Genomic DNA, 72089 nt, shown 5'->3' with positions numbered 1-72089 from the left:
TGACTCACTGATTACGCAAATCACAATGTGTGACGCCTGCTTGTTTCTTTGCTGTTCTAAAACGCTTTACTACTCACACTAACGCGATTCTTTTCCCATCATCAAGCTTGCCTAAGGCAAGTTTGCGACGGGCTTTCAAGCACAGGAGTGGCTATGCGATAGAATACTGGGCTGGCAGGCAGGAGACCTGGTTTCGAGTCCCACTGTGTTCGTGGTAATTTCATTTGCTAACTGAAAGAAGGTGTTTTATGCCAGGCTCCACCACGGCTACGGTGACGTACTATAATCTATCTTGTGGAGGTGCTGACACCCCTAAGAAGTTGTTTGCGTCTCGTGACGTACGTGTCTAGCGCAAAAGCCGCACTCAGGGGTCGCAACTATCGCGCGGTAGGTGGCATTGTGTTCGCGAGCGTAGATCGCCACTATCACCATCATGGTTGTTGGAGAGGTAACGCCGGTGGTGATCCCTGACGGCAGGCAAGCCTTGGTGGCGGCAGCCACAGAGGAGCGAGTCTTTCTCTGGCGGCGTTTGGTGCGAACGGTTGTCCTTTGCGGGGAGGCCCGGTGCACGGCACCCCGCGCCGTCTGCCGGGGGCCCTTGTGGTGAGTCAAGCGCTGGCGACGCAACCTTGGGTGTGTTATTGTGTTTGTCATGTTTTGGAGTGTATCGTCATATTGTGTAAGGGTGTCTTAGCGTGTTGATCACGATTGATGTTATAATGATTTGGCGGACGATAACGGCGTTCTAAATGTGTGCGTTTAATAAATGTGTGTTTGATTTGGTTCGGACCAACCACATCTGCTGTGTCCGTTCTCTTACGTTAAATGGCGCCCACCTAGGAGCTCTTAAAGCATCGGCCGACAGTTTTTGCGGTTCGCTACAATTTTTTGTTAGAGCCGGGGTAGAGTAGGTCTAGGGGGACTTCTTTGCTAGCGCAGGCGACGTGCTTTGTTGAAAGCGAGGAGATCGGTTTTTATGACGTGTTTGAACTTTTCGGCACTTTGAGTTGTCCTTTTTTCTGTTCTTCAGTTGTTAGGAGAGCCATGCAGTCTGCACCCTGGGGTGAGCAAGCAATAGAGCACGTGTTTTGTAGGCCGGGCCTGAAACCAGTGAGTACGGAAGCCTCGGGGGTGGTCTGATTTTCTGTAAAGAGGTTCTTCTATCTCTTTGGGCTCAGGGAGCTGGACGTCGTTGCTGTCTAGTATTGCGGCTCGACGCCGGGTCGTCATGACGACGTCCGGGATGATGGACGCCAATCGCTCGATAAGCTGCTGTGTGCGGTGTGCGATACAGCCACCTTACACAGCGGATGTCTCCCTGCGGCTGCCTCTTCTGCGCCTAGGCTGGGTGCCGGTTGTTGTCAAGCGACTCATTAGGCCTAAGCTTCTGCGCAGCCACCTGTCGCACGTGGCACAATTTGGTGGATCGGGGCGTCGAGGTGTTACACTTTGCTTCCCTCACTTTTTTTTATCTTGTGGTGCAAGATTAGGAAGTGATTTTTGTTTTATTTGGATGGGTGTCTCGGCCGCCGCTGATGTATTAGCTAGCAGTACTGCCGATCGTACCATGTAGGTAAGCAGCTCGAAGCTACCTTCCCTTTGCCCTACTGCATTGTTCTGTCAAGTGTTTTGAATGTACGCAGTGGTAGTGATGTAGCAGCGGCTGGCGGCCTTCTTCACATCGTCAGCGCCGCTGGCCAGGAGTGCGGTTGAGACTTCGTGCGATGGAGATGCTTGGGACCTGCGCAACTGCCTGCAGTCCGGCGCCCTCGTGAGCGCTGGTCACCACCGGAAGACGTGTTGGCGCGAGTGACGGTTAATCGTGCCGACGGCAACGTTGCTGTTGCAGGACCGGTACTGAGGTGAAGTCCTCGAGCCGGACAGTGCAGCACATTCGAACGGCGGTGGTCTCGTCGTGTACGGACATAATGCAGGGACATGTGTTCTCATGTTTTGTTAGATCTTCTGTAGCGGATTTCTTCTCTTCTCGGAATATGGGTTGAATTAAGGTTGGGGGGATGTGGGGTGCTGACATCTTCTGTAAAGTTGTTCGCGCCTCGTGACGCACCTGTCTCGCGCAGAAGCTCCACTTAGGGGTCACAACGATCGCGCGGTAGGTGGCGCTCTTTTCGTGAGCGTAGATCACCGCTATCATCATCATGATTGTTAGAGCGGTAGCACCGGCGGTGACCTTTCGCGGCAGGCGAGCCTTGGTGGCGGCAGAGACACAAGGCGAGTCTCTTTCTCTGGAGGAGTTAGGCGCGAACGGCTGTTTCTCGCGGGGAGGCCCCGGTGCACGGCACCGCTGGCCGTCTGCCGGGGGCCCTTGTGGTGAGTCAAGCGTTGGCGACGCGGCCTTGGGTGTGTTATTGTGTTTGTCATGTTTTGGAGTGTATGGTGATATTTTGTAAGCATGTCTTAGCGTGCTGATCACGATTGGTGTTATTATAATTCGGTGGACGATTCCGTCGTTCTAAATTAGTTAAATAAATTTGTGTTTGGTTTCGTTTGGATGAACTGCGTCTGCTGTGTCCGTTCTCTCAAAGAGCCTGGTGCTCTCGCCACAACGAAAACCCACAATCTCGCTATCCGTTGGTCCCTGCTTCTGTTCGTCCTTCCGTGCGTCCGTCCAGCTGTTCGTTCTTGCTTCTGTCCATCAGTCCGTCCATCCGTCTGTCCGTCTGTGCGTCCGTGCCTCTGTCTATCCGTCCATCCAGACGCACGAACGGATGGACACACGGATAGGGGCACATACGCACACACGGACGGAATGATGGACGCATGGATGAATGTATCGACGGAAGCAAGAACGAATGGACGGCCGGAAGCACGGACGGACTGGTGGATGGATGGACAGTAGCACGGGTGCATGTCGGGCGGATGGACGGTTCGTCCCACTCATCATCATTCACTCTATGTATATGGTGCGGTTTTTTGCATAGCATGAGAAATGCAGTACGGTAATGCAAGTGGAGAAACAGTGTACTACTAGCATTTTCTATCTCTCGTCAATATGTTTTGTTTTACTTACCTGTCTTTGTATATATTACACTTTATCAATGTTCATATGAATTGTTATCTCCCCCTGTGTAATGCCCGCTTTCGATCCTTAGGGTAAGTAAATGAAGATGAAAAAAATTGATGGTTGAATGCAAGTCATGCTGAGACCTCATGTCTTGATTTTTATATTACAACTTGTGATTTATTTCAATCATACAGACACATCACACAACGCCAGGTTTAGTGTATATTGTGCCGACGAACTGGCCACCGGCGCACCACAAGCATGGTATGCAAGCGATGCTTACAGGGCATATCATCATTTCCACATCAGCCAGTTGTCATTTTTGTCATACAGGTATGTCAGGTAATAAGAAATTTAGCGATATTGAGCTGACTACAAGCACACCATGAGCATAGCATATAAATCATGCTGATCATGACACGGTGTCGTGATTTTGGTTTTATCATGTCATTTATGGTCGTCATACTGCCACGTCATGGAATAGTAACTTTGGTGTATATCGAGCTAGCCAACTGGCCGCAAGCACCATGAGTGAGACATGCAAGTCATGTTTTACATGACATTATTCTCATGATTTGCATATCACAGTTATATATTTCAATTCGCCACAGAAGCACGTCACGCATTACCAAATTTCGTACATGTCAACCGAGTGGAACAGCCTCTTATGCAACATGAGCGTGTTATGTATCACACACTTTACATGTAATTAAAGTCATGATTTTTGTATAACCACATGATCTATATGTTGCTCATGCAGACACGTCTTATCATGCTTTTTTCCATAGATATCAAATTGACGCGACGTCCGCTAGAGCACCCTGACCATGGTATGCGAACTATGCGGTTCATGACAAGTAATGATTTTCATGATGTGACCAGTCAATAATGTTCATCATACAGTGATGGTATGTCATACCAATCTTGGTATAAATCCTTTCTCTCTACAGCATTAACTCTTCGTTCAGAAGAAATCATAGGCGGCTAGATAAATAGATAAATACGCCCAAAGCCGCGGAAGTTCGCTAAGAAAATGCTTCAAATTGAATGATGGAAAACACGCGAAGAAAGAGAGAGAAGCTATCAAGCGTAGTAAAAAAGAAAATTTGTCGTGAGGGATTGTAGCACGTGTTTGAAATTCTATTGCACCTGGTAATGGCTATGTCTTCTGGTGTGTCTGATTTGTGGGCTGACTGAAACCAAGCGGCTTTATAAAAAATTTAGACAACCACTATGCTGACACTGCACTGTATAGCCTTTGAAAGCTATTTTGAATATTATTTCACTAAACTATGAACTAATACTGCTTTATAGGCACATTTATTTTAAATGCGCAAATAAAACATATGACCAGTGGCGATAGCATACGTTTCAATTTATCGCGCTGACACTCCTCTCGGCCGTTATATGGTATTACGTATAACGCCTTTATAGAAGGGTTTTTGTGTTAATATTTCTTTTGTGTTAAGTTGTAAGAAGTGAAATATAAATATTCTCATTCTTTCTCCCTGTACATATGTTTATGCATCAGCAGCGTCTGGAACTTGCCTGAATATGTTTTTCTTTTTAGCAGTTTTTCATTGATACGTTGCTCCTTCTGTTGCTTCTGTGGCGGCCGCTTGTGTTCACGGAAGTAGAAAAAAAGTACTCGGTCTGACTGTCATAACAAACTAATGACACCCTGAATAACTTCCTCATGTCAAAACAGAGGTCTGGAAGCTGTAATCACTCGATTACGCGGTCGTATTCCTCTATTAAATTTTTATCTGTTAGGAGGAGGCTTGACTCCCTTTCCGCTTTCTTCTTTTTATGGAGAAGAGAAAACTGTGGGACACTTTTTGATCCCTTGTCGAAAGTTTTCAACATTAAAAACTGTATCGCTAGGAATGCCGTTAAGAATGCTTGAATTAGCTTTGAACGTCAAATTTACTATCTTAAGGGGCACATACCCTTGGGCACAGCAATGGGAAAGCGTGTGAGGCCCTGCATGAGAACATTAAATAGTCGAAAAGACTTACTCAATAACCTCAGTACCGAAAGGTTCTCAGTTAACCAATGTAGGCTACAGGACAATACTTTTTAATTTCAATCATTCATTGCTACTTCAGTAGAAAGAAATTCATCGAAATAATTTCTCAAGAATAATTTACGAAAAAAATCAATACTTGAGTTTTCATTCTTTTAGCTAGTAATGAAATATATATCGTCCTTTTTTTGTTAAGCTACGCCAATCTTTACCACAAGGTGGGAGTGAGCCAAAAATTTAGAATCTACATCTAAATAACAGACTATACACTATTGCACTGGCTATATTGCAGGCATAATTCTCAGTATCTCTTACTCAGCCACTGGAGAAGCTTAGCAGCAGTACACGTCAGTAAAAGAAACGTAAACTTGACTACCATAGCGTGTACTGCATTTCTCCCCAGAAGATTTTCATTTTTATACCATTCATGCCTATTTTGCTTTTTTCCTGTCTGGTTATCACGTTGCAGCAGCCCAAGTCCCTTACAAATCGCCGGCCGATCGTCTTTCTGTTGTACAGCACATGTTCCTAGCGATGTACGTGAGCGGTCCTACGGTAAGTGCAATAAAGCAAATGCTCCGCGTGTGTCGGTTGCTTTTGCAGCTGTTTGGTTTTGCGTGAGTGCCGTCGAAGTGTTCCTTCAGCATGTGGAGCAAATGTATGGAGGGCTTAGCGTTCTACGCCGAATGTGGAGCACATTACGTAAACCCCATGCGTTTCTCTCTCTCTCTCTTATATACTCTAGAGTTGAGAAATACTTGAAGTCACGTTTTGACTTGAGTAACTGAGGTCATCACTATGCCTAGTGTGGGCGTGTCCCGAGAAAAGGAGGAGGCATAACTTTTATTGTGAGAATCCAGCAGCCTAGCTCGTGTGGAACCCACAGAAGTACCTCCTTGGGTGTGATCATGTCAGCGTGTACTTGAGCTAGATTTGAAAATAAACAATCTTCTTGCAGGTAGTATGCATTGGTACGTAAGCAGGTATACGTAAGCATTAAGAGGAAATAACAGAAAACTATCATGTACGGATGATCAAGCTGAATTGTTTCCGTAAAAGAATGTGTTGTGAGAAAAAGAAAAAACGAAATTGATAAACTCTTAACCAGTAAAGTTGGCACGTTAGATCATTGAAAATGTAGTTAGCTCTAAGTTTATGAGAGGAATACTTAGTGCTGCGTTTAAAACGCAGGAAATGATTTAAATATTCCGCAGAAATGACATTCATTGGTGAGAACATGGGAAATGTGGGTGAATGGAAACTCTGATTTCTTTTTTTCTAAAGTAAGCAATAAACAATTCCATATTGTGGGTGATATTACGTGCTAAAACTACGATATGATCATGAGAGACCTTTTAGTAGACGGCTCAGAAAATGTTTACCATCTGGTGTACTATATCATGCATTGACATCGCACAGTCCACGGGTTTCTACAATTTCGCTTCCATAGAAATGCAACCTCTGTGACCGGTATCGAACTCGTGACCTTCGAGTCACCAGCCGAACACCCCTAGCCACTGATCTAAGGAGGCGGATAGGGGACATGAACTTTAGAAGCTGTTCAGTTACAACGTGAATGATTTACCACATGCAGTTTACAAGAAAAAGCCAAAATCTGCTCTTATGCATGGAACATAATCCTCTAACGACATCTTTTCCTAAATTGCGAGGGAAGCTCTACAGTCGTAAGTTGAAGAGTGGAGAGGATATGGGAGAGAATAAAGTAAAAATGAATAAAAAGCGTTGAACATCAGCCTTTAACAAATGGTACTGTTGGGTAATTTTTTTTTCAGAACAAAAGTTAGTGGAAGGGCATTTTTGTTTAAGATAATGTGTAAAAGGTAACAGTGGTACACTTACAAGTCCCTCTAACACAAAAGTAACTAGTTACAGTTACAAGTTACTGAATAAAGTGACTCGTTTCGAGTGTTACGGGGGTTTATTGAGGTACACAGCGACTGGGAAGATAACAGCAGCAGCAGGCAAAGCGTAGCCAGGGAGCAAACAGCCGAGCGAGCCAGGCGATGGCAATGCGCTTCCGCATGTGTCCATCTTCTTCTTCACAATAACCGCTGGTATCGACAGTTAGACATTCTGGCGACCTAGAGAGAGGTCAGAGGGTCATAATAGGGTTTGAGACGGTTAACGTGGACTGTTTCTCACCCCCGACGACGAAGGTCGGAAGATAGCGTAACGGGTTCAACCACAAAATTAACAGGAGAGGTCTTCGCAACCACGCGGTAGGGTCCGTGATACTTCAGAAGAAGCTTAGACGAAAGGCCAGGAGCAGCAACTGGCTGGACCCAAAGCTACACGAGAGAGTCGACGGTGAAAGGGTCAGGAGGGATGTCGTAGTCGTGACGCTGTTTTTGGCGACACTGTTGGTCGTAGGTGAAAGAACGGGCCAGTTCTTGGCATTTCTCGGCGTGGTGAGCCGCCGCAGACACAAGCTGGTTGGTAGTCGTCAACGTCTGAATGATATGGTAGAATCGTATCAATGGTGCTAATGGGTTCATGGCCGTATAGCAAGAAGAATGGTGAGAATCCGGTGGTGGCTTGGGAGGTGGTGTTGTAGGCGAATGTGACAAACGGAAGAACAAGATCCCCATTGCAGTGGTCTGACGCAACGTACATCGACAACATGTTGCCCAGAGTTCTGTTAAATAGTTCCGTTAATCCGTTTATCTCTGGGTGATATGCGGTAGTTGTGCGGTGAATAATTATGCATTCGGATAGGAGTGATTGCAACACGTCTGAGAGAAATACATGGCCCCAATCACTGAGCAGTTGCCGATGGCGCCATGGCAGAGAACAGAGCGGCGTAGAATAAATGAGGAAACGTCTTTGGCTGTTGCGGCAGGTAATGCATTGGTTTCGGCCTATCTTGTCAAGTGATCCACAGCGATGACAATCCAGTGGTTGCCAGCGCCAGTACATGGGAGAGGCCCGTACAAGTCAATGCGGACGCAATTAAATGGGTTGGGCTGGGCAAGGAAGCGGCTGGAGAGGTGCTGTGGAGAGGTGTGGGACTGGTTTGCGTCGTTGGCAGGCGAGGCTAAGCCTGCCAACAAGCAGGCTAGGCGAGAAGAGGTATTTGCAGGCGAAGCTGTACATTCCACGCCAATAATAGTGTAAGCGAAGGCACGTGTACGTCTTGAACACGCCACCGTGGCCACTCTGAGGGTCATTGTGTAAAGTGGCGCACAGATCGCAGCGAAGATGGCGGGGCACGACCAACTACCATGTGCAGCCATCGTTGTGGTAGTTACGGCGGTATAAAAGACCATCGCGGATAGCGTATAGCTGCACCTGGCGGCGTAGCACTCGAGGAGCCGGAGTGGAAAGAGGGCGTGACAAAAAGTTTAGAGTTGTGGCGATCCATGGGTCATTTCGTTGCTCCGATGCCATGTCCAAGATGCCAAGTGGCGAAATATCATCATTGTAACTAGATGCGCTGGCGTCTGAAATGAGTGGAAAGCGTGACAGGGCGTCAGCATCAGAGTTTTGTTGGCCAGAACAATATACGACATGGATTTCGTTATCCTGGAGGTGGAGGGCCCACCAAGTCAGGCGACCTGACAAGTTTTTGAGGTTTGACAGCCAAAACAAAGAGTTGTGATCTGTTACGACGTCAAAAGGACGACCATAAAGATTGGGGCGAAACTTCTTTAGAGTCCATATGACGGCCAGGCACTCTTTTTCAGTTACGGTATAATTGGTCTCAGGTTTTGTGAGTGGACGACTGGCATATGCAACCACGAATTCGGCGTTGGCATCGTCACGTTGTGCGAGCACAGCACCAAGGCCGACACCACTAGCATCAGTGTGAACTTCTGTGTGTGCGCTCGGAGCGAAGTGAAGCAAAATTGGTGGAGATGAAAGCAGGCGTCGAAGTGTCGTAAACACATCGTCAGTAGCTTCTGACCAGGTAGATAGTTCGTTGTGGCCTTGGAGGTGTGCATTGCGAGGTGCGATGACAGTAGCAAAATTTTGAACGAAGCGCCGAAAATAAGAGCATAGGCCAATGAAGGTGTGCAGCGCTTTCAGGTTAGTAGGCTTCGAGAACTCGGATACGGTGCGAAGTTGAGCAGGATTGGGAAAAATGCCTTCTTTGGAGACGACTTGGCCTAGTATAGTTAGTTTTCTGGTGGCGAATAGGCACTTTCTCAAGTTAAGCTGGAGACCGGCATTTCGGCCACAGGTCAAAACTTTATGCAACCGTTGAAGATGGGCAGGGAAATCTGGCGCAAGGACGACAATATTATCTAAATAGCAGAGGCAAGGGTGCCACTTCAAGCCGCGTAAGATGCCATCTATCATGCGTTCAAAGGTGGCGGGCACGTTTGAGAGACCGAATGGCACTACAGTGAATTCGTACAATACATCTGGCGTTACAAACGCGGTTTTCGAGTGGTCAGTCTCAGCGATGGGCACTTGCCAGTAGCCAGAGCGGAGATCTAAGGAAGAAAAGAACTCCACTCCTTGCAAGCAGTCGAGTGCGTCTTCAATTTGTGGCAACGGGCACACATCCTTTCGAGTAATCTTGTTAAGCCGGTGGTAATCGACGCAAAATCGTATTGTGCCATCTTTCTTCCGAACAAGGACGACAAGTGATGCCCAAGGACTGTTGGAAGGTTGAATGACACCGCGTTTAAGCATGTAACTCACCTGGTCATCGATAAGGTGCCTTTCACTCGCCGATACTCGGTATGGACGCTGTCGAATGAGCGCATGGCTTCCGATGTCGATAGTATATGCGAAACAGTAGTTGTGCGGACGAGTGACCTTGCTTGGCAGTCAAAAAAGGAAAAGAAATCGTCGAGCAAGTGAAGAAGTTGGTCTCGTTGTGTGGTCTTAAGGTCGCTGGTTATAGCTGGTGTGAAAGATCGCGGTAGTAGCTGAGGAGTTGATGTCTCGAGGGTGGCCATATCACTGGGGTCGTCTATGATGTCGAATAACGAAGATGATGACAGCGGCTCGGCATTGCCGAGGGTTTCCCAGCAGCGCAAAGTGATTGGCTCGGGTGATGCATTGGTGATGTACATCACAGAGGCGCCTGAATGGAACTCGAGAACGGCAAATGGCAATGGCAGTGATCGGCGGCGAACTATATATAGAAGTACAGACGGTGCGAAAAGCACTGAGCCACCGTCTTCAGAGCCACAAGAGATGGATACAAGAACAGTAGACTTGGCAGGCACAATGATGTCGTCACAAACTGTGATTTTGCGACGTGTCCTTGTCATTGATGGCGATTGTCGAAAATGGGAACAACTCGAGTTCAGTGCGGGTGCTATTGATGATCGCAGGATGTGTAGAGAAGAAATCCCACGCTAATATGACGTCGTGAGAACAAGACGGCAGCCCAATGAATTCGATCACATATAGATCATCCTGGATGACGACACGGGCTGTGCAGGCACCGGATGGCTCGACGAGCTGCGCGTTGGCTGTACGAAGGGATAGTCCAGAAACAGGCGTCGTGACTTTTCCGATATGACGGCAAATGCGGGCATCAATTGCAGAAAGGGCAGCACCTGTGTCGGCAAGGGCTAGCGTTCATGTTCCTTCTATAGCGACTTCCATAACGTTTCGGGGAGAAATTTGAGGCCTTATGCATTTCGCCGGAACCGCAGTTCTCGCCTCCTGAACTGCGCTACTTAGTTTTCTTGGCGCACAGAGCTCCGCCGTCGGTGCATGGGGGAAAGGGAGCGGCGGCGAGAAGGCGAGAGGAGTGTGGGGTCCGGAAGGTAGGATCAGATTCGTAGTCGTCTGAATACCTGCGGCGGGGTTTACGTGGCGCATACGTGACCCATGGTGGACGCACACTGTTGGAGATAGGTGGTGCACGAAAGCGACAGTAATGGGCCACATGTCCAACAAGGCCACAATGAAAACAAATAGGACGGTTGTTTTCCTTGCTCCAAGGGTCGTCGGCTCGCGCGTACTGTACGACTTGGCGGGCGGGCGGCGATACTGGCGGGTGAATAGGCGAACTACGTGGGCTGTAACCTTGCATCACAGGCCTGGAAGCGACTGCGGCGTACGTCAGGGGAGTAGCAGTCGGAGCTTGATTGAGTGAAGGCGAGACTTCTTCGGCGACCTGGTCCCTGATGATGTTTTGGAGAAAGTGCGCCAACGGGAAATTCGACTGATCGTGAACAATCGGCATCAGTGAAAGCTGGCGAGTGACCTCTTCACGCACAAAATCCTTAATCTGTAGCAGCAGACAGGAGCCATCAGTAGCAACAGCCAATCATGACATTGAAGTCGCCTGTGGATGAGATTGGCGCGTGGCTGTGCGTTGTTTGCGCAGCTAATCAAGATTTTGGCAAAGACTGACAAGTTCAGACACTGTGGACGGGTTCTTCGCCAGCAGCATCTGAAAGGTGTCGTCTTCAATCCCTTTTAAGATATGCCTGATCTTATCCGCATCGGCCATTGCGACATCAACGTGGTTACACAGGTCGACAATGTAGCTGTCGACCTGTGTAGCTGTCGACCTGTGTAACGACAATGTAGCTGGTGAATGTTTCACCATTCTGCTGCGCGCGGCCACACAACCGTTGCTCGGTTTGAAGCTTGCGAACAGCGAGGCGCCCGAATACTTCTGTCACGTGCGTTTTGAAAGCAGCTCACGCCGGGAAGTCATGTTGGTGGTTTAGATGCTACACGCTGGTGACGCCGCTCAAATAAAATGACACGTAGTTGAGCTTCGCGGCGTCATCCTAGCAGTTGATCACGCTTACTCGTTCGTATTCGGCGAGCCAGTATTCAACATCCTTCTCTTCTGTACCGCTCAAGATTGGTGGGTCGCGTTGATGCGTTGGGCCAGGGCAGACCAATGTGGGCACCAGGACAGCAGGTTGTTGCTGCGGTTGATTTGGTACTTCATCCAGCATTGCAGAGGCTGGCTTCAGTTTACGGCTGCGAAGTTCCAGGTTGTCACTACCCAGCAGCTGCACCACTTGTTAAGGGTGTTTATTGAGGTACACAGCGACCGGGAAAATAGTACCAGCAGCAGGCGAAACGTAGCCAGGGAGTGAAGAGCCGAACGAGCCAGGTGATGGCGTGTGGACACGGGAGCAGTGCTCACAACAGCATGTCTAACAACCTTGTCTTCGCTATGCAGGCTTTGTTCACGATCATCCTCGGATGGTCGTCCTGCTTATCAAGCATTCCTGCGCATTTCCAAACGTTTCTACCAGTCACAAGCACATCTGCGCCGCTCGACTGCGCACCACCTATTGTGTTGGCACTTTCGCTGGATGCTCCCATCAGCCCCCCCCCCCCCCGCCTCAGCGACGCAGCCATTACCAGGAAACGAAGATTTAAGCAACATGCCAAGTGACCTGAACATCAGTGGACACGGGAGCAGTGCTCACAACAACATGCCTAAACACCTTGTCTTCGCTATGCAGGCTTTGTTCACGATCATCATCGGATGGCCGTCCTGCTTATCAAGCATTCCTGCGCCTTTCCAAACGTTTCTACCAGCCACAAGCACATCTGCGCCGCTAGACTGCGCACCACCTTTCATGTTGGCACTTTCGCTGGATGTTCCCATACGCCCCCCCTCCCCAGCCTCATCGACGCAGCCATCACCAGGAAACGAAGATTTAAGCAACATGCCAAGTTACCTGAACGTCAGTGGACACAGGAGCACTGCTCACAACAGCATGCCTAACCACCTTGTCTTCGCTATGCAGGTGTGTACAGCCGCCTTTCTTCAGGCTAAAAAGACTGATGATCGGTGTTTGCTACTGTTCCCGTGTCCACGGGTGTTATTGGGTGCCATATGCGATTGCTTTTCTGTTGCCCTTCTGTTGTTACAATCGGGTGTTGTCGAGACTAACCCTGGACTTAACACAAGCTCTGAATCGACGCTGAATATAGATTCACTCCCCGCAGACCCTTCAGAACAAATGAATGTATTATTCAAGCTGCTGAAGGATCTGCACACTCAATCCCTTGAAGGTTACAAGGCGCAATCTGAGCTGGCTTCTGATGTCAAAGCTATCAAAAATGGCCAGAAGGTCATCGAGACAAAAATTAATGGTCTTCCACAACGCTTCGACTTGCTCGAAGAAAAATCATGCAAAGTCGATGAATTAACTAAAGATATGGCATCCGCGCTGGCTCAGGTTGAAGAAACCGCTAGTTGTCTAGGTACGTTCGATTCACGTCTCGCTGAACTTGAAGATCGATCACGCCGTGATAACCTTATATTCCGGGGTATCCCTCACACAAACGAATCGTGGCGATAAACCGATTGATTGATTGATTGATTGATTGATTGATATGTGTGGTTTAACGTCCCAAAACCACCATAGGATTATGAGAGACGCCTTAGTGGAGGGCTCCGGAAATTTCGACCACCTGGGGTTCTTTAACGTGCACCCAAATCTGAGCACACGGGCCTACAACATTCCCGCTTCCATCGGAAATGCAGCCGCCGCAGCCGGGATACGAACACGCGACCTGCGGATCAGCAGCCGAGTACCTTAGCCGCTAGACCAACGCGGCGGGGTTGGCGAGAAACCGTATCCAAGCTAATCACAGCAATAAGATCAGTTTCCGATTCATTTCACTATGGTGCAATAGAACGCACACATCATCTCGGTTCCTTCATTCCTAATAAGTGCCGCCCCATCATCACAAAATTTTCGCGCTTCAAAACAAGGGAAAGCGTAATTGCTCTGCGAAAGCAATTTAAACAACAAAATCTCTCAGTTGGCGAAGACTTTTCATTACCTACCCGCACCGCCCGCAAAAGACTCTTTAAATTCGGTACCGCCCAGCTTGGCTCTTCCAACTTCAAGCTTCGTTACAATAAATTATTTTTTCTCAATAAATGCTACGTATACGACGTTACTAATGATTCTGTCCATGAACTTATTCAGTATGCAACAGGTGCTGGACTAAAACGTGCGCATGCACTGTTTCCGGCACAATAGCAAAACGACGAGGGAAGTAGCCGGTCATCTCATGCAGACACATTTTTCATGCCCATTCTTTTCACAAATGCAAGAAGTGTTGTAAACAAATACTTTTCGTTGTCATCAGCAATCGACACGTGCAGCGCTAAAATTGTCGCCCTTACCGAATCCTGGCTTCCTGCACACGTGCTTGATTGGGATATATTTCATGGCGCTTCTAATTTCACTGTCACCGGTTTGACCGCACTGAGTGCCGAGGAGGGGTGTTGTTCTCGCCTTTTCTAAAGATATTCCGTCGTTTCATATAGACATTAAAACCGAGCTTGAAAGCTCAGAGGCTTGCCTAACACTCAGTCATACAAAGATAATCATTGGTGTATGCTATCACTCGCCTTCATCATCTGCCACCTTCATCGACAATTTACATGATGCTATTAACCTCGTTTCATCTCGGTTTTCCTCATCACCCTTGTTTTTACTCGGTGACTTTAATTTTCTCAATCTGTTATGGAACACACAACCACCTGGTATAACACCCTTTTCAACTCAGGCGACAAAATTTTGCGAACTTTGTTCTGTGTTTTCCCTGTCCCAACTCGTTACCCAGCCGACCAGACTCACTTCCACCACTGCGAGCACGCTTGACTTAGTCTTAACTAATCGTCCAGGTCTAGCTTCCCATATAACTTTTCTGCCTAGTATTAGCGATCATTCTTTAATAAGTTTTGCTATTAACGGTAGCGCTCCTGAAACAACTAAGGTTAAGAAGATTATTCGTGATTATAAGAAAGCTAATTTTGAGGCAATTAACAATGCATTGGGCTCATTTCTGGACAGTTATTTGATTAACTTTGATACGCGTTTTGTCGAGAATAACTGGTGTATTTTTGCAGATCAGGTACGTGTGTTGACAGAAAAACACATTCCTAATTGTACCATCACTTCCAACACACATGCCCCTTGGTATAACTCATACATCAGCGCCTATCTAACAAAAAGAAACGGCTCTATCGTTCAGCTAAATCATCTTCTAACCAAGCACGTTGGGAATCTTATGAAAATGGTAATCGTACATATATATCTGCCCTAAAGGAGGCTAAAAATTATTACTTAACCCACACTCTACCAGACATGATCAAAACAGACATTCGCAAGTTCTGGCGCGTCATTCACCCCCCTTGCAATAGCACTATAATTCTAAAAGACACAGAAGTAAACATAATCCCAAGTAACGCTTGCGCGATCACTCTTAATGACGCATTTTGCAATAATTTCTTGGTTCCAAGCAACATTCACCTACCGGACACTAGCGCATGCAACTATGTTATCATAGATCCTATAACAGTACATTCATCTGGCATTGCTAAACGTATTGATAAATTACCCTTTAACTCAGCTCCAGGCTTTGGCGGCATCAACAGCAAATTTTTAAAAAGCATTAGCGTCTCCAGCTCCATCATATTGACCAAATTCTTTCAACAATCCTTACACTCATCTACTCTTCCTTCGCAATGAAAAATAGGGAAGGTGGTTCCTCTGCACAAGTCCGGCAGCAAAAACTGACCGTTGAATTACCGCCCATTCTCACTGACCAGCACCTGTTGCAAACTTCTTGAACATGTAATTTTCACCAACCTGGTTAACTTCCTCAACTCCAACTCATTTTTCACCACAGCTCAACACGGTTTCCGCAAAAACTTACTCATGCGAAACACAACTAATATCTTTAGTATTGTATTTATTTATTATAAACTGTATTTTAGATCGCGCCTCATCTGCTGACTGTGTGTTTTTAGATTTTAGTAAAGCATTTGACAAAGTTTCTCATCAACTACTTCTTTTCAAACTAAGTATTTTGAACCTCGATAATAACATACTGAAATGGATTGAATATTTTCTTTGTAACCACCATCAGTTTGTTACTGCTGATAATCATGACTCACCTGTAACTGAAGTTCGTTCCGGCGTGCCTCAAGGATCAGTACTAGGACCACTTCTATTTCCAATCTATATTAACGACTTGCCATCTACCTTGACATCTCATGTTCATTTATTTGCTGACGATTGCGTAATTTACCGTGAAATAATCAGTACTGACGATTCTAATGCTCTTCAATCAGATCTAAACCTTATGAGTGATTGGTGTAATACCTGGCGAATGCATCTAAATATTAACAAATGTAAAATTTTACGTGTTCATAGAAACTCTACTACCCTTCCATTCTACCATATGAATAAAATCCCCTTAGACCCTATGAATTCATATAAGTACTTAAGCGTTCATACAACTTCAAACCTAACCTGGTCTCTTCATATTGAATACAAAGCCAGTAGAGCTAACAGCACGCTTGGCTACTTACGTCACAAATTTTTTAACGCCCCGTCATCTTTGAAATTACTACTTTATCAGTCTTTAGTGCGTCCGTAACTAGAGTACGCCGCAGCAGTGTGGGACCTACACAACGAAAACCTCATCTTCTCTATAGAACTCCTTAAAAAAATTCTGTTCGTTTCATTTTTTCCAATTATAACCGCCCTTCCAGCAAATCTTATATGAAAGCTAACCAACGTCTTCCATTACTAGCATCACGGTGAAAAAGAGCTCGCTTAACTCTGTTTCATAAGATATACCATCACCCATCTCTTCATAATAACTTCATTTCACAGCCACATTACTTATCGCACCGTGTAGACCAACGCTTTAAAGTCGGAATTCAAGCAGAAAACACCAACACCTTTAATCATTCGTTTTTCCTTAGAACATCTCGACAATGACATAGTGATTCCCAATGACATAGTCACCATCATTAATAATAAACTTTTTCGAAAGGCTAGAGCTAACTTTCTTTAACTTGGAATTCATGGCACCTTATTATTGTTGTAAATTTGTATAAACAGGAATAACGTCATGTCACTTTGTTTGTTTTCAATGTTTTTGCAAAGCATTTCCTTGCTACATTGTATGTACCGATATTTCTAGTCGTTTCTTTTATTGCACTGTTGTATTACGTTCTTGCTCTGTTATTTACTACCCAAATTTGTATAATTTTCCGTTCACCGCTCTCCTCTGTAATGCCCTCGGGACTTCAGGGTACAATAAATAAATAAATAAATAAATAATTGTGCTTGTTGTTGTTGTTGTTGTTTTCCTCCAAATGGCTCGTACCCAAAGGTGGCCGATTATAAGGTGAATTTGCCCGATACTTTCATCATTGCTTCATTCCTAATAAACTTTTGTTATTTATTTATCGTTTGAAGTGCAAGATGCAAATTTGCAAAAAAAGAAAGAAATGAAAAATAGTGAGACCATAATTTAGCAAGAAAATGGTTTAGTCACAGTGATGTATTCCTGAACGGCGATTAAAACTTCCCTAAGGCTGAAACACAGTGAAGAGGCTCTAAACGAAAAAAGATCAGGTTGTGATAATTGCAAGCTCAGTTTTTGAAGAGGTGGTGCTAGTATGCTTCGCCCGAATAAATTTAAACGGTGACAATGTAATAAAAAATGACTGATCGTTTCCTCTTGATTACAGTGAAAGCACGTAGGGGAATTCAATAAATCTGATCTATGTAAGTAAAAATTGAGGGAGGTAACGCGGGAAGGAAATTTTGTGATGACAACTTTCATCATCCTTGAATTAGACAGTTCACTGCGCCAGGGAAATAACAAGTGGTTGTACTTCAGAGAAGCCGTCAGTGCAGGGTCTGATAAAGTTTGCCTGATTTTGAGTGTGCGAAATAGCGCCACTGTAATTTGTACTGTAGGTGGAAAAATAGGAATTATGGCTGTCGGAAGCGATGCCTTCGCAAGAGAGTCGGCTATTTCGTTTAATAACACACCTTTGTGCCCTGGTGCCCGCTTCCGCACTTGTCTATGTTCTTCCTCAGTAACGTATTATTAGTAACTAGGTACTGCTCGAGACCTACCAATATAAAGTGCGTAGAGAATGGGTCATTGAATGCTGTCAACCGAATACAAAGGTCTCAGATACAATTATTCATTGTCATCAACCACCCTGCCTTGCCCGCTTTTGTCTTTTTTGCTGACTTTTTCAGAAGGTGACTTAATCTAAAAAGGCGTACGGTGCTGGTATCAGAAAATAGTGCGGCTAAGTGGATCTTTTTTCGTAGGTAATCAGAAGTGCTTCTTCATTTACTGCCAGCCTAGCACGGTAAAATCACCGTGTGCTTTTCAGAAAGTTTCGCTCCACTGTGGTATTTCTTCAGGGCGAACATACATGCGAGCGAAATTAGGTGAAAGTTCTTGGATTTTCCATACGAAGAAAAAGCCGATTGACTCTAGATGCCTTGTTCAACAGGTTTACACGTGTTGTTAGGTCTTGTTCGTTCAAAGTCGTGGGCGACGAAACAAAAGCGAACTCTATGCGGAAATTCGTTGGCGAAGGCACCGATCACAATTAAAAACTTTTTAATTAAATCGAGGATGTTGACCTCTGCCACGAAGAAAGTTGTTGAGGTCAAGTTGAAAAAAAAAACTTTAAGCATCTCACACACGCCACTGAAATATGTTGGAAAGAAAGAGAAACAACTAACACAACCGTTCCTAATATATTTGAGTGCCAGGATTTTGTTTGTTTGTCTGTTTGATTTAGAAGTTTTTTCGTCCGTACGCTTCGACTCTTTAGGATATATTGTACGTTGCATACTCTGTTTCTGTGCGAAGAACGTTGCCCCTATAGGTCGGCGAACTCAGTCATGAGTCAACTTATTGGGACTGAAACTCTGGTTGAGCCATGAGCCTGACTCGGAGTGAATCCGAAAGAGTAATATTCTGGTGATTGTGAGTCCATGTGAGCCCTATCGAAGAAAAATTTCGTGTGATTTCGAGTGAGTTTCAATCAAGAAAATTTTTGTTAGTCTGAGTGCGAGTGAGTCGAACCGCAAGGTAAATTTGTTAAGGCCTCGTGACTTTCTTTTTTCTTTTTTTTTTGGCTGACCTATGGTAAGATCTAATCGCCTTCAAATATACTATCATCGTTACCTAGGTTCACGTTTATACTCACGTCTGGTCAGACTAGTTCCAAAGCAGTGTCTTTGATACATTGTTTCTAAATTTATTGATGAAAGGCGCGAATTAAGTACTGGAAGACCTTGACCCCACCCATTTGCCAACATTTTTAAGAAAGTTCTTGGTATATATACATATATCCTTTGTTGTGATCTTTTTTTTCAATGACTTTAGGTGTTTAGAAGCACCCATATAACTTGTATTCAATGTCACTATGTCAAAAGGCACCAAGAAGAGCACCATTTACGTGAAAAAATTGGTGTTATAGAGCATTGACATCATGGTTGAAAAACATATTTCTAGGCTAACGGACTCATGAGTCCACTCACTTTGACTCAGACTGTGATCTAGCCTTGTGTCCGAGTCGGAGGCACTTCGGGTGAGCAATGTCTCGATGAGCTTTACTCCGAATGAGTCCGGTTGAAGAAAGTGTGAATCCGAGTGAGTCGTAAGCGCAAGTTATATTTATGGGTGAGTCTGGGTGATCTGAACAAGTCCGCTGAGCAAATAGGTACGTTTATACGCTTAGAGTTTGGTATAGAGTCCGGCTGAGAAGGGTTGGTTTCTGGTACTGCTTTCATAAATGTTTGCGCGATATGTGAATGACATGGTAATCTTATTCTTGTCAAGATTGCACTTCGTTTATGCTAAAAAAGTGGAAATATACGCGAAAATGTAAAACAACGATTTACACAGTCTAAGCGAACACCATTATGAGTTGGTGCAAAAATAGCTGATCGTTTGACATTTGCTAGCTCGAAAACAGTGCAACGAACTTCATGCGTCCGAGTAAACAAACAATACGGTCAATGGTAATTTGTACAGAAAGCTCTGTTTCGCGCATCAAAAGTTGCTTTGAAAATAGTCTCCACAAGCGAAATCTTAGCAACTACTGAAATGCTTTCGCTTTATTTCTTTGAGAGTACATGTGTGCGCTTCGGAGAAGATTTCGACAAGAGTCTACATTCACACTCCTTTGAATACACACTTTTTACTTCTTGAAGCTTGGTTAGCATTCACAGATATAGCAGTGTGATGTAGCAGTGGCGAAAGGTACACTAAACTTAATCAGAAACAAACAAAGTCCTAAATCAGGAAAAAAAACAATGACGGAGTCATGGCACCATTATGCAAACACGAACACCGACGCTACAGTACGCGAGTTTGTATTTGTCTGGAATTTCGTAACTCTGTCAACGTGCTTTTCAGCGATTTGTATGCGTCATCAGTGCATCCGAAAGGCTTGGCAGAAAAATAAATTACGAACGCCCGTAAGCGTTCACTAAGGCATGCTAAAACTTCCATTACCATACTGAAAGAGCTTTTATGAGTTTGTTCTGTTGCTTGAAATACAAGAATGTTTGTGTTAACGTTGTTAACGCTATGAAGCAATACTTTGGCATGTGACCTGAATAAGTTTTGGTAAGTGTCTGTGAACTGACACTGGTAGTGCGCGCATCACCAGAGACAGTGGTTGCGTAAACTGTTAGTCATCAGTAATCACCGATTAGTTTATTTATTTGTCTAGTCTGAAGACTCGACTTGTATTAGAAAGCACCCGTATTACAATAATGAGAATAAATCAGGAAAGCTGTACACCACTATACAGGAAAATTAAGCATTGCAATTCAACACACCGAAGTCTTGGTGTTTGCAAAAGGTACTGCAAAAGTCAGTGCCAATTTAGTGGTACAGCTGCGAAAATATCCTCTATCACTGGTGATGAGAATATACGGATGAGGGGTTAAGAACAAAACACTGCTCGAAGAAGTAGAAATATAGCTAATCAACGTGGACGATTGTACCAGCTGGTGCTTGTCCTTGTATTTTTCTCACCCGTGTTTTCTACAACGTAGTATACTTAGATATATTGCTGGATGGACGATCTAATGTAGGCCGGCAATGTCGGACCCCAACAGAGTATTCACGTTATTTTTCATTTTCGCATGGACGCCCTTACTACATCATTACTATGTGACGTCAGGCTACAGTGTCAATTATGGTGGCTTCACGCACCAGTATTATTAGTCGTAATGACTTCAGACACCAAAATATTCAAAATGGCTGCCTGTGCACCCGCGATGGAACTAAAAATAAAGTGGCCAAGAAATTATCCTCAAGTCTTGCAGGAGCACGTCATGAGAAGCTCGTTTCTTGTCGTAGTGTCAGAGTACAGCATGTATCAGAACGAGCTCATCCGTGTGTTGTAAGTAGCCGCCTCTAGTTTATGACTTGCTCAATAGATGCCGTTGTGTATATATGTTCTTGGAACTATTATAACTAGACTAGATGGTGCTAGCGGTTTTCACAGCACATACGCGGAGGCAATAGTGATGAGTGGGGCAAAGCGTCCGTCCGGCCATCCAACCGTCGGTCCAACCGTCGGTGCGTCTGTCCGTTCACCCGTCCGGCCAACCGTTCGTTCTTCCGTCCATCCATCATTTTGTGCTTCCATCCATCCATCCACGCGTCACTGCCTCTATCGTCCGTGCGTCCAGACGCACGAATAGATGGACACATAGGCACAGAAGTGGACGGACGCATTGAAGCACGGGCAGAATCACAAACGCACGCATGGACAGACGGACGCTTCGCTCCACTCATTAGCATTCACTCCGTGTGCTGTGATTCGTAAACATTCTGTACTTTTTGGTAGTAGTATAGTCGCTCCTAAATGTTCCAAACGATTACTGGAGGCAACGAAAGTTGAGTCCCAGCTGGGAAATCTAAAGTACAGGCTTACGAGGCAGGCTACTGAGGCATGCAACGAATGGAGCACCATACTGTTCCACATTCACCGAAAATAGCATTCTCAATGAATGTATAAGACAAATCCACAAATTACTGCTCCCGTGTTTAGAAAAAGTGGTTAGTGATTTAGAGTACTTGGTACTCTACTATGGGAGAGCATGAAGCCGTCCCTAGGTAATTCCTATAGGTATCACGAAATAATCAAATGTGATCCTTAACCGTAGATCACCCTATCTGTCCAGTATAGTATTGTCTTTGGAGCAATACAGCAGGCTTCTTTGAAGACAAATGCCTCTCTTGTAGTTCTACTTAATACCCTCCCCCGCCCCATAACGCAGCGAGCGGCTGTTAATGATATTCCGCCGGGAACGTAAAGACACTCATTTGGCGAATGTAGCAATTAGCGCTCACCGCTGAAAATGAACGTGGTGGCATGCGAGACAAGCCAGCTCTTTGCTATACACACACTACCACGCGAGTGTTTTCGTCAACGGGTAATGGGCCAAGAGAGAGGAAAAGGGGGGCAGTTGAGTACACGCTCGTCTTCTAAATGGATTCGCCGGCTAATATTGTTTTCTTTCTCTTTTGCCTATTAGACTACCTCTGCGCAAGCACCCTGTTGAGAATATAGAGAAGCATTCCACCAAAGCAGACGCAACCAAATAGGCCTTTTAAGTTGGCTATATCGTTCAGTGGGATTAGTACAGCATATACGGAGTTCAGAAAGAAGCACATCAGTTCAAAACATATTGACTCGCAAAAGCGAAATTGTGGTTCAAATGGTTCTCAGTTTTCTTTTTTTAATGCCCTGTTCGAACATTGCACTTGTTTCCATCTCTGAATGCGCCTCAATGCATTCTGAATTCCTATTAGCTTCTAACTGGAAGGTTCACGCTCGTAGTACGAGCCCCTAAATAAACCTAACTTCCTGTATTGCAAAGCGCTCCCTGCAATGTCACATACATTTTAATTTCAAGGGCAAAATGTTCATTATTATTAGTGCTGTAAAGCCTAAGTCTGGCCTTCATCAGGATCAGAGGATTCCTGATGAAGGCCAGATTCTGGCTGAAACAAGTGAAGTTCGCTGGATGAGCCGAATATCTGTTACGCGCCCTCTGTCTGTCTGTCTGTTTGTCTGTCTCTGTGCGTGCGTGCGTGCGTGCGTGCGTGTGTGTGTGTGTGTGTGTGTGTGTGTGTGTGTGTGTGTGTGTGTGTGTGTGTGTGTGTGTGTGTGTGTGTGTGTAGAACACAATTGATAAAAGTACCAATATCTTACTAAACGAAGTTAATGAAAACTATGGCACAGTGTATGAACAGTCGCGTGCATATAAAACACAGTGGTGATCAGGATAAAGTTTGCTCCCACGCGCACCTTGCAACGTAGTGTACCAGTTCTGTTCAACCTCCGGAATGGTCACTGCCGCATAAACGAGGCGAGACAAGCGTAGACTACGTTCGATGCGAACGAACGGCAAGAATCCTCCTTTTTTATTTTGCTTATTCACGCATGCGCTCTTCCATTCCCCTTGCCTTCTTCTTCTTCTAGCCTTTGGCAATTTTTAATAGCTTCCGGCCTGCATGAAGTTTTGTTGTCCTCACTGGACACAACCTTCAAGTTGATAGATTTGCTGCACAGGTCCTAAAATGAGGTTTCTGTTGGTTTTCAGAAGGCAGGGACATATCTTCCCGTCGACTACCGAATGAACTTCCATGACTTTGGCCAGGTTCCAAAGTTAACTATGAGTGCGTGAACCAAGCAATACGGTCTCCTCGGTTCACTCTTGTTTCTTGGTTACTTGCGTAAGCTTGCTCTCTCAATTCCTTCAGATATTCATTGTTCCATCTTTTCCACCAATCTTTCATGACGTTTTGCTGCTTTGTCTAGATTTCTTCAATGTTTACTTCGTGTTGATCTTCGTCATTGCCTGGAAATTTGTCTTTTCCACCTATTATGCCAGCCGCCACAATAGGTAGCGGCTCATCCGATTCGCTGAATTTTTAAGTTACCGGCCTGTTGTTAAGCACCACTTCAACTTCAGCGGTTATTGTCTCCATTTCTTCCTTGGTTAGCAGTCGCTTTCCGATGACTCTCCTCATTGATAATTTCATGCATCGTAATATCTTTTCATAGATGCCTCCCCGCTATGGCGCTTGTTCGGCGATAAACATCCACTTTATTTTATTTCTTTGGTTAACTCATCTAGAGACTTATTGTAACTCCTTCAGCATACAATTGATTTCTCTGTTGGCTTTCTTGAATGTCCTTGTGTGGTCACTTTATATTGTGCGACATAAGCCTCTTCTCGCTGTAAATCTTCTGAAACGTGATAGACGTGCTTGTGGATAATGTTCGTGCATCTGCCCTTGTAGATACTGGAGCCGCCGTATCCGTCATGGACGCAAAGCTTAGCCGATTACTGCGCAAAGTGACCACGCCACTTTCCAGGCTCTCTCTCCGTACAGCCTGCGCCCAAAGCACTCACCCTACAGCGATGTGTACAGCCCGCCTCATGATTCAGGACGTGATGTATGCCGTCGAATTCATCATAATTCCTTAATGCTCTCACGACGTCATCCTAGGATGGGATTTTCTCTCCCGCCACGACGCCGTCATTCATTGCGCACCAGCAGAAATAGAGCTGACACCATTCTCTTCTTTGACGCCGGCCGACAGTCCATCTGCTGCAAGCAAGTTACTCGTCAGGGACGACACGCAAGTGCCTGCAAACTCGTCCGCGGCGGTGTCGGTCTACTGTGCAAGTCTTTCCGACACTGCTGCACTCCTCTCACCATCTCATCTTGTTTTCACCAGAAAAGGTTTGCTGGTTCTTGTCGCGACCGTGCAAGTAACTCGCGGCAGCACCACTATTTTTGTTCTGAACTCATCTCCGTACAGTGTTACGTTGGTGCGAGGGGAATGTCTCGGCAGCGTGGAATCCATCGAAGACGATCAAGTCATGGATCAACCTGATGACACGCACTGCCGAAGCTCCAATACGCTTAGTGCTATTTCTACATCTGTTTCATCATCCGCTGATGTATTCGGTTCTTCCATTGCCGACAACCTTACGCCGGTCCAGCGCTCCCAGCTTCTGGCCCTGTTGGAAGAATTCCGCTCTTCTTTCGATGTCGCTCAACCTTCTCTCGGCCGCACATCCACTGTTACGCACCGCATTGACACAGGCGCACAACCACCACTACGGCAACGTCCATATCGCGTATCTCCCACAGAACGCCGTGTAATCAACGAGCAAGTGGACGACATGCTACGCCGCGATGTTATTCGACCCTCTAACAGCCCCTGGGCGTTTCCTGTCGTTCTCGTCACGAAGAAGGACGGTTCTGTGCGGTTCTGTGTGGACTACCGACGTCTCAACAAGATCACTCGTAAGGACGTGTACCCACTACCGCGTGTTCATGACGCGATTGACAGCCTGCAAGGAGCCGAATTCTTTTCATCTTTAGATTTGCGCTCAGGGTAATGGCAAGTACCTATGGCTGAGGACGCTCGACCGAATACCGCTTTCGTCACTCCCGACGGCTTGTACGAATTCAACGTCATGCCGTTTGGGCTGTGCAATGCGCCCGCCACCTTTGAGCGCATGATGGATACCGTTCTGCGTGACCTGAAATGGCACACGTGCCTGTGCTACCTCGATGACGTCGTCGTTTTCGCTCCGGACTTTTCTACGCACCTTCAACGCCTGCGGCATGTTTTAACGCGTCTGAGTGACGCCAGTCTGCAACTGAACCTAAAGAAGTGCCGATTTGCAGCTTGGCAGTTGACAATACTCGGCTACGTCGTGTCCAAGGACGGAATTCTTCCCGATCCAGCCAAGCTTCGGGCCGTGACCGAGTTTCCCAAGCCGACATCCATCAAGGAACTGCGCAGTTTCATAGGACTGTGTTCCTACTTTCGGCGCTTCATCCGAAACTTCGCGTCTATCGTATCGCCACTGACAAAGCTCCTCGGTAGTAACGGGCCTCTTTATTCGTGGTCACCACAGTGTGACGATGCATTCACAACGCTCCGTCGTTTGTTGACGTCGCCTCCCATACTCCGCCACTACGACCCTACTGCCCCTACAGAGGTACACACGGATGCCAGTGGTGTCGGTCTCGGCGCTGTCCTTGCGCAGCGCAAACCAGGGTTCCCGGAATATGTCGTGGCGTATGCAAGCCGTACGCTTACAAAAGCCGAGACTAATTACACCGTCACTGAGAAAGAATGTCTGGCAATCGTCTGGGCCCTTACAAAGTTCCGACCTTATTTATATGGTCGCCCATTTGATGTAGTCACCCACCATCACGCACTATGCTGGTTGTCATCATTGAAAGATCCCTCAGGCCGTCTCGCCCGGTGGGCACTTCGCCTGCAAGACTACGACATCCGCGTGCTGTACCGCAACGAAAGGCAACTTGCTGATGCCGACGCCCTGTCGCGCTCTCCCTTGCCTGACGACATTGCCCACGACTCAGCGTCTAACCTTGCCGTTTCTTCCATTAGCATTCATGCCGTTGCTACTGAACAGCGCAAGGATCAATGGATTGCCTCACTGATAGACTTGCTGACTGATCCATCCACTCCATCCACTCGCGCGTTGCGTCGTCAAGCCCACCATTTCGCCGTTCGCGACGACCTTCTCCACCGACGCAATCACAACGGTGACGGCCGCCAGTGGCTACTAGTCATACCCCGCAGTCTGCGCTCTGACATATGCGAATTTTTTCATACTGATCCGCAATGTGCGCACTCCGGGGTATCGAAGACTTACCAGCGCATTCGCCAACGGTACTTTTGGCGCGGCATGTACCGCTATGTGCAGAAATTTGTTCGCTCCTGCATAGAATGTCAGCGCCGCAAAACTTCAACGCACCTGTCGCCGGTAGGTCTGCAACCTCTACCTTGCCCTGCCAGGCCGTTTTTGCGCGTTGGCATCGATTTGTATGGGCCACTTCTACTAACGTCGGCTGGTAACCGCTGGGCCATTGTCGCTGTGGACCACCTCACGCGATACGCCGAAACTGCCGCTTTCCCCGCGGCTACAGCGAGTGATGTGGCATCCTTCCTGCTCCAACGATTCATGCTGCGACACGGTCCACCTCAGGAACTGCTCAGTGATCGAGGCCGCGTCTTCCTGTCTGAAGTCGTCGAAGCCATTCTCAAAGAGTGCAACGTTGTTCACCGTAAAACTGCTGCTTACCACCCGCAGACGAATGGCCTCACTGAACGCTTCAACCGTACGCTCGGCGACATGCTCTCCAAGTACGTCGCCGCCGATCACACAAATTGGGATTCCATTCTACCCTTCGTCACCTACGCATATAACACCGCCCCTCAGAGCACTACTGGCTTTTCACCTTTCTTTTTATTATATGGAAGGCACCCGTCGCACACCATCGACACTATACTTCCGTACAAGCCAGACCCGTCAGAGTGGGCGCCTATTTCTGCTACAGCCAAGCTTGCTGAAGAGTGTCGAGAGCTTGCAAGGACCTTTACAGCGCATGATCAAGAGCGGAAAAAAGGCATTCGCGCTGACACTAGCACTACTGCGCCCACGTTCCTCCCTGGAGCGCTCGTCTGGCTCTCAATCCCCACCACTTCAAGTGGCCTATCTTCAAAACTATTGCCCAAATACGAAGGCCCCTACCGTGTCATCGAACGCACTTCCCCTGTAAATTACTTGATCGAACCCATCGAACCATCTTCGGACATGCGCCGTCGAGGGCGCGACATTGTCAACGTGGAGCGCCTCAAAGCCTACCACGACCCGCTCATAGTAACCAGCTGTTAGGTCGCCAGGCGGCTCCCTCTTCGTACCCGGGGAAGTTGTGGTGAAGCCTTCGAACAGTGGGTCGTCCTCTCCAGCGCCTTCTAGTGGGTTGCCCTTTTTTAGCAAAAAGAAGAGCAGCTCGTGCAGAGAGCCGGTACCCGCATTGACTGTCGCTGTCAAGCATCGTCGACAAGTGTCCGCCAATAAACGTCTCAACAATATATATATATATGGTCCAATAGATCCTCCGTGAGCGGTCACAACGTGGTTCATTTCGACGTTTCGGCCTTGAGTCTGGCCTTCATCAGGATGAAGGCCAGACTCTAGGCCGAAACGTCGAAATAAACCACGTTGTGACCGCTCACGGAGGATCTACTGGACTATATGCAACGCTACGGCCACTCAACCAACATGCCTGCCTATATATATATATATATATATATATATATATATATATATATATATATATATATATATATATATATATATTAGTAGAGATTTTTTTGTTGTGTTTGCATTTTTTATTTTGTTCACTATTTTTGCTGCTTCTATAGCTTGTACATACGCCTGTATATTTGCTGCTCTTAGCTTGTATATAATTATAGGATGTCCTCCTGACAGTCTTGTACTTTGCAATCTCCTGATTTTGTAGGTATTTGTAACCCGTTTCCTGTATATGCAATATTAATAAATACACTTGAATTTGAAAAACAATATATTTCATGGCTTCTTGTTTTGCTATCCCTGTCTGGTTGTGCAAGCGAGATATAATATAAAAAACAAGAAGATCAACAGAGCAACAAGACGTACTAGATGTAAAAATTTGGAGAACATTTCCGTCATTTTTTTCTCAATTTTCTCAGAGGTTAGGCCACTTGATCTGAATGCTTCCATTCAATAAGCTTTTTGAAAAGCCCGTGTGCAGAGCATAGTAAGTATACAAAAAGCGGGTACGTGAGAACTATTGGGAAAAGAAAATTATAAGAGGGGCAGTGTCACGTTATGCGATGATGCACAACACATCATCCAGCCATGCCGCTGCCAAAAACTGCGCGACACGTTCCACAATCGAACCCGCGACCTGCTGCGTAACGCTGTGGTCACTGAACCATCGCGGCGAGCACTGACGGGATGGAATATGATTACATGCCCCACAAAAAGAGAATAAGAACGAAAAATGAAAATAGTGCGACTGGTATGTCTGCACACGCTGATGTGTCAGTAACTGAATGGGACTGAGGAATGTGACCGAGAGGTTGGGATGCTTTCTCTGTGCGAGCATTACCGGACAAGCGCTTGTCCCTGTCTATCTGCCCGCGTCTAAGTAGTGCACTCTCATTTCAAAACAGTCATGTATCCCTAACTCGCCCAATCAACCACATTGACAAATCACGTACGTGTTGCACTGTCTTTATATATTTGTGAATATATTCAGTGAACATGTGAATGCGAGTGCATAAATTAGCTGCCATGAAGCCTCTGTCCCTCCACGTTGCGAAAAGCAAAACTTGACTGAAGCCCGATGATATTAATATGGCCTTTGCGTTTTACTTATACATGTGACGTAAAGCCTTGTATAAAGGGCAGCTTACCACGTATTTTTGTGTTTAAAAGTCTTTTTAAAAAATGTGACTTGATATCAGAGCTTTTTAATGTTGTGGTGACAGTGCTGAGACCATAGACTCACACAACTAACAAAATGTACTAAATAAAATGTACTAAATATACTCCCACTTCAAAGTCCAACAAAGAGTGTTTAATAAAGCGTAGTGATGCAACATATCCCAAAGACCTCCAAAACAGAGAAATGTGTTGGGCTGACGAAGGGAACGCCAGCTGCTTTGTTGTTTCTTCAATGTGCGGGAAGAGGAGCTGGTTTAAGTTCATTTACCTAATTATATATTTTATGACATAAGGGGCGCCATATCTATATTCAAAAAGGAATTCTTTTTGGAAGAGTTGGTGCTTACATGGCTTAGGTACGCTTTACTGTGGCGCAAACTACATTCCGTGTAAAATGGAAGAAAAGAAAAGCAATTGAAGCGACTGTTTTACCTAGCATCAGGGATATTGCCTGGCATGAGTTCGTTATTGAGTACCGACGGGGGTAGCTCAACGTGAGTACACTGATATCCCACCTACATATAAAGTACAGTGCTGTCCAGAACCCACAATTCCTCTCCTGATCACTTAATTTCGCGCCCGGCACATTATGATGTAGGGTACTGAGAAAGAGAAAAAAAACATATTCGCATAACACGCTCATGAGGCCTATGTGAAGGACTTTCAACCAGTGAAACAATACATTACACACTTCATCAGCAGTCTCCGCCAACGCGTAATGTACTTTGTGCCTTCGTTCGTCTTTGCGAAGCTGCGCTTTCGGGTGATTAAGACTGCGCACTAATGACTGCAAATGAGTGGTATGGTTAGGCTATACTGTAAATTACGATGGGTCTCGATGAGATATAACATCTGCTCTCCATACTAAAGGCAATGAAGCCACCGCCTCTGAAAAACAGCATTTGATGTGAATTATTAAAGACGACAGTCTTTCTTGGGAACCTTCGGTGAAAAAAATTTTGTCTGTCTGTACATTTGTCGGTTTGTCCGCCCTTACTGATACCTCAAACGGCATCCAACAGCCACCCCATCCGCAGCACCCACCAATATTGCTCAAGTTCCAGCGTTCACACGTGTGCGATTGTCAATTAAAAAGCAAGTATTACGCATATCTCGAGTCTAACGTGCCTCGATGCCCTCGTTCGCCTCCGCTACACGCTCGAGGCACTAACGCAGCACCTCTAGAATAACATTCACCAATTTTCTTGAGCAGAACATCAAATAAACGTTTTGTTGACTCTCTCCAGACTCAAGACTATCGTCTTTCGACGACTGCAGTGTAACATGCAGATTAGGGACCAATTTATTCATTTGTTTCCTATACTTCCACGTTTCTCGTTCGCTTACATTGCCATCGCAACAATACAAACGCCGTCAATATAAATACAATGGTCATGACAATACTTTGGTGAAGCAATCGTTGATATATTTTTCACCACGTAGATTCAAAAGGAACAAAGCGCAACCTACGCACATTTTTTTTTATTTTGCTAGAGAAATGACACGCTCGATCTTCTTTTTATGCTTTTATGCAAGCTACATGGTATGTTAGCTCACGAAACATTTTGTAAGTTCTGCATCTACTAGAGAAGCTTTTGGAATTGCCTGTCTGTATGGTTCCGAGATAGCAGCAGAAAACACCGTATCGAGGGAGAAAGCGCACCGCCACATTGGTCAAGCAATTGTGGCGCTCGAATGCAGAACGAAAAGTTCAAGGCATCTAATTGCGGCTACCGTGGATGCATTTTCGGATGGTGGAAAAAATGTTTGATACCTTTGTACTTGAATTTAAAGGCATGTTAAAGGCCCGCAAACAGCCTCTTAAATTAAAAAAAAACATCACGCCATCTTCCACTGAAAGGAACCATCTGTCAATGCGAAGCAGCGGGAAGATGGTGAACAGCAACCACAGAATCTTGGATACGTCGCCTTAAGCAGGTGCATCAACAACCACAACCTTCACCTCAACGGTTAGTGCCGACAATGTACACCTGCTTAAAGAAAAATAGGCAGCTAGGAAGTTGTATCACCCCTACGAAGAATGACGAATGTGACAAAGAGGCCCTTTTTTTTCTTTAAACTCAGAGTAATTTTCAGGGCTTTTAAGAAACCAAGGTGCGTGATTGACATTTACAGAGCCTTATACTATAATGTCTCTCGTGATAATGTTATGGGTGTAAGATTTTAAATAGCAATGCTTTTTATTAGCGGATGAAAGTGATGGAGCGCGCATCGCTTCGAAGGTTAATACGTTATACGTGACGAAATGGAAAGTTCTGTGTTCGCAATTGCATCTCGGTTCAGACTGACATACCACGCCTACCCATTCAAGTACATTCGCGGTAGCGAAGCGCGTTTCGTTTGCGCGCGTGTACAGTAGTGGGACAGCTATTACAGCAGCGAAATAGCGCGTATATGCAATTCGTGGAACAATTTTTCATGGAGCATGGGTTTCGTGCAATTGTCTTCTGCCGGTGCGTGACAGTCTATAGACGTATTGATTGATATGTGGGGCTTAACGTGCAAAAACCACAATATGATTATGAGAGATGCCGTAGTGCGGATATCCGGAAATTTCAATCACCTGGGGTTCTCTAACGAGCACCAAAATTTGAGCACACGGGCCTACCACATTTCCGCCTCCTTAGAAAATGCAGCCGCCGCAGCCGGGATTCGAACCCGTGACCAGCTGGTCAGCAGCCGACTACCTTAGCTACTAAACCACCGTGGCGGGGCAGTCTATAGACGTAGACAGTCGTTAGGTGACCGCTGGTATTTCCGCTGCTCCCAACTTTGTCATGCTGCCATATTTTCTCGTCACCATTGTTGTAGCTGCGTATTCCTGATGTGACAGCGACAAAGAAAGACAAAGTAAAAAGGACAATAAGTAGGTATATGGCAGTGGGTTTCCGGCACTGCCCTGTGTTAAGGGAAACAAATTATTTTCTCAATCTGCAAGTGCGGGTCTCTGCGCTGCACATTTGCACCACTAATGGCGGCACCTGACTTGCTCCAGGCAGGGCCTGAACCTGCGACCACATGACGGTCACCGTCTGAGTATATGCCGGGGGCAAACTGTCTTTTCTTCCACATTACGTTCTTCACACCAGAATCAGAATTACTAAAATGCACTTTAAACGGTACAACTAGCTTCCTCTTTAACTCTCATGGCAAGATAATCTCCTGTTTTTTTAAGGTTGTGTAAATATATGCCACTCATCTCTCAACCAACATTAACTCTGCCAACAGAAAACTGCTGACGAATAACTGCCCCCCTCACCCGAGAAGCACTACTACTTACGTGAGTGTGCGAGTGAGTAAATAAATAGTAATAAGAAACCATGCAAATAATAATCACCAGAGGACTGAGCTTCTCAACAACGTTACTCGAGGGGGAAGTTTTGAAAGGAGCTTACGCTAAATTAAGAAGAGCCTTCCTGCGCCTTTCATCAAAATTGTATTAACCCTGCGGCGCGTGCTGCATAGATCTGCTGCTTAATCACATTCATAGCTTATATGCCTTACTAAATATTTGTCACTGAGGGGACTGAGGCTGGTTAGTTTATAAAAGGTTGTTAGTTAGTTGGTTAGTTAGTTTCGCTGCCCAAACTAAGGAAATATAATCAGCAAGGGAGATGTTTTAACCTTAAAATTTCGACAGCAACCACTGTACACTGTAAACAGAAATAAGCCGAAATGGGAGTAAATGACCTTGTCCTCTAGCGCACACCCAGATGGGAGTTTTAAAAAACCCGTCTCTGGGAGTAAAAAATTTACTCCCCATCAGAAGGGGGTTTTCGCATGGTGTCAGGGGGGTTTTTATTTACATCCATAGGGGAACTTTTTCAGGTCAGTATGGGAGTAAATTTTTTGCATCGACCGAGAAAAAAAATTACGTCAGCAGCCGTACCATGCGCAAGCGTAACTTTAATTACATTACATTTAATACGCACAACAATGATTACAGTACACAAACATTATCACAACGTTCACGTAATATCACAACACTCGCACTCACCACAGCTTGCCACACGCAGTACACACCTAACATATAGTCACCGAGTATATATAGGCACCACATTCTGACCTCCTGTAGCCCAGGTGAAAGCCTTTTTTTCTAATAATTAAGCAATAAATACGCAGGGCGTAAGTATGAACTTGCGGTGGTCTGATGTAAGCACTTCAACACACATGCCTTTTATCCTAATCCTGCCTAATATTTAATATTTTTTTACTATAACGAAAAAGTTTTATCAGTTGACGCTCTGTCGTACAGGCTGAATTCGCATCAGCAGTGCTGTTTGTGGACCCGTAAAATGCACTGAATCATACACAAAGTGCGCGCGGCCTTGAATGAACACAATTAACGAGGCACAATCAGCAGCTCCAGCGATGAACCGAGGTAGACCGCCGCTACCGCGTTCGACGACTAGGCCTCACTCACGAGTACGGCACGGTGATTCGATGAATGACAGCTGGCGATCACAAAATGCTTGCTGATGTGCAGTTTACGTCTCGTTTTTCCCATGCACAGAAATGGGTGTCCGCTATCCACGCAGTTTAAGCTACGGAGCGATAGACTTAAACGAATGAGACGGTTCGCAGTCGCTGTTCCCGTTGCTCGCATGCATTGCATGTATAGCTCGCAGAGCTCGCCACGGCGGCCGGTGCGCAGTGCGAGCTCGATACGATGCCGCCTTGATACCGGCGCCATAGCGAGGCCTTCCTACCGCTTAGATGTTGCAGCCGGTGAAATACCGGTGACACTCCGAGAAGCCACTATCGGATGAGACGGGGCGAGCGCGTCGCCGGCGCAACTCTCAGACCTGTTGCCGGCCAGCCTGCCGTAGTCGAGCGAAGCCTACTTCGAACCGCTTCGAAGTTTTACGGTGCAATCGCTGACGATCGTACTCCGCCTCGTTCGGCGCTCGCCTTGTAGTTAGTCATTGACAGCTGCGGTCGCAAGGCGCAGAAGACTGTTATACATCCCAGCAGCCTTCATGTTTTGTGAAACACATTCTTTGCATCGCCGGTGGTCGGTTCTAGCTCGTAGCGCTTGCCGCGGTGGCCAGCGCACCGTGCGAGTTCGATACGATGCCGGCTTGATACCGACGGCATAGCGAGGCCTTCTTACCACTTAGATGTTACAGCCGGTGAAATACCGGTGACACTCCGAGAAGCCACTATTGGCAGAGACGGGGCGAGCGCATCGCCGGCGCAACTCTCAGACCGGTTGCCGGCCAGCCTGCCGTAGTCGAGCGAAGCCTACTTCAGACCACTTCGAAGTTTCTGATGGTGAAACTCCAGGAGCAGCCGCTGACGATCGTAACAGCTTACTTTTGCTACCATTAATTTATTCTTCGAAGTTTTTTGTTACTCGGCCCTTTGAAGCGTGGCATTCAGGACGTTTCGTTGAGGAATCGGACCGATGTGCAGTGTGGTTTAAGGTGCGAAATATTTTGAAATGTTCCCAGTAAATACCAGCCGGTCGTTGCTATTCTTCGCTGCACTTATAATTTCGTTGCCTGTTGACAGATGCTTACACGGTTAGCCACACAAATCACATGTGTTTCACACCGACGTGCAAACATATGCCCGTACAGACACATACACACACACACACACACACGCACGCGCACACACACACACACACAGACACACATACACACACACACACACGTCACGCCCAAACAGGGTTTTTAAAGCTCCTATAGGGAGTTTGTAACCACGTGACCTGAAACTCCCTGGGGAGTTTAACAAGGTCATGTCGTTCATAAACTCTGTGATTAAGCAGGGGGCGTTTTACGATGACATGTGCCGAGTTCACTCCCTACCAGGGAGTAAATAATTGGGGCAGGGGAGTTTTGTGGGCTCATGTGCTGGAGAAACTCCCATCTCGGCTAACTTTCGTTTACAGTGTACAGAAGAACAGGAAGATTTAGGGACGTAGCCGCGGCACCTAGAGCGATTGCACACAACTAAGTTAGCGTCATATAGACATCTGAGCGGCCGCCGCGCCCTCGTTTTGAGTGTGCAGCGAATTCCGAATAATTTCTGTGAACGGTAAACGCGCAAAAGCAGGGACTCTGCACATCAAACACATTCTTCATGAATTGCACGATATACAAAGAAAGCAGACGTGCCCTTACTATACACGCGAACACGCTCTAGGCCTATCGCCAGTCTCTCAAAAAAGAAGAGAAAAAAAAACTAATACAACGCTTTGCCTGCACCTAATCTGCTCTGAGTGATATCGTTGTAAACTATATGAATAGGAACGAACTGACTCATGAGAAGTGACGCGCAAAATCCTGAAAGTAGTGTCGGGCAGCGTATGCGAAAATAACGCGTTTCAGTTGAGCTTTTGCGCTAATTTAATTTGGCGCCGCTGTAGCCACTATACTGTATGAGAATATCAATATTTTTTTAATGCTGTCGACGTTCCGGCTTCATCAGTTAAATTACGGCACTGCCAATAAAGTTTGCCGAGGAGAAAGCAGCCCTACTCGTTGGGAAATTCAACGGCCTCCGTTTGATAGTCACGCGAGAGCAGTAAACTAGTTAAGCTTTGGCTTGCTCGTCGAGAGAGGCCCAACCTTAATTTACATAACCAGACTTAATTCCGTAATGGTAACGTATAGCACGGATCGTGTTGCGCTGAAGCGCGCCAGTGTTGTAATCTTTCTCGGGCACGAAACAAAAGAACTTGCTATAATGAGTCGCACATTTATGTATTGTTGCGGCGTGACTGCTCTCTTAGCGATGAGCGTTCTTTTTTTGTTTCTTTGTCTTGTTTTCTCTAAAGCGAAAGCATTGAATGGCTATGTTCGCGGGTCGTGCGTAGTCCAACATATTTTGGGTAGCCCGAAAAAAATAAAGCCAAGGCACAAGCTGTGTGCGTAATTCACCTCTGTTTTATTGTGGTCTCTTGACTAAAATATAAAAATGCAAGTGAACACCAGGTCAATCCACACGCCTGCCATCTTTTGATGTGGTACTGAACATTAAGCTGATGTACTAACCTTTACTGCAAGCGTTCTGCTGATTCGCTTTTGAAGTTTGTTAAGGATAACGATGCACCAGGTCATAGTTGCTTGCAAGGAAGAGCAAGGTAGTATGCCACGACCGAACGAGCTTCAACATAGCTCCAACTATTCGCTGATAATGGGAACCGTTGTTGGTAGAAAGCGGCTGCAAATAAAGGTGTGGCAGTGTCGTTACTAGAGGAATAACTAGGGTGCCTGACGCGATGGTTGCGTTGGAATGCAGAATTGCGGAGTGATTTCCACTGCGTTCATCAACCTCCAATGGACGCAGCCGCAGTGCATATAATACAAGGGCGACTCAGATGAGCGACGACCAAGTAGAATAAATACCTGGTAAACAATGTCATTGGTAGCGCGTGTGATGCATGCAAGAGACCACATTTGTTCGAGGAGGACTTAACTAAATGTCCAAGTGAAGTCTGACCTAAAGGCCACCAAAAAGTTTCACTGCACAGCATAACGTGCGTCGTAAAGTTCTACCCCAGACAAACAGAAGCAACTATTCCCGTCAAGTGAAACCTGAACAGCGGCAAGCTTTCGCGATTGCATAGTACGCACCGACCGCTTATCACCACTGACAGGCTCGCGCATCCTGTTCGGCCACTCAGCGCATATATGCGAGCCTGTTCATGGCGGTGAGTGGATGGCGCGCACTATACCATCGAGAAGGCTTGCCGCTGTTCGGGTTTCATTGGAGGCTGATAGTACAAGTAGGCTTCTTTGACCTGCATATTCCTGCGATAGCAATTATATGGACACTCTCGGCTGGGTTTTGTCACCGGCGTGGGCGTCGATGTCATGCACCGTATATGTATACGTATGTATATATATGAAAACGCAAGAAAAAATCAAGAAAAAAAAGACTGTAGCGCGCGGATTCGAACGTGGCACCTACGCGTCGTGAAAGAGAGGCGTTAATCAATGAGCCACCCCGGAGCACGGACTGTGATATTGTGATATCAGACTGTGACCGAAACGTTGAAGTAATAAATGAAGTGTTCTTTGAGTGACCACCTCTCATACGTTTACATATGCGGCGACCAAAACCCACCATCGCTTCAACTCTCTCTCTCTCTCTCTCTCTCTATATATATATATATATATATATATATATATATATAGAGAGAGAGAGAGAGAGGTGTATGTCTAAGGGCTCGTTTTTTGTGTTTGGCGCAATATTATTGAGATCTAACAGACAATAATGCCAAGGACTGTATAGAGGAAGTTAGTAGAACCAATGTAATATAATTAGAATAAAAAAGTGGGTGAAAAATAACTTGCCGTGGGCAGGAATTGAATATATATATATATATATATATATATATATATATATATATATATATATATATATATATATATGTGTGTGTGTGTGTGTGTGTGTGTGAAGAAAAAAGTGTATACTTAAAGGCTTGTTTTTCAGTGTTTTGACACAATATTAATGAGACCGAACAGACAATATTGTAAAGGAATGTATAGGGGAAGTTAGAAAACCTAATCGTAAAGTAAATGTGAAGAAAGAAAAGTGGATGAATATATACTTGCCGTGAGCAGGAACCGAACCTGCGACCTATTTTCGGTAAAGCATCCCGGTCTATCAAAACATGGGGGAGAGGGGGGCCTAGGGCAACCCTACTAGCCTGCAAGGATATATGCAATGCTCTGCAATCACGTAACCGTAATGCTAATACTTGAAACAAGCACAGTGTCTAGCACTAACCCTGCCCTAATGACGCTTGAGAGATCTTCAAAAAAGCAAGGATTACTATTACACCATCACCATATTCGTCATCGTTTTGATCTGCTTAAAGTATAACGAAAAATGGCAGCATATCCACGTAGTGAATGATGGATAGTGGGGCGAAGCATCCGTCCGTCCATTCGTTCTTGCTTCCGTCCATTCATGCATGCCTCTGTGTGGCCGCGCGTGCGTGCATCCGCCCGTATGTGCGTGCGTCTGTTCGTGCGCCCGCTCATTCATCTGTGCGTCCGTCCCTGCTTTCGTCCATGCGTCCACTCCTGCGTCCGCTTATGCGTCCATCCGTCCGTGCAGTCATCCGTGCGTCAGTCCATGCATCTGTCTGTGTGTCCGTTCGTCCACCTATTCAACACTCCAAGTACCACCATCTCGCATCTTTTCATCATATATTCCTCATATAGAAGCACCGCCATCGAGCGGACATTCCAAGGACTAAACGAGAGGTGGCACACGCACAGTTTCTTACGGCTTGCGCTTCGTGTCTACTTCCCACCTTTAACCACCTCGAGTTCATGGTAAATACTAGTACACTGTATCCATGGCACTGCGGCCCAACGCTCGCTAAACCTTTCTAAAATCAAGGAGGTTACGAACAGCGAGTATAACGTAGCAACCCTTTCTTGTCAGATAGTGCTCAATGTACATGCCAATGGCTGCTAACGGGGAATGAGAGACAGGAGAATTCGGCTTTAAGTTAACGCGCACGCTGCGAATTTTTTAGTGTTCAACAACGCACAAGAGAAATCTCCCACCGGCACCACCTTGCAGGTCAAAGCGTAAGACATGTTACCTACTACGTCGAGGGACGAACGGGTGCCGCTTTGAGGAGCTTCACCCCTAAAACAAGGAAGGCCACAAGTTGTTCGACACCCTCGGAATGCACACGCCGCTTCCCGACTTTGTACATCGGCCCACACGATTTGCAAGCACAGCATGCTACGCATGCAATGCCGTGCTGCGCATGCCACCATACCACGTGCTGAAAAGAAAAATGGCGCTCATAGAATGGCCTTCGCGTGGCCACGCGTCAGAAGGAGATGCAGACTTCGTTCAAACGGCTAGCATCATTTCTAAAGGTTGTGTGTCTGTAGTTATAGTGCCTAGATTATACTGGACAATATACTGTAGTTGACAGGCTCAGGTCTGTCCTAAGTAATAAAAAAATAATGGTTTTAGTGGCAGGTGCTGTATTTGTTGGTTACAGTATTATTAATTTTCAAATTTAAGGTGTAAATATGAGAGTATAATTACGAAGTACGTGTTAATAAGAAAAAAGGGAGCGGGGATGCTTGTGGATTCATATCGGCCACCGGTATTTTTGAAGCTATAATTATGAGGTACGTCTTAATGAGAACAAAAGGGAGTGGGGGTGTTTGTGGATTAATCTAGACCACCTGGATGCCTGAAGCTGCACCTAAATCTGTGTAAATGGGTGTTCTCACACATGCCGCTGTCATGTCGCAATGCGGACAACGTGGCGGGGAATCAAACCAGCGTTCTGGTGAAACGTTTGCCGCTGAGCTGCCAGGGTGGGTTAAGTCGAAAACAAGTATTTTGGTTTACTTCTTTTTTCTTTACTCTTGGTGCATTATGCGTATTCTCCTAGCCTTAGAGATGTTTTATAGCACTAGGTGTCTGTTTCAAGGGATAATTTGTCAATGGCAACATGAAAGGCGCAAAAGTGTTTTCTCTCTTTATGCTATCCAACCTTAAAAGACGCAAGGTACTCCTTGATGTAGTGTTACTACTGTGACGATCGTAATTGCAATGGCTGAAACTACAGGCTTCTGAGAAGCAGCCAAATATCTCGATATAGGAGACCTCGACATCGGGGGTTCCAGCCAGCTGCGACGCAGACTGCGTCCAAGATAAAACGAAGTGTATAAACACTGCTAGAAGGTCGGGTGCATCGGAAATGGCATTGGGTCATGCTCGATTGGTTGACGTTATCTGGTGGTACTCATCGGCTGAGATATGTTACATAACTGGAAAGCCTCTGCCAGGTATGTCACGAATGCCAAGCCACTCAATATCGCTTCTCATTTAGGTAGGGCAATATCAAATTACTCCGCGACTTGCTGTGATGGTGCTGTGCGTGTGACGCTTAACGTATTATTTTTGTTTAAGCTCCGTGCCGTAAATGCTGTAAAACTGATTTGTGTACTTGAGAATGTACAAGACATGACGGTGCAAATGCGTACTATGTCTTTTGCAATGATAACGACTCACGTACACGCTCAATAGTGTTGAGATCATGCTCAACGTGATCTAAGAAAAGACGATTAGTGGTGAAATATGAACGAGATCAGTGCATTTTATCGAGTTGATTGCAAAAGGCTGTGGGAGCCGCTATATGTGGCACATTATCTGCTCAGCACAGCGGGAAGTTTATCTGCGACCGATAACTCGAGGCAGTTTCAAAGATCAACGGCGCAAGTCGCATACGATATGAGACACATTTTCATTTTTCTTTCAGGGTTGTCCCCAGCACCATGTTTTGAAAGAAAGAAGAGAAGAATCAGACGTTTCCCGTTTGATCCTTCCAATTTGGACCTATAGACGGTCGCATTATACGGTCCGACATTACCAAATGCTCTACAGGCTGCTACAAGCTGTAATGAGGTCCAAATGCTTTACAATAAACAGGAGGAATATTGAAAACATCACGAAAATATTGGTTTTTACCAGACGTTATGTAAACTTTCACGTTCTAGGGTAAGAGTATTGAACGTTTAAAGTTGTCAACACTCCCACCAGCGTTACCAGTCACCGCCAGGACACCCAAGTGTGATCAAGGTTGGCAACTCAAAGCGGTGCGTGCTGCAATGATGGCAATTCTATTGAAATATTTTGTCCCGGAAGCTGCCATAAATGTTTACTTCCCCATATTCCAACAGGTTGAACAGGGTTGCACTTTCTTAGTTAACCATTCTGCCATCCGCCTGTCTGTTTCCTCCCTTCATGCGACGGCCTCTATAGAAATAAATTCGTCTCGTGAGCTCAGAGAGAGAGCCAAAGCAAAAGAAAAAGCAATAAGGGTAATAATACTAGCAACCGGATTGCTACCCTGCATGGGGGCAGAAGCGTAGGCTCAGTTGTTTTTTTTTCTTGGGGTCAGCTTTCTGATCGAAAGTGGGGACCGAGCAGGTAGATGAAATTGAGCGTCTTGGGCTCTTGGCTGAGCACGTTGCGCAAAATTTGACACAGGACAACAGAGGACGAATGCTAGAGTCCAACCAGCGGTCGTCGTCGTCCATTGTCTTGTCCTGTGCAAAGTTTTCGCTAAGTGTTCAGTTATGCATTACTAACTTGGTAAACTTCATATTCTTGTAATCATGTGCTGTGTATGCCGCGAAAAAATAGATTCGGGTGTAGGGGGAGTAACGGTAGGGGGGACGCGGGCTGGTGTGCCATTTCCTGGCTTCGCTACTGTTAAGCGGTGAGGGAATGTGAAATAGACTGAAAGAGAGAGAAGGGCGCTGCAAAAACACAAGAGTATAGTCGGTCACTGAGGCTAGTTTCTCTGGCTCAGCCGACTTGAACGTTCTGTCATTCAAAAGGGGAATCGCTGACCTAAGGTGGGTTGTGGCTGAGCATTTACAACCAGAGCCGCAGCAGAGTGTAGAGTGGTTACAATGGTCCCAGCACATAATGGAGAAGTCGACAACGCCGTTTATTTCCCACCACTTGCCAGAGCAGTACCTCTGCATTGTTGGGATGCTTAGGTCTTGAATGGACACGAAATTCATGCTGTTGAAATAAAGAGGAATAGTCCGACAGTCTGAACTGCCCTGCTACTTCTGGAGGTTCTTGATCCAGAGTTTTGAGCACTTTACTAGTAAGGAATTAAAAAGAGAGAAACAGATAACAATGAAAGGCAGCGGCGTTAACCTTGTACTAGTGACCGGTTTGCTACCTTGCAAGAGAGAGGCTGAGAAGCACGGTCGGGAAGAGGACAGAGAGAGATCAAATAAAAACGAAAAAAGTGCACATACGAAGACAAGCAGGATATTTCAATCAGAGCCGTTCCAACAGACTGGTTGAATGCAGAAAGTGCAGTAGGGTATTGCACCACCTTGTTACGTGACGTCATAAAGCCTATCAATGGCACAGGAATTCTGGCGCATGTGGGCCGTTAAACTTATGGAGCGCCTGTACTGTGCCTCCGTGAGCAATACCGCGGGTAGTGGCACAGTATGTATCTGGTTACTCCTCAATGCGAGCTTAAGCAGCGCAACAGCTCGCACGCTCGGGGAGATCGAACCACACTCGCTCGTTCCTGGGCGACTGCCCTCCTCGCAGTCGCCCAGGAACGAGCTCCGGCGCGCGACAAGCTATATTCGCCAGAAACTCACGTCCGGGGGCACGTGGCTTTGGCGGACGACCAACGCGAGGACGGCGATAAAGCTCGAGCGTGGGGCGCTTATAACACCCGTCGTCGCAAGAGGTGACGTGGGTCGCGGAGAGGGCGCTAGAAACCAGTCTCCTATGATTCTCGAACATCGAACGACGTGATAAAGGGTACGTCGTCATGGACAAGGATACGACGAACGGCCTTGCCGTCGTGCGTAGTGCGCGCACAGTTCAGACACCACGCGTGGGTGGCCGAGAGCGCACGTAAGTTGACGTGTTCGCTTTCGTTCGCAATGGAAGAGTCAAGGCTTGTCCCGCGTTGTTCGCTCTTCCCGAAAAGGATGCCATCCTCTGCAGAGATTGTTGAATGATTGGTTCTTTTTTTTCTCTTTGAAAGGGGGCGAAGGTGGTTGCGAAGAATACGTGCATATTTCGTAACGCACGTGAATAGTATGCAGACGGAAGCGCAGCAATACGAAACCAGGGCAATAACGCCAAATCTTTCTTTCTTTGTTTGTTTGTTTCTTTCTTTCTTTCTTTTTTCTTTTTTTCTTTTTTTCTTTTTTCTTTCTTTCAAGCAGTTTGCTCTAGCGAAGTTCGCTCTGGATGTTAATTTCTCGGAAAGCGTGGGGAGATGACCTTCTTAAGGTGGAGATCGAGTACTAGCTCAGAGAACTTGTCCGTGTGCGAATGCCTATCTCTATCTGCTGCCTTTTCGGTGCGCAGCTGGGCTCGGCAGCTCGTCATCATCATCATCATCATCATCATCAGCCTGTCTACGTTCACTGCAGGACAAAGGCCTCTCCCATGTTCCGCCAGTTAACCCGGTCCTGTGCTTGCTGTTGCCAATTTATACCCGCAAACTTCTTAATCTCATCTGCCCACCTAACCTTCTGTCTCCCCCTACCCCGCTTCCCTTCTCTGGGAATCCAGTTGGTGACCCTTAACGACCAGCGGTTATCCTGTCTACGTGCTACATGCCCGGCCCATGTCGATTTCCTCTTCTTTATTGCAGCTATGATATCCTTAACTCCCGCTTGTCCCCTAATCCACTCTGCTCTCTTCTTGTCTTTTAAGGTTACACCTACCATTTTTCTTTCCATTGCTCGCTGCGTCGTCCTCAATTTATGTTGAACCCTCTTTGTGAGTCTCCAGGTTTCTGCTCCGTAGCTAAGTACCGGCAAAATACAGCTGTTATATACCTTCCTCTTGAGGGACAGTGGCAATCTACTTGTCATAATTTGAGAGTGCCTGCCGAATGTGCTCCACCCCATTCTTATTCTTCTAGTTACTTCAATCTCGTGGTTAGGCTCTGCGGTTATTACCTGCCTTAAGTAGACATAGTCTTTTACAACTTCAAGTGCACTATTACATATCGCAAAGCGCTGCTTCTTTCCTAGGTTGTTGTACATTACTTTCGTTTTCTGCAGATTAATTTTAAGACCCACCTTTCTGCTCTCCTTGTCTAACTCCGTAATCATGAGTTGCAATTCGTCCCCTGAGTTACTCAGCAATGCAATGTCATCGGCGAAGCGCAGGTTACTGAGGTACTCTCCATCAACTCTTATCCCTAACTGTTCCCATTCTAGGCTACTGAAAACGTCCTGTAAGCACGCAGTGAATAGCATTGGGGAGATTGTGTCCCCCTGCCTTACACCGTTCTTTATTGGTAATCTGTTGCTTTCTTTATGAAGCACTATGGTAGCAGTTGATCCCCTGTAGATTTCTTCCAGAATGTTTATATATATTTCATCTACGCCCTGATTCCGCAGTGTCTGCATGACGGCTGATATTTCTACTGAATCAAACGCCTTCTCGTAATCTATGAAGGCTATGTATAGTGGTTGGTTATACTCTGAGCATTTCTCTATTACCTGATTGATAGTATGAATGTGGTCAATTGTTGAGTAGGCTGTTCTAAATCCTGCTTGTTCCTTTGGTTGATTGAATTCTAATGTTTTCTTTACTCTGCTAGCAATTACCTTTGTAAATAGCTTGTATACTACAGAGAGCAAGCTGATCGGCCTGTAATTCTTCAAGTCCTTGTCATCTCCTTTCTTATGTATTAAGATGATGTTAGCGTTCTTCCAATACTCTGGTACTTTTCCCGTCAGGAGACACCTCGTAAATAGAGTGGCTAGTTTTTCTAACACAATCTGTCCTCCATCTTTCAGCAGATCTGATGTTACCCGATCCTCACCAGCAGCTTTGCCTCTGTGCATGCTCTCCAAAGCTTTTCTGACTTCTTCTATCATTACCGGACGGGTGTCGTCTGGGTTACTGCTAGTTCTTATAGTATTAAGGTCGTGGTTGTCGCGGCTACTGTACAGATCTCTGTAAAACTCCTCCGCTATTTTAACTATCCTATCCATATTGGTAGTTATTTTGCCTTCTTTGTCCCTTAGTGCATACATCCTCCTTTTGCCTATCCCAAGTTTCCTCTTCACTGCTTTGACGCTTCCTCCGTTTTTCAGAGCGTGCTCAATTCTCTCCATGTTATACCTTCTTACATCGCATACTTTACGTCTATTAATCAATTTAGAAAGCTCTGCCAGTTCTATTTTGTCTGTTGTACTTGACACTTTCATGATTTGACGCTTCTTAATTAGGTTCTTCGTTTCCTGGGAAAGCTTGCCGGTGTCCTGTCTAGCTACCCTGCCTCCAACTTGCACTGCACACTCCGTAATGATACTCGTCAGATTATCATTCATTGTATCTACGCTAAGGTTGGTTTCCTCGCTAAGAGCAGAGTACCTGTTCTGCAGTGACACTCTGAATTCCTGTACTTTCCCTCTCAGTGCTAGCTCATTGATTGGCTTCTTGCGTATCAGTTTCTGTCGTTCCTTCTTCAAGTCTAGGCGGATTCGTGCCCGTACCATTCTATGGTCACTGCATCTTACCTTGCCAACCACTTCCACATCCTGCACGACTCCTGGGTGTGCAGTCATTATAAAGTCTATTTCGTTCTTATTTACGCCATTAGGGCTCCTCCATGTCCACTTGCGGTTTTCTCGTTTTCGGTAGAAGGTATTCAAAATACGCAGATTATTGCGTTCTGCGAATTCTACTAGTAGCTCTCCTCTGGCGTTTCTAGTGCCGATGTCATAATCTCCTACTGCCTGGTCTCCAGCCTGCTTATTCCCTACCTTTGCATTAAAGTCGCCCATTACTATAGTATACTGTGTTTTCACCATACTCATTGCCGATTCCACGTCTTCATAGAAGCTTTCAACTGAAGCGTCATCATGGCTGGATGTAGGCGCGTAAGCCTGTACTACCTTCATTTTGTATCTTTTATTCAGTTTAATTACAATGCCTACCACCCTTTCATTAATGCTATAGTAATCCTCTATGTTGCCAGCTATGTTTCTGTGAATTAGGAACCCTACTCCCAGTTCTCTTTTGTCTGCCAAGCCCCGATAGCAAATGACGTGCCCATTCTGTAGCACAGTATAGGCCTCATCTGTCCTCCTAACCTCACTCAGCCCTATTATATCCCATTTAATGCCTTCTAGCTCCTCGAGTAATACAGCTAGACTTCCCTCACTAGATAACGTTCTAACGTTAAACGTTGCTAAGTTCAAGTTCCAATGGTGGCCTGTCCGTATCCAGAGATTCCTAGCACCCTCTGCTGCTTTGCAGATCTGACCGCCGCCGTGGTCAGTTGCTCCGCAGCTGGTGGGGACTGAGGGCCGTGAGTTAATTGACGAATGCCTACGGGAGGGGGTGGCCAGATACTGCACCAGGGTGGCCAATCCTTCTCTGGTGAGATCATCGGTGCGTATCGGCTTTAAGCCGGTACGATCAGACAGTAGTGGGAATGCTCCATGCATGTCTTCCTTATTGTTGTTCAGCAGCATTGGCGGCCACCCACCACGGAGCCCAACGAGGGGATGCTACAAGTTTACAAATGCTGAAACCTGCAGACGCCAGCCGTACAACGCCACTATAACCCAATGCGCCTAGACCAAGGTAGGCTATTTGCACAGGGTTAACCCTAGCCGCCAGGAAGTTTGGAAGTAAACGGAAGAGAGTAGAAGACAGGACAGATAAATAGTAAGAGATAAAGACGAAGATGTAGGGAGAGAGAGATAGGAAAAGGCGACTGCCGATTCCCCTGGGTGGGTCAGCTCAGGGGTGCCGTCTACGTGAAGCCGGGGCCAAAGGGGTGTGTTGCCTCTGCCGGGGGGCCTTAACGGTCCAATCACCCAGCGTCGGCTCAACCCCCAGGATCCCCTTTTCCTCGGACACGGCAAAGCCACGCACGGCTAGGCGTGGGAGGGAGTCGAAACTCCCCCGTTAGCTCGGGTCCGTGGTGTCGCTACACACCAAACGCCTACTTGCGCAGGCACCCCTGCGGTACGGCAGCTCGTAAGTCGGCCTTAAACACGTAACTCCTTGTTGCCCACTATGGAAGAGCTGTACATACTGATGGCCATAGGCGTGTTGGAGTTGCACCAAAATGGAAGAGGTAACTCTGCGAGCAGTGCAGTAGTAGAGAGAGTACGTTGCTTCTTTTCTACGTGTTCTTAAGCACTTTCTGCGTATCCTTCTATGCGCGCATGCTAGAATGACCCTCAGAAGCACAGCAAACAACTGGAAAGCCATCTTGAGTATCGAACTCTTATTACTACTGCATCGCTCTTCTCACATCCCCGTGACGCAAAAACAGCCAGTCTAGTAGTTACATGGCTATACCCGTTCATTGGCATGTATTTCTCAATTGTAAACGTTATATTTGTGATGGGTTGATTTGTAACCATTATTCGTGACAGCCAGTGCGTAAAATACACGAAAGTAATTGAGTAAATGAAATGTCACACTTGAACACACAGGTGCCGCTCGGCTACTGAACCGAAGATCAAGGGTTTGGTCTCTGCGATCGTATTTCGAAAGTGGCCAAATGGTGGAGGCCCGTGTACTCTAAATTATCAGCGCACGTGAAAAAATAGTCTAAATTGCTGAAGCCCTTCTCTGTAGTAGGCCTCATAATTATATCGCAGGTATGGCTCGTAAAACCCTCGAACATTTACATATAGGCACGCCAGCCCTACTACAATGTATTCTTGTACGGCTATTTTTTGCTGCTAATGCGCACAGTATCGAGGAAATTTCTTAGCTTGTTAGATACGACCTCGATAATGGTTTCTGTACGTCCAGTTATATCGGATAACTTTCCTCAAGTTTATTTCAGGCTGCGCTACATAGGTGCGATAAAATTGTGGGCGTCATCTGCGAAATTGTTTTCCCTGTAGACACGCATTTTCATTTGAACCTAATCTGTATATCATGTTTTCCTTATCTTGGTGCCCTTGGCGCTCAATAAATGCCCTGAAACGACAAGAAAAATAAGATGCAAGGCTCATTTTTGAATAGGAACATTAAAAAACGAGAGGCTGCATTATTACTACGGCTATGCTCTCTCCTGTATCGTTCTGTCACCCGTAGCGCATGTTAAAGACTCCAAATGTAGTACAAAAGTTGACTGTAAGGTTGGTTTATGGATACCAGCCCTAGCTCTCTGCCTATAAAACACGTTAAGGTTACACTTTTTTTAGGTAATCAGAGATAAAGTGAATGCTGGTTGGTGAAGACTGGTCTAAGCAACTGTTAGTCAAATGTTTTAAGACTACATATTCCAATATTTGCAGCGTAGTATTTATTTAGCTTAGCGTTAGCGTGACTACAGACAAGGTCCGTTGCTAGGGATATTTTTCGGGAGAGGATAGGCACTTGTTCAATGCATTAAAAACACCTATTTTTATTATTTGTTTTCGGTAACACACCCACACCCTCTATCATGCGAATTTCGCGAGAAGGGGGGGGGGTTCTCTGGGGCATTCCTCCTTATTACAGGCCTGATACAGGCGAAGCACCCAATTTATTTTACTATAGAACTGCCTGCCTGTTATGACGTTTTTCTACACGCCTGTGAACTTCTGTTTCTGCGTTTGATGTACGGTTGCTTTCCTCGAGTTCTCTTACACCACATATATGTTATGCAGCACCACAGATTAAGGCGGTAGCGCGCAACGGGTTGTGTCTGTGGTCAAACTACATCGCTGCTCGCATCGGCTGATAACATGCCGGGCTACTCCACGTTGTGGTTGAAGAATACAGTCACATTTAAGAGATAGATATTAAAATTTCATTGTTTAGTTTGCGAAGCACACAGGCAGCAACATAGCATCCATACAGAATAGCTATTTGCGCGAAAGCCAATTTACTGCTGTACAAAAAAAACAACAAAGAAGCAACGAAAGAAAAAAAGCACACACATTCTCACCTGCTCAACTGAGTTTAGCGATTTTTTTTTGTATTCGGTTCTTTGTTAAAGTGAATGCCATATCGGCAATGTAGCCCTGCTTGGAATGAAGGGAAAGCAGCTGTTCGAAATCGATGGCTAACAATCGACGATGACGTCCTTGCTATCCGCACAATTTTTGAATTACAAGGCCCAAAAAGAAACGTAATCTCCAGCGTTACACACTGTAATCACAGCTTCACGGTTCCAGCAAACTCTTTCTGGCCTCCGAAGGTACACAAACTAGAAAAGCAAAGCTTGCGGGGCAGAGGATCAACTAAGTGGTTGCGCCGCAGTGCTACTGACGCGACCGGCCTTATCGCTACGCTACAGTGAACGCGTGTTCCTGTCTAACAGATAAAAAAAAGTCGTATCCCAAAGAAAGGGAGCGTGAGGGAGGGCCACGCTGTAATTGACTGCCTTTTTCGGGCCTCCTCAAATATCGGTCGGCTACACTATGGGGAAGAAACAGTGTTGAATGCTGAGAGATTGCAGCTAGTTTGGCGTGTACGCTCTATGATGGTAGCAACTGCGGTGTAGTGGCATCAAAGGTGGCGTTGTTATGTTGTCACTTCGGGGAAAGGTTATAGAACGGCTGGAAGTGCAGGGTGTGTTCGTAAGAAAAACAGTAGAGTGCTGCAAACAATAAACATCTGCAATCTTGCTCGATGTGCAGCTCCAGGAAACCACGCTTGTGTGGCCACGTATTCCATATAGTGGCGGAAGGGGGAGGGAGGGGTATGTTGTTGGTATCACGAACCATGAGAGCTATGCGGGTAAGGGCAGACAGGCAGGCGGCTGCAGGGGGTCTTCCTCTTTGTGACCGCAAGAGCTGACGTTATGAGCACGTGGAGGCACCGGCAACGTGAGCGGAGAGCTAAGTGAACGTCGGTTACGTTTATGAGGTGCGAAGGAAGGCGAGAAGTAGGCTCAAATAGCGACGCAAGAAGGGAGAGAGTAAAGAAAAGCAGCAACGGCAAAACGAGAGGTTGCCCTTCCACGGTACGTCCGGTTCGCTCATAGTGCAGATGTAGCAGAGCCTGAGCATTAAAACTTCGTTTGAGGTACCAGTAACGATACTTTTACCTTACCGTCTGTGCACACAACTACTCATTAGGTCCAGTATCGAAATAAAAATGCGTCATCTCCTAAAAGAAATAACGTAATAAGGTTTTCGGTTGTGATTCCTAAGGTAAAGATCTGGCTGCAGATATTAGTAACAGTAAAGCCTTTTTAGGACTGGGACACAGCAAGAACGCGACACAAGCGCTCGTCTTGTGCTCTTCCTGCATCCCTGTCCTTCAAACGCTTTACTGATTGATTGATTGATTGATTGATTGATTTATTGATATGTGAGGTTTAACGTCCCAAAACCACCATATGATTATGAGAGACGCCGTAGTGGAGGGCTCCGGAAATTTCGACCACCTGGGGTTCTTTAACGAGCACACAAATCTGAGCACACGGGCCTACAACATTTCCGCCTCCATCGGAAATGCAGCCGCCACAGCCGGGATTTGATCCCGCGACGTGCGGGTCAGCAGCCGAGTACCTTAACCACTAGACCACCGTGGCAGGGCATAGCCCATGTTTGGTCTTGAATTTCCGAGCTGAACAGCGCTAGCCACCACCGCTCTTGGTGGGCTTCAGAGAGAACATGTTGATAAGTTGCAACATTCGCGCAGCATATGTTTTTCAAGACTCTCTTTTTGTTGCGGATAGTTTGCATCTATTGTCCGGGTATAGGTGTAGATAGCTCCTGTGGAGGTGCACAGGGTTCGGGTAGAAGTTTGTTTGTGCTGTCGGTATTCAAATGCTTGTTCCCTGTGGATGTTCGAAATTTCCGGAGCCTTCCACAACGACATCTCTGATGATCGCACTGTAGTTTTGGAGCGTTAAACACCAGCAATGATTATTTTTGCATTGAGGTAAAGAGCTGCCACTGACAACAGAAAAAATAACGCGCTTTGAACAAAAACTAAACATGCTGTCTATTCAAGTTGGTGACGTCAAGCCGCTGTCAAGTATACCCAGTTTCTTCATGACACTTGCTGATCACGCCCCAAAGTGCGCAGATGCAGTTCAGCACAGTTTATATTGCTGTCACGTCGTAGGATAGCGAAAGCCTTATCACATTATAAGAACTACGGTCTCTTTTTTTTTCAGCGTTGGCGAAATATTATCACCGCTAGACAAAGCGGCACTGCCTCGTTTTTGCAGCTTAGTGACGACTTTCTCGTAGTGTCTGCTCAGCCAAGCAGAATATCCCCGCTGCACTGATAGTATACATATGGTCACACACGTAGCAGGGTGCCAGTTTGATTGGGGAGGGTGATAGAGTTGGAAGTTGAGCGTATGAAGTAGGCTCAACTCTCAACTTGCACAGAGTACATTCCAACTTGTACGGAGTACATTCTAGGGCAAGAATGTACTTTTTATTTTTTTTATTCAGAATACCCCTAAGGGCCCTCTCACAGGAGGGTATTACATAGGGGGGGGGGCTATAACACATACAGGTACATGAAATGATTAATAGAACCAGAAAACACGCAAACTAAACACCATTGGCAACGGCGACAGTGCAACGAAGCATCGCTCTTGTACTTACGCACGATTTTCCACTACGCAGTTATCCGAGCTTCAACGCATCCGACAAGGATCCGTGGACATCAGCCGCTTTATCGTGGAAGCAAGCCTGCTGCGCTGTCTCTGACGACACGTGTGGAACGGCGGTCATCAATCTGTCTTCGCATTGCGGAGATACTTACACTGGTGCTCCGCTAGAGGGCTTCACATCGGCTGCCATCGTCATATAAAGAAGCCGAGGCTCACGGTTGGACACCATTGGCAACGGCGACAGTGCAACGAAGCATCGCTCTTGTACTTACGCACGATTTTCCACTACGCAGTTATCCGAGCTTCAACGCATCCGACAAGGATCCGTGGACATCAGCCGCTTTATCGTGGAAGCAAGCCTGCTGCGCTGTCTCTGACGACACGTGTGGAACGGCGGTCATCAATCTGTCTTCGCATTGCGGAGATACTTACACTGGTGCTCCGCTAGAGGGCTTCACATCGGCTGCCATCGTCATATAAAGAAGCCGAGGCTCACGGTTGGACACCATTGGCAACGGCGACAGTGCAACGAAGCATCGCTCTTGTACTTACGCACGATTTTCCACTACGCAGTTATCCGAGCTTCAACGCATCCGACAAGGATCCGTGGACATCAGCCGCTTTATCGTGGAAGCAAGCCTGCTGCGCTGTCTCTGACGACACGTGTGGAACGGCGGTCATCAATCTGTCTTCGCATTGCGGAGATACTTACACTGGTGCTCCGCTAGAGGGCTTCACATCGGCTGCCATCGTCATATAAAGAAGCCGAGGCTCACGGTTGGACACCATTGGCAACGGCGACAGTGCAACGAAGCATCGCTCTTGTACTTACGCACGATTTTCCACTACGCAGGTTAGTAATAATAACCCGCTTTCCTTGCGTTTGCACTACCGTTGTACTGTCGTCGCTGCCATAATTTTCGCTTATCATTTTCTGCGTCTAATCGTGTTGCACATATCTGTACTGCCTTGCTCGATTTTGGGCAATGCCTACTACTGCCGAGCTGAGCAAAAAAATTCTTGATCTTGAGGCTAGACTGAACGAATGTCCTGATGATTTGGTCGATGCCATCTTTAACAAGTTCATCGTCAAAGCACAGCTATCAGGTGTGAACTTCGCTGACATCAATAAACAAATAGGTGAGCTGGTAGCTACTGCCGAGTACGTGAATGGTGTCGTAGAAAGTTTGCAGAGAGACAACGCCTCTCTGATTGCTGAGAACAAGGCGTTAAAAGCACAAAATGCGGCATTATCTCTAAAAGTCTCACAAATGGAGCAATATTCCAGGATTAATAACGTCGAGATCAAGGGAATCCCGGTGACAGGAGGTGAAAACTGCGTTGCGATTATGCAAGCTATAGGTGATAAGATTGATTGTAAACTGGCACCCACTGATCTCGACGTTGTTCACCGTGTCTCGACCGTGAAAGCTGGCGCAAAGAATTTGCTAGCCCGCTTCAACTCTCGTACGAAGAAATCAGAATTCCTAAGCAAGGCTCGGAAGGCCAAATTGCACCTGAATGATATTGAATTATCCGGAGTCACCAACAAACCAATCTACATTAACGATCACCTCACCCCCGAAAATAAGGCGCTATTTTCTCAGGCACTAGCTCTAAAGAAGTCCAACAACTGGAAGTTCTTGTGGACAGACAACTGTCAGATAAAGGCCAGACGGACTACAGAGAGTAAGGTGCTCCGCATCACTTGTGAAGCCGACCTATCCAAAATCTGTTAGAAATTCACTATAAATTCTGATTTACTCCTTTGTTTCACTTAGGTCGATTCACCTATGGCTGCTTATTTTTCTACAGACAATCTTAATAGGTTTCTTTCGCCTACGTTCCACTCAGCGATTCATATTAATGCAAGAAGCATCCGGAAGCATTTCGACGATATACAACTTCTTTTATCCGCTCTTGACAACCCTTTTTCACTTATCGGTATCTCTGAAACCTGGCTTAGCGATGACGACAAAAATCTATTTGATCTTCCTTCGTATAAGTCTGAATATTCGCATAGAGCAAACAACAATCATGGTGGCGTTGCAGTTTATATCAAGTCGAACGTACACTATAATCGACGATACGATATAGAGTTAGATGTCCTTGATTGCGAAAGTGTTTGGGTTCAACTTAACTACGATTTTCTTAAACTTGACAACAAGAGTTTCATCTTTGGGTGCATTTATCGATCCCCATCTTCATCAGTGAAAAATTTCTGTGACGCCCTCCAAAACGTAATGCACACATTGGCTCTCAATCACGCAAATGTAGTGATCATGGGTGACTTTAATATTAATTTGCTTGACCTTTCTTCTCCTAGTTCTTTGAATTACTCCAGTGTTTACCAGAGTTTTGGCTACGAATGTTTAATATCCATTCCCACACGCTGCATCAATAACGGATGTACCCTGATCGATCATGCACTCTCTAACTTATCTGTAGTACCGGATGCAGGGGTTCTTAAGGTCGACATCAGTGACCATTACCCGATTTTCGTGCGCTTCAACTGCCATGCTACGCCAACTAGCATATCTTTCATTAGGCAACTTCTAGACAGGGAATCGTTCATTCACGATGTTATGTCCACTGACTGGTCCTCACTAATACGCTTAGATGATCCACAAATGGCCTTCACAGAATTTTCATCCATATTATTGTCCTATATTCAGCGCCATACTCAGGTTTATAAATGTAAAAAAGTTTACGCCAGTCCTCAGAACCCTTGGATTACTGAAAAGTTATTGAAGCAGCTAAGAGCCAAAGAGAACCTTTATAGAAAAACAAAACGAAAACCTTTTAATATAAACCTGCTTGCACGTTACAAAAGACTTTGCAACACCCTTACATTACAACTGAAAAATGCTAAAAAACAATATTATGAACGAAAGGTTAATGAAGCTGGTTCAAACATAAAGAAAAAGTGGGAAATTGTCAACTCTTTTTTGAACAGGAAAGGCTGTCTCTCTAGCATCACCACCATTAATTATAAAAATGTTAAGTATGATAGCCCGTTAGAGATTGCTGAAGCTTTCAGTGACTACTTCTTTAACACTGACGTCATCCCTGATGCTGATTATCAGCTTCCCCTTTCTCGTCTGCCACAATCATTCTTCTTATTTCCTACCACATGTCAGGAAGTACATGATGTCATTCGAAACCTGAACACAACAAGTGCTGGCCCTGATGGTATTTCCCCAACAAACGTAAAAATAATTGCACATGCTGTTTCTGATATTTTATCATCCATAATTAACTTAGCTTTCAAAACTGGTATTTTCCCTGTAGAATTGAAAAGTGGTAAAGTTGTTCCTGTGCTTAAAAAAGGGGACCGTACACAAATATTTAATTATCGACCCATTTGCATCATACCTTTCTTTAGTAAAGTATTCGAAAAATTGCTCGAAAATCGCCTGACCAAATACCTCCATAAATTTCAGGTTCTTTCACTTTCGCAATTTGGTTTTCGTCAAGACTATTCTACTGAACTCGCTCTGTTATCTTTAACCGAAAAGCTAAAGAGAGCAATAGATAGGGGCTTATATGCAGGTTCTGTTTTCATTGATTTTACCAAAGCATTCGACACTATCAACCACTACATTCTTTTCTTGAAGCTTGAAGCCATTGGCGTAACTGGTCCTGCACTAATGTTAATAAAAAATTACCTACTCAATAGAAGTCAAGTTGTAAGTCTGTCAGGTTTTCAATCTACACCGAAGGTAACAAATATTGGAGTCCCTCAAGGTTCTATCCTCGGCCCACTTCTCTTCATAATCTATATCAATGACCTACCAACTTCGCTTACCACTTCAGAGTCCTTACTTTACGCAGATGACACAACAATTATTAACACTGATAAATGCCTCCGATCTCTGACACAGAAATTAAATAATGATCTTTCAAGCTTGACTGCTTGGTGTTTCCATAATAAGCTTCAAATCAATCCCACCAAAACTAAGTTCGTTGTTTTTCACTCTCACCAACGTGAACATAATCATATCCCGCCAATATTTATAAATCAATTTGCAATTGAAGCTGATGAGGAGGCCACTTTCTTGGGAATACAACTTGACCGCAACTTGAAATTTCTTTCGCACATTGCTCTCCTACGACGAAAAATGGCTTACGGCATACGTGTTCTGCTTAAAGCCCGTGATATATTTTCCCAACCTACATTACTTTCATTGTACTACGCTTTTATTCATTCTCATCTTAATTACTGTATCACATCCTGGGGCAATACTTACAGTAGTCATCTTGTTTTCCTCCAAACTATGCAAAATCAATCTATTAGAATACTTACCCATAGTCACCATCGCTGTAATGCTATAGCACTCCTACAAGCCAACAACATCCTTACGGTCTGTGATACATTCAAATACAAACTAGGAATATTACTGTACAAGCAAATCAACAATCTGCTTCCTGTGTCCATTATCCCTCCATCTAATCTAGTAAATACTAACCTGACTAGGTTTGCCCACAATCGGAATTTAATCTTACCAAGGGTTCAGAATAATTATGGGAAACAAACAATTTACTTCAATGGAATCCATTTCTGGAATACTATACCTCCTGCAATCAAAACATCGCAATCCATTGGCAAATTCAAAAAAGAACTGAAGACGTTCCTCTCATCACAATCATGATCCGGGTAGTCTTCGTCACTTTCGTTAATCTCCTTCCTATTCATATCATCTCAGAACATAGGTGTAAACATCGTTTCATCACCATTCATTGCTGATACAGATGTGACATTGATCTTCTGTTCATTATGTATTTCAATGCTTTTTTTTTTTTTTTTTTTTAACTGAATTGTCCTGAAAGATGTATAGAAGTGCCTAACTACCTTATTTTTTTATCTTGACCTCATTGGGAATTTTCGTAAAAATTTTAGAGGCACTGCATTACCTTTCCTTATTGTGTTGACTGATTTTGCAATTTTTTCTTCATATAGGAGAATTGATTTATTCTTATTTTGTATGTTGTCTCCTTATGGCTTCTGTCTTCTTTCTTTCTTCTTTTTTTTTTTTGTATTTTTAATTTGTCCTTCTTTCAGCTTGCATTGTATTTTTTGCTTCTTTTTGTACTGCTGTTTGCTATTTCAATATAATTTTCTCTGTATTCATTACTGTAGGAGGTCCCGATTCAGTCTTTGACTATGGGACCTCCTTCTGTATACTAACAATTTGTAATGCTCCTGATGTCATAATAAAATCATTTCTGACTCTGACTCTGACTCATACAGCTACTGATCCATTGGTTTAACGTCCCAAAACCACTATATGATTATGAGAGACGCCGTAGTGGAGGGCTCCGGAAATTTAGACCACCTGGGGTTCTTTAACGTGCACCCAAATCTGAGCACACGGGCCTACAACATTTCCGCCTCCATCGGAAATGCAGCCGCCGCAGCCGGGATTCGCACCCGCGCCCTGCGGGTCAGCAGCCGAGTACCTTAGCCACTAGACCACCGCGGCGGGGTACCATACAGCTACTAAATACATTAGAATAAATATAAGGTCAATATTTTTACCGCACAATCTTAAATAATCAGAAGAGATAATATGAGTCAAACAATAATAAACTAAAAAAAATATATTAAAATTGAACTACACAAAGAAGGAAATAGAGTCACAAGAGTACAATAAAACGCAATCTAGCTTACTACAAACACACGCGCCATTAAGCATAAAGGAATGGAAACATGACCAAAAACACGTGTGAATAACTGAATTAGGCAAACACAGCAATAAATAACACGAACCATGAACATACGCAGTTTCTACAAAAACACGGTTTGCAGAAAAAAGAAAAAAGAGGGGGGAATGCCGCAAAAGGTTCACACGCTTGCACTCATGTTTAGTAGGTTCGGAAATTCAGTGATATCGGTGACGGTTGCAATGTTTGAAGGTAAGTCATTCCACTCGGTTATTGTGCGCGGTATGAAGGATTTAGCTTAATGAAAAGTGCGACAAGGGAAGCGTTCGATTTTAAAGGGATGATCGCGGCGCGGAAAGATGGCAGGGGGTGGCCTAAAGAAATCCTCGTGAAGTGATGTGTGATGGTAGAGCTTATGAAGTATAGTGATAAGCGAGCAATTTTACGGCGACGTGATAAGAGTTCCAGTTCGGCACGAAGTTTCAATGAAGTGACGCTGGTGTGACGTGGATAATCAGAAAAAATAAAACGTACAACACGATTCTGCAGGGCTTCGATGTTTTCAATAATGTAGTCTTGATCGGGATCCCAAATGGCTGAGGCATATTCTATTTTAGGACGGATTAGGGTGATATAAGCCAGTTTACGCAAGTGCGAGGGGGTGTGTTTCAAATTACGTTTAAGGAACCCGAGTGAGTGATTTGCTGAAGCAAGGGTGACGTTAATGTGGTGATGCCATGACAGGTCAGACTGAATGTTAACCCCAAGGTATATATAAGAAGTCGTAAGCTCCACTGAAGTGTTATTTAGTAAGTAAGACGTTGGAATACGGGACGCTTTTTTAGTAAAACACATTAGCTTAGTGTTTGAAGGATTTAGTGTCATTTGCCATGCTGTGCACGACGAAGTTAAAGAGACAAGATCAGATTGTAGAGATTGTCGATCAGTTTCAGATGAAATGGTACGGTAAATGACACAATCGTCAGCGAAAAGCCTAACTTTAGAATTGACTGAGGAGGGTAAGTCATTAATATAAATAAGGAAAAGCAAGGGACCAATCACACTTCCTTGGGGAACTCCAGATGAGACTTCAACAAAAGGAGAGTTAAAGTTATTGACAGACGTGAATTGTTTTCTACTGGAAAGAAAGGCTTGTAACCAGGCGATAACAAGTGGGTGAATATTAAGCTGCCTAAGTTTTAGTAAGAGCCGATGGTGAGGGGCACGATCAAATGCTTTTGAAAAATCAAGGAATATAGCGTCAGTTTGGATGCCGGCGTCCAATGATGAGTGCAAGTCATGGGTAAATCCCGCGAGTTGAGTTTCGCATGAATAGCCCTTGCGAAAACCATGCTGGTATTTAAAGATGATATTGTGTTCCTCTAAATAGGAGATTACCTGGTAGTGTATAATGTGTTCCAAAAGTTTACATATGGTACTAGTGAAAGATATGGGTCTGTAATTAAGCGGGGATGAGCGATCACCAGATTTAAATAGCGGCACTACTTTTGCTATTCGCCAGTCGTGAGGAATGGTGCCTGATGATAACGATAGAGAAAAGATTGCTGCCAAAAAGCGATAGATACCTGCGGAAATATTTTTCAGTATTTTGTTATTGAAGCCATTATGATCGGATGCAGACGAAGTTTTCAACTTTTCGAGCAAAGATATGATACCAGCTTCGTCAATTATTATTTCCGACATATTAATACCGGCAACTACATCCATGTTAGGGCATGAAGTAGTATCCTCAAGAGTAAAGACTGATAAGAATGTATCATTTAATAACTGAGCGCATTCGGATTCCGGAACAGGGCTTCCATCAGTATTAACGAGATTTACATCAGGTTGGTTACTAGGATTTATCGTGTGCCAAAAGCGGCTAGGGTTAATTTTTAGCATTGATGACAAATCATGGCTGAAGAAACGACGACGAGTAGTTTTTAAAAGGCGTTGGTATAACTTGTCACATGTTTTATAACGACACCATGAATCTGATAGTCTGTTTTTGTCCGCTACTCTGAACAGTCGCTTTTTTTATTATTAAGTCGACGCAGTTGATTATTGAACCACGGAGCGACGTTGCTTGTTTTTATGGTAATAACTGGTATATATTGATCAATTAAATTTGAAAGAGCATTTTTAAAAAGGTTCCAGTTATCTTTTACTGAACGCGACAAATGGGTATTTAAAAACTCTCCAGTGAAACTGGACAATTTGGCACTAATTTCATCAAAGCTGGCAGGTTGTAACACCTTATATGCTTGTTGGTAACTCTTCTTTCGTTGAGTGAACATATTAGTTTCCCGTGATTATGTCATAATCAGAAAGACCATCAAGATGGCCTATATCAGTGAAAAGATCGGAATGAGAAGTTGAGAGTAAATCAAGAATGTTTGCAAATGTGGTCGAGCAACGTGTCGGTTTTTCGATAAACTGGCACAACGAAAAGTCGAGACAAGAATTTAGAAATTCCTGTGCCTGGGTGTCGGTGGATGAAACAGATAGCGTAGACCATTCAATATTTGGATAGTTGAAGTCACCGAAAAAGACAAGAACCGCATTGGGAAACCGCGTGCATACTTCAACAACAACCCAATTAAATTCACTTTAGAACGTTGAATTCATGTCAGGAGGGCGATAAAAAACGCCAATAATTAAATCGGTAGAAACAAGCCTCAAAGAAACAAAAACGCATTCAAGAAATGAATTAATGATAATGCGTAGAGCAACGAATTTTTTACAAATTGCAATGAGCACACCACCGCCTCTTCGATCTTTTCTATCACAGCGGAAAAAATTAAATTCTGCTTGACTGACAAGAAGACTTAGGTCCGCATGCTACTCCTTTCGGGGAGTCCTGGCGTAACACCCTTATGACTCTTCTTAATAAGTTATGGTAACTCTTCTTTGAGTCTCACGGCACTCTAGTGAAAGTAGAATGATCTCTTAAGAGACTTCACGTGTTGCTTTCTAAACAGTGATAACGTGGTAATTGAGGATGTGCAAGAAACAGCTCTTTTTCTTCTTATCGAGAGAAAAGAATGTCGCGAGGTTCTTGCATGCAGGTTTTTTTGTAATTTTCTAATCGACCTTCCACGACTGTGATCGTTAATCTCCACAACCACTTGAGAATACCCGGGCCGCAATCTCAAACACTTCTTTACGGTTATTATGACAGCAATGGCCACGTGCGCCAGACTCATACTTAGATATTTAGCCAAAATTATACGCTTGTCTAAACAAATACGAATAAATACTTCTTTACCTCTGAAATGCTTTTATTATTGCTGCCCCGACAAATGAGAAATAACCGCGTTTATCTCTCTCAAATGAGACCCGCGGGATTCCTGTGGCAGCGGACTTTTTCCGACGCCTCGTCTATCCAGGCATTTTCTTCAATCTTCCTATCATACAGCTTATTGTGTGGGCGTGCTGCACGTCAGTGGATGGCATTGACTTGCAGATCGGTGCCGGAAGAAAAAGAAAGGCCCGCACGAGTGTTCTATGCAGCAAATCACAAACTCTTTCTTTTTCTGCTTTTTTGTTATTTTTATACGCTTCGGTGCCCTTTGTGCCATACTTCTTTTTGCTCTCAGAGATAACAGAATCGTTTTGGCCACGGCCTATTCTTGTTCAAGAGTGCTGCAGTGGAAGGCTTCTGCTTAAAATAAGAATTCAAGGCCTAAACTAGTCTTGATTCTGCTATTGTTCCTCGTGAGAAGTCTGGCAGTGGGACAAATCGTGTTTTTTTTCTTTTAATAATTCTTTCTCGGTTTTCTTTTGACACTGCGTGCCTCTCGAGACAAAAGAAACGGTTTTCTTCATAGAGAGCGAGTGTAGTTTATACTATGACTTGCGAGACCGTTGCCACCCTCGTCAAGCGCTCTTACTTGTGCATGAACAATTGAGCGCCGGCGCCGTGCAGTCTGAGTGTCATTGCATGTACGTGCATCATTTTTTGTTTCGTAGTTGGCGGAAAGCCCAGCAATCCGTTCGAAATGCGCCAGGGTTGGTGTCCAAAAGAATAAAGGCCTGTCGCTTCTGTGAATCAACTGACTCTTCGGCTTCGGACAGTGACAGAATTAGTGCGCATGCGTACTACCTCCTTAAAGAAAACGTCTGCACTGTATAGCATTTTGTCGATTCTTTGATTGGTTGATTAATCGATTGATTCATTCATTCTTTCATATGTGGGGTTTAACGTCTCAAAACCACCATATGAATATGAGAGACGCCGTAGTGGAGGGCTCTGGAGATTTTGACCACCTGGGGTTCTTTAGCGTGCAACCAAATCTGAGCACGCGGGCCTACAGCATTTCCACCTCCAACGGAAATGCAGCCGTCGCAGTCGGGATTGAATCCCGCGACCTGTGGGTCAGCCGCCGAGTACCTTAGCTACTAGAACACCGCGGTGGGGCTTTTGTCGAATCTTTGCTGAGGGTATGTATAACGCTGGAGCTATGTTACTCGCTAAAGAACTTTGACATTAAGTGTACTTACCTTGCTATATACTCGCTGCCAGTTGCTCAAACACCACTCGTGTTTTGGTAAACCACTCGGTTTATAGTAAACGACTACCCCGCTCATGCATGATTACAAAGTACTCAAGGTTACAGCAAGACTAGTATTGCTGTTCGTATCTCTGGCAATGTCAGGCGTCTTAGCTGATACGTTGTTTGATGGACGCCAAGACCTTGTGCTGCCACGAGAACTAAGGCCCGCAGCCTTTGATGTTTAGCATGCATTATCGTTTTCTTTCCTCTTCATGTTATTGTTTCATAATTATATGAAATGCACCAACATGTGCTCTGGTGATCGTAATAAGGATTGTTTTTTTTTTCTCTGTGAAGCGGATTGGCTCGGATATTGCTTACAGAAGTATGGTTTCTGAGTCAACGCCGAGAGTACGTTAGCCTAATATCTATATCTAACGGTGCACCAGAAACACTCATTTCATACTTGATGTGTGAGGTTGTGCACAGTTTTGACAACACGTGGCGAGTCGCGAATCATCATGCTCCCGGAGATAAATGCATGTCCATAAAAGTGTGACTACGCTGATGGCACGGCGGGTAAAGGATGTAACCGTGAACAACAGTAAATAGATAACATCAATACATGTAGGCAAGTGTGCGACAGACAGACTGACAAACAACTTCGTTTTCGTTCTGAGAGGCCAGGCAGTGGGTCAATTAAGTAGGTCCCCACCCAGCCGTCGGCTAGTCCCATGTCGGAACATAGAAACCATGCCTCTCAGCACGTTCACGGGCCCTCTGGACAGCCTTAAATAGGGCGTTTTGTGTGGGGTCTGTGATTGCCGTCATCCAGTCCACTTCTCGATTAAAGTCCTGTAGCTCAGGGCAGTGCCAGAGCATCTGACTTAGAAAGCAGCATTCACCGCAATCTGGGTAAAGTGGATTAACTTCCGAATAAATCATGCTCAGAAGGCCCCTGAAAGGTTAAGACCCCATCTGGGGCATGCAAAGCGTGCTCGCTTTGATCTAGGGAGCTCAAAATGAGGAAAGGGAAATGTCTGTCGCTTTCCTCTGTAATGAGATGTTACCTCGTGAAAGGTAACGAGAGGATCACTGCGGAGGAGCTCTCCCGAACTCACGTGAGAGACCAGCCCGTCAGGGCATGTTAAACCTCGCGCACGGTAGTGGGCTATTTCGTTTGGGTTCAGGGGACCCTGTAGTACACTTGACCCCATGTGAGCTGAAAACCAGGCTATGTGATGAAGAATGTCGGAGGGGAGTCTGCCGAGGAGAATACTGGCTGCATCTGTGGCTATCAATCCTGAAGCAAATGCTATAACGGCTGGTCGGAAGTCGGTGCAGGTCGTTGCGCGTTTTGAGTCCAGCAATTCCAGCGCTACAGCAGTCTGTTCTGCTACACCGACTGTGGAGGTCTTCAGCGAAGCCGCCGAGAGGAGTTCTCTTCTCTCATTGACAACTGCCACAGAAAACTTGTTGCCGCCGGCGTGGCGCGCTGCATCAACAATTGTTTCCGTTCCAGAGAGCTTCCGTATGAAAGCCATAGTTCTCGTTAATCTACGACCTTCATTGTATTTGGGATGTCATTTTCTAGAAAAGGGTCAACAGTAACTGTATTCCTTGTTTGGCGATCCAGTTGCATAGTTTCTCCCTGATTAAAGATAGGACGAAGGCCTGCCGCGTCTAGCAGTTGTCTTCCTGTTTTGAAATTTGATAACTGAATGATTGGGGCCGACCTCTGTGCTTCGATCAATTCAGAAGTGGCATAATGCGTTCCAAACTTCATGAACTTTTCTGTGCTAGGCGTGGTTGGGATACCGAGCACTTTCTTAACACTTTTACGCATGAGCGTGTCCAATTTATTCCTCTCTGTTTTGGTGCGAAAATGTGCATGCACAAAAATGGCACATACAGTCCCCCTGACATTGATTCATTGGGTATGGGCCGCATAAAACATGTACGTGATTGAAAAACATTCCCCCTGAAAAAAGTGAAAAAGTACATGTATCCGACACCCTTCCTACGCGGAATGATACCTAGATGTACATAAATCAGTACCTATTCCTGATTCTGGTACGAATACGAGAGCCTAGCCACTGTATGAACCCAACGTTTCTCAATAAAAATATCTGGGCTTTAACGTCCCAAAAACCACGATGCGATTATGAGACCACAAAAAAAGAAGTTAACTTCTTTGGCGCAAACAATACGGAAAAAAGGAAAACAAGAAGGCGAGGAAAGAAACAGATTGACGCCAAACTAACAACTACTTTATTCTTCACACAGCAACGCATATATATGCCGAAACCACATACATTGCATGCGCACGCACAGCTTCGTGTAATAACAAAAATTCCTTAATACATCACACCACACACCTGAATGTACATGCGTGTTGTCATATTACACTTGTAAAAACACGATATCTTAAACAAGATGTGTACGCAAAAATTCATATTCGATGGCATGCAAAGAAACGGAAGTATCACTGATACAATCAGCTCCGCTTTTCTTAATATGATAAGCCTCCAAAGCAAGTCTTGCATCTTCATTCCTGCTTCTGCCTAGAATCATCGTATCATGAAACCGTGGCGAACATCCAATGCAGGATTGCAAGTGAGCAACAAGATGTGCCCCTTTGTCTACCTTTTTAACTATTTTTTGCGCATGTTCCCTAAGACGCTCGTTTATGCAACGTCCTGTTTGCCCGATGTAGATCCTGCCACATACCAGAGGTATGCCATATACCACACAAGTGATGCAAGAAATAAAGCAGACACCGTGTTTTATTTTGCACCCAGTTTTGCTACTACCGCAGGTGCGGGAGCACAACTTCAAGAGTTTGTTGGGCGCGGAGAATACCAAGGGGACCCCATGCCTGTTAGCAACTTTCTTGAGTTGATGTGTGACCTTATGTAAATAAGGCATCACAACAGGCCTGAACGTTTCACGTTCACATGTCGCCTTCTTTCTTGTTTTCCTTTTCTGAAGCAGGGCTTCTGCTACGGCTGTAAGGAGCGTCATAGGGTAACCTGCAGCCAAAATACGGCGTACCTGATTTTCAAAACTTTCCTGCATTTTATGAGCGCACGACTTTCTGAGAGCTGAATCTATACAGGTTGAAACTATTCCTCTTTTAACCACTTTCGAGTGGGCCGACTTAAAATGTAACAGCTCTTTCTGTACACGGGGACTGTAAGCCCAACACACATGCCGGTAACCTACTTCCAGACTAAGGTCAAGAGCTTGTAAGACATTTTCCTGGGGCAGCTCATGCGTGAAAGTGAGCCCTTGTCCGTGTTGCTTAAAAGCATTTAAAACATCAGTCACCGTATCACAGTAGTCAGAGCCAAATTTTAAAAACACAATAAAATCATCTACATATCTAAAAACTCTTAGAACCTTAAAAACTTCAAAAACCTTTTGTAGAGACCTATCGACATGGGCTAAAAAAATGTTGACAAGTACAGGAGCAACACAGGATCCGATGCAAATGCCATCACGCTGAATAAAATGCTGGTCATTAAAAACTATAAATGTGACTTTAAGATAGAATTCTAACAAACTCAGAAAATTCGCCACGTTCAACCCGACCTCGTTCTGAAACGAGATAGCACCGTTTTCTTCAATGCATTCATGCACAGATAACAATAACCCTTGCTGCGGTACAGAGTAAAATAAATCCTGGACATCAACCGAGAAAACATAGCCCACTTTTTCGTTCCCTCTACAAAATTTTACTATATCTTCAGAATTCTTAGTGTGGAACGGGTCGTTGACACTTAGCCACCCCAGCTTCTTCTGCAAAAATTGGCTTACGTTGTGTTGCCAACACCCAGACTCACTAATAATGGTTCTAAAAGGCGTTTCAGGCTTGTGCGTTTTAGCTGTGAAAAACACATTTAAACAATTGGCTTTACTTCTCTGAATACTTCTCGCAAGCGGCGCGAGCGCCAACTTGTTACAAAATTCCACAAATCTTGATTTTACGCGAATTTCGCTTTTCTTAACCGCTACAAAATTTTTTGTCACTGCTTGTAACGCTTTCTCATTAAAAGCCCCACTTTCTACTACAACAAAACCACCTTCCTTGTCTCCCTGCAAAAGACATAGGTTATTATTCCTTAAGTAGGACAACGTATGATTAACACTGAAATCCATGCGTTTTGCTCCTTGCTTAGATACAGCTTTATCTAGGCACTCCACCCCTTCAAGTAGGCATCGATCGCGCACTTCTTGCTGTGCCTTTGAAGCCACATTTCTATTGAAAGCCACCAATTCATGCGCAGGAATACTGGAAGGCAAGCAAAACTTGGGCCCTTTGGACAACAAACGAGAAACATTTTCAGGCAGGCTAACATTACCTATTACTTTGACGTTAATTTTGGCACTAGGACTGTCCTTCTTTGCTGCATTGCACAAAACCTTTAAAAGGCATTTCCACCTAGCTTCAATGAGCTGGCCCGCAAGTCGAATCAAAGAACGGTACGCGGACGTCAATGCATTGCTCGACCACATCATTCATGCAACCTGCAGAGCAAGAGTGTATGGTTTTTCCCTGCGCAAAGGACTGATTCCGGCAGATGTGAGTGCTTTGTTTGGTCCCATATATCCCTCGTGGGCTCACACCAAAAGACTGTGTAAACTTCTACGATCAGAGATGTGGCGACAAGTTCGTTTCTTCCGGGACTGGCTTTGGAATATGTGCCTTTCCAGTGTTCCCTACTGGCTGGCTCTTAAAAAGTACCGTTCTTTGATTCGACTTGCGGGCCAGCTCATTGAAGCTAGGTGGAAATGCCTTTTAAAGGTTTTGTGCAATGCAGCAAAGAAGGACAGTCCTAGTGCCAAAATTAACGTCAAAGTAATAGGTAATGTTAGCCTGCCTGAAAATGTTTCTCGTTTGTTGTCCAAAGGGCCCAAGTTTTGCTTGCCTTCCAGTATTCCTGCGCATGAATTGGTGGCTTTCAATAGAAATGTGGCTTCAAAGGCACAGCAAGAAGTGCGCGATCGATGCCTACTTGAAGGGGTGGAGTGCCTAGATAAAGCTGTATCTAAGCAAGGAGCAAAACGCATGGATTTCAGTGTTAATCATACGTTGTCCTACTTAAGGAATAATAACCTATGTCTTTTGCAGGGAGACAAGGAAGGTGGTTTTGTTGTAGTAGAAAGTGGGGCTTTTAATGAGAAAGCGTTACAAGCAGTGACAAAAAATTTTGTAGCGGTTAAGAAAAGCGAAATTCGCGTAAAATCAAGATTTGTGGAATTTTGTAACAAGTTGGCGCTCGCGCCGCTTGCGAGAAGTATTCAGAGAAGTAAAGCCAATTGTTTAAATGTGTTTTTCACAGCTAAAACGCACAAGCCTGAAACGCCTTTTAGAACCATTATTAGTGAGTCTGGGTGTTGGCAACACAACGTAAGCCAATTTTTGCAGAAGAAGCTGGGGTGGCTAAGTGTCAACGACCCGTTCCACACTAAGAATTCTGAAGATATAGTAAAATTTTGTAGAGGGAACGAAAAAGTGGGCTATGTTTTCTCGGTTGATGTCCAGGATTTATTTTACTCTGTACCGCAGCAAGGGTTATTGTTATCTGTGCATGAATGCATTGAAGAAAACGGTGCTATCTCGTTTCAGAACGAGGTCGGGTTGAACGTGGCGAATTTTCTGAGTTTGTTAGAATTCTATCTTAAAGTCACATTTATAGTTTTTAATGACCAGCATTTTATTCAGCGTGATGGCATTTGCATCGGATCCTGTGTTGCTCCTGTACTTGTCAACATTTTTTTAGCCCATGTCGATAGGTCTCTACAAAAGGTTTTTGAAGTTTTTAAGGTTCTAAGAGTTTTTAGATATGTAGATGATTTTATTGTGTTTTTAAAATTTGGCTCTGACTACTGTGATACGGTGACTGATGTTTTAAATGCTTTTAAGCAACACGGACAAGGGCTCACTTTCACGCATGAGCTGCCCCAGGAAAATGTCTTACAAGCTCTTGACCTTAGTCTGGAAGTAGGTTACCGGCATGTGTGTTGGGCTTACAGTCCCCGTGTACAGAAAGAGCTGTTACATTTTAAGTCGGCCCACTCGAAAGTGGTTAAAAGAGGAATAGTTTCAACCTGTATAGATTCAGCTCTCAGAAAGTCGTGCGCTCATAAAATGCAGGAAAGTTTTGAAAATCAGGTACGCCGTATTTTGGCTGCAGGTTACCCTATGACGCTCCTTACAGCCGTAGCAGAAGCCCTGCTTCAGAAAAGGAAAACAAGAAAGAAGGCGACATGTGAACGTGAAACGTTCAGGCCTGTTGTGATGCCTTATTTACATAAGGTCACACATCAACTCAAGAAAGTTGCTAACAGGCATGGGGTCCCCTTGGTATTCTCCGCGCCCAACAAACTCTTGAAGTTGTGCTCCCGCACCTGCGGTAGTAGCAAAACTGGGTGCAAAATAAAACACGGTGTCTGCTTTATTTCTTGCATCACTTGTGTGGTATATGGCATACCTCTGGTATGTGGCAGGATCTACATCGGGCAAACAGGACGTTGCATAAACGAGCGTCTTAGGGAACATGCGCAAAAAATAGTTAAAAAGGTAGACAAAGGGGCACATCTTGTTGCTCACTTGCAATCCTGCATTGGATGTTCGCCACGGTTTCATGATACGATGATTCTAGGCAGAAGCAGGAATGAAGATGCAAGACTTGCTTTGGAGGCTTATCATATTAAGAAAAGCGGAGCTGATTGTATCAGTGATACTTCCGTTTCTTTGCATGCCATCGAATATGAATTTTTGTGTACACATCTTGTTTAAGATATCGTGTTTTTACAAGTGTAATATGACAACACGCATGTACATTCAGGTGTGTGGTGTGATGTATTAAGGAATTTTTGTTATTACACGAAGCTGTGCGTGCGCATGCAATGTATGTGGTTTTGGCATATATATGCGTTGCTGTGTGAAGAATAAAGTAGTTGTTAGTTTGGCGTCAATCTGTTTCTTTCCTCGCCTTCTTGTTTTCCTTTTTTCCGTATTGTTTGCGCCAAAGAAGTTAACTTCTTTTTTTGTGCTATGTACCAACTAGACCCAAAGCGATTATGAGAGACGCTTTAGTGGAAGGCTCCAGAAATATACCAGCTGGGGCTTTTGAACATGCACCTAAATTCAAGTACACTGGCCTAAAACATTTTTGCATCCGTCAAAAATGCACACACCGCAGCTGGGATTCGGTTCCGCGACCTTCGGATTATCAGCCACAACCATTCCACCACGGCGGCGGGACCCAACATTTCTTCACGAATCTTTTAGCAGCGCATCGGTCAGGTGACTATATATTCCTCGGCGCACCGCGTTGGCGTAGGTCCAGCGCGTACGTTTATTGAAACAACCGAACGTGTACAAGCGAGCCTGTTATTGTTATGTATCTTGAAGAGGAAGCTCGGGCGGGTAGACAATCTTTCGGCCAGGTTACGAAACTATCTGCGCGAAAAAGAGCTAATGAATTCCGCACTCGTACGCTACATCTACGTATCGAATCCGACACGTAGAGCACCATCTTCCAATACTTTCTCGCGGAATATTTACGAGTGGCGTAGCTGCAATCTCCCCATTACAAAATTTCAGCTCAAATCAAGGTATCCCTCCTCTGAGTTAATTTATGAAGCAGGTTACGTTGTGCACGAGGTTTCTTCAGTTACGTCGCTCACGGAAATGAAAGCAGTTTTTTTCGCTCTTAAAAAGTAAGTACAGCCTTGTGGATGAACAATGAAAGAAGTATGTACGCAAGTACCTACAGACTTTACGATTCCTGATACGAACCTCGCGAAAGTACGGTCGTTGTTTTGCACGAGTGTCGACGTGCCAGTAGTGAATGTGTAATTCTCGATGATTAAAATTCGATGCTCGGAGCACGTGCCTCTTGTTGGTGAGGGTAACTGTGAGGATGAGAGCAATCCGGTAAACAGCCATGCAGACTGTGGTATTCGGTGGCGCCGGTGGAGCACTGCAATAGATCCTTCTGCAACTCGGTGAGTGGTGGGGCACGTGAGGGCAATGCTAGAAACTAATGCCAAGTAGCATTCCGCCAGCACCACTAAAAAATTGCCCGCAGCTTCCCTCGGGGGAACACTAAGGAGGATGCGGAGCATATAATTGGTTAACGGGGTGTTAAAGTGCGACTTACTTGGGTCGATGGCTAAATTGGTTAACGTGGTTGTGAAATGGGGTGTTAAATTGCGACTTACTTGAGTCAATGGCTAAATTGGTTAACGTGGTTGTAGGAGGGGGTGTTAAATGAGTGAACACGTACACAAGTATGCGAAAGGGCGGCGCTGGTCGAAGGGACGTCGATCATTGTGTTTGTGGATTCGTTGGAATTCATTTCACCGCGACCTTGGACGTCGACGCGCCATACAAACCAACCGACGAGCGGCAACTGAGCGAGCGAGCGCCGACCTTGAGTATATATACAGCGCGACGGCGCATGCACTGCCAGCTGTCGAATGTTCGAGAAGGGGGAGAAGCGCAACGGCGCATGCGCGCGCGTCAGCTGCCGATGTTCTCGAAGCGTGACGGCGCATGCGCGCTACATTATACAGCTAGCGAATGTTCGTGAAGAGGAGAAGCGCACGCGGTGTGTAGAGGAGGAAGGGTGCACAGATGGTGGAGGAGTGAAGCGCGCGCGGTGTGTAGAGGAGGAAGGGATGCACAGATGGTGGAAGAAGGAGGAGGAAGCTTGCGGACGGCGCCGCACTACAAGCCTCGAGTATTAGATGCTCCGCATCTAAAAAGCCCTAACCACACGCTCACATTACACGTCTGCGCGTGGCATGCCATCTCCTTGTTTGTGGCATCACCTCCCCCCCCCCTTAGAGACACGGCAGGACGCCGAGCCTGCACGCCCACACGTTGACGCGTTGTAACGCGTTCGTTTAGTCATGGCTCTAGAACTATAGACTGAATTCCGGTGTAGTGGATGCAGTCACCATGCGTCACTACTGCTCTCTCACAGTCAGCCTCAACGTCACCCTATAGCCTTCAGCACTCAGTGACTCCCAGTATAGCGTTTAATCGCCTAGCATGCAATGTGCATGTGTTGAATTAAACTGCACTGTTAACAACTGCGCGCATGCATTGACGTTAGAGCATAAAACGTCGCGTTGGGCTACCGTGAATGGAGCGTCTTTCTGAAATCCCTTTATATAATCTCGAACCGAGGGTACCCCACATATTAAAGAATATTTTTCTCTCCTGCACTACATTACGATTAAACGTTGATGTTTGTAGGCGCCCCACGGAGATATTTTACTTGTTTAATTTTTAGGTGTGCCACTTTCACAGCCTCACATGCGACGAACGCAAGCAGAAAAAGTTTGTTCTCTGCAACCGCCTGCGAACTATGAGCGGGTGTAAAGTAAAGTTACCGTGTACGAAAATTGAAGATGGCAAAATCACAAACTGAAGATATACAACGTTTATTCGTACAGACCTTGGATGCTACATTTCGAGAGCTCTTACTCTCAAGTCGTTCGCAAGCTCAATAAAAGTAAACGATAGACGTACATGGGAATGCGCTTGGGTCATTCAAAAGCTTTCATTTAGAAAACTAGGCTTTTTGACTTCACTGCTAGTTTCAGCGAGCAATGTTTGCGACATCAAGGTCCGCATGTTGACATATAATTGTAACGTCAAATTTACGTTTAACTTATTAAGCGGCTTCGTGCGCTCACATTTAGACACAGACAACCACCAGAGTTCCCTCGGTATAGTGCGCCTGCCAAAGTGGGCTCTTTTATGATGATCAGAATTATGAGTTACGTTACCAATCGTAATTATTTATTAATAAATATAAATAAATTACATGGTCGATTATTCGTTGAAACGAGTACCTAAGTGCTCTGAAACTATATTGTAGGGCGGCTAACTCAGAAGTGAAAAGGTAGTATATTCAACACACAAAAACAAATGTACACCTATGTATCGGTTTGGAACATATCGACATTCAGTTAAACGCTATGCAAATTGCACTTGTTTTGTGGATGCATCGAGCTTCGATTATTAGGTAACCTGATAGGTCTGCATTAATATACAGGGTTTCTTAGCTTTAAAATAACGTGTATTTATTCTTGTGTGTCGTCTGTAATGTTCACAGATATTCGGTGAATTGTAGTTATTACCCAAAACATGCCGTGTCAAGGAGATCAACTATTTTGCTTCAAAAAAGTTTCTGTTAAAAGAACTCGCTTATTTTAATACTTGCGTGTACACATTTATCCTGTAAAAATCTCTTCAAAAGTAAGATAATAATAAAATGATAATGATGAAGCCGATGGTGGTATATTTCAGCCTGTCTTGACGGGCCAGTATGGAAGCTTCTATAATAACGTTTTAGAAAAAAAACAAGAAAGTTGACAATGCAAGATTCTTATGCTATCGGTGATCGAACTTATGAGGACAAATTCACGCTTATAGTTAACACAGCGGCTCCTTCTACGCAGGAAGTGTTCGTCAGCCATGGAAATCGACGAGTCTGTCCCCTGGACTAGCCATCACAGCTGCGATGTATGCTGCTATCCCAGGCCATCCTTGCTCTCGCCTCCAATGTGCCACTGCGCGACTAATCACGTAACGGACTTTCAGTGACTGTGGCTGCCTGTAAACCTTCTTCAGGAAAGCGCACTTTCCAAACTCAAG

Source organism: Rhipicephalus microplus, chromosome 1 (genome assembly GCF_043290135.1).
Source record: "Rhipicephalus microplus isolate Deutch F79 chromosome 1, USDA_Rmic, whole genome shotgun sequence".
NCBI lineage: Eukaryota > Metazoa > Arthropoda > Arachnida > Ixodida > Ixodidae > Rhipicephalus > Rhipicephalus microplus.
This window is presented reverse-complemented; position numbering follows the sequence as displayed.